Below are 60948 nucleotides of genomic sequence, written 5' to 3'. Positions count from 1 at the left end.
ATCTCACAATGTTTAAATTTCTTATAAGAAGCCCACCCCTATGATTTATTAAAGCTAATATTTTCTCACAGTTTTAAACTACATACTTTAGCCTCCAAGAGTTTTAAATAAAATGTGATGTGTAACCATGCAAAATGACAGAGACCCTCTGTATTTGCCCTGTTTTATCACAGATTTCTCTGGTAACATTTATAATTGAAAACTCTCCAAAATTTTTCAGATTAGACATAGTTGCAGTGGGGTATGAAACATCATTTATTCATCCACATGGAGCAAATACTTCATGTTCCCAGATTACTCCATCGAACATCAGCAACATAAAGGAACTAGAACATGGACTCAGCAGCTGCCACTGTGAGAGGACATGGACCCCTGGCCATTGTGCACTGGCAGTAAGTCCAGTGGCTCCTATTCTCTAGGAGAGTATTATAGGTGTGTATAGATATTCTATCATAACTTAAAACTTAGAATCATTTAGCACTTAAACTATGAATTATAACAAACAGCAATGAAAAATTTAACAAACCAAGTGAAGGGAAATTTCACCTGTGGGTTATAAATTCCTATTGTAAGAAATTGCCTCCAATTTTTGGTACCTCTTTCCAAAAATCATGAATTTATGTAAGTGGTAAATCCCAGAAATGAGATTATGTAATTACTTAAGGAAAGGATGTGTCACTTACTTTGATATATAGAGTACTGATATAGATGTGTGTAATACAAAGGACAGCAATTCAACACCAAATCAGGCTTCCACTATGTAAAAGATCTGGCTGTTCTAAAACTTCCTGCGTAGCCCAGGCTGACCTTAAACTTACAAAGATCCATCCTCTCAATTCAGCTTCTGAGATCTGGGTGTAAAGGCATGTACCACCATGCTTTTCTCTTATGATAGTCTTAAAATATAGCATAATATACCCATATGCGAGACATAGACACCATGATCTCAGATTTGAGCTCTCAGTTTGGGGGCGGGGGGTGGTAGTGAGGAAGCCAAGGACTGTAATAGAAATATAGTCAGGCAAGTTGTGTTTTGAAGTGCAGATACTGCTGTTAATTTGCAGTTGGCCATTGTTGTTCAGTCAGAAAGTCACACAGGTAAACTAAAATGTTGGCACTATTTCATTGTTTGACTCTAATACCTATATGCATAGCTTTCAAGGCAAACACAGAAATTACTTTGTATACCAGAAGTATGGGCCATTTACTACAAGTTATCCAATGCCTTATCAAGCAATGCCGTTATTAGAAATTTTATAATACTGATTAGTTATTTTCTGTATTTGTGGTGATGCATAAGGCATGTAAGCTATGAAATGGGAGGGGCATGCAAGAACTAAGTGAGATCAATTACGACAAATAATGATTTCCCTTTATTAGATTCAGAGAAAAGAGAAGGCAATATGGATATAACATTACAAGGACCTTCTCAAACTACTCTTGCACCAATTAAAAAAAAAACTAGTATTTTATAAATTTCCACCCATTGTTTGCTTGGACAGAATGCTGCCTTCTCTTGTACTTGTAAGTTTTATTTTGGGTTTCTACAACTGACCTATTTCACATCATTTCTGGGTACCTTTGTTCTAAGTAAATTATTTCATAAAACTGATGAATGTACAGATAACCTATTCATAAGGATAGTAAGATCCTTTTAAAACAGATATAAATCCCACTGAAGTCTGAGTCTTCTGATTTAAAAAAAAATGAAAAAAAAGAGAAAAGATACAGTATTCCCATGATTTGCACTGATTTCAGAAAAAAACCCAAACTCACCAGCTTGGGTGAGTTGGATGAATGAAATGGATCTTTGGAAATGCCCTTTTGATTCTCCAACTATCAATATCTTCACTGCATTTTGACTCCATAATATTCTAGATTCTACCTTAATATAATTGCCTCTGAGATTACTAAATTTTATAATTTAAAACATTTATAGACATTTATTTGATATTAGCAATGAATTAGATATACACATTGTTCTTTGCTATATATTGATCTTTTTATGCTACTGGACTATATAAAATTGGCACATAATAGGGCTTAGTCTATTATAAATATGCTACTAGATTTCCATTGGAAATATTCTTTCACTGTCCAGCATCTATTTTAGCACTATGTGTGCGCCAGGAATTTATTGTGCATGTTAACTAGTTATCATGTTAGACACATGAGAATCACTGCCCATTCCTTAGGTTTATTAGAGCAGAATTTACTGTCATCAATGACTGTACTCATGTAGTCAATTGAAATGAGAGAAAATGTGGAGTAAATTTGTGTTTGCTCATCATTTCTACAGAATGAAACCACTGGAGAAGATTGACATTTGCTTAAGCACCCAAGCAAATCTTTAGATGTAGATATTGGAAAATAACAAGTCACAGATGAATGAAATGAAACTCTCAGTACTATAGTGCATAAAGAAAGCTTTCTTAAAAACACAAATATTAGGATTCATAATAGAGGCCATGTCAGACAGGAAGTAAAAGAGAAATTTGATCTGTGAAAGAGAATTATCCCAATAGTAACTTGGAATATCATGCTTGGGAAAGATATTCATAGAAGAAAAGAAAAAGTAAGAGAACACTGATCACCAAAATGCTTTGGTGAACAGAAGTGTAATTCAATCTTGAAGATTATCTTATTCCAAGAAACATTGATGTTTCAAATATAGAAAAATTGAATAGGGAATAAAATATATTTGGAAGCTAAAAAAGAAAAAAGTGAAATGTCTTCTTCATTCCTTTCAGTTGTAGCTATGCATCCATAATTGCCATGGCTCTTGTTTACTTTAAAAGACATATTTGTACTTCAGCTGTTTGGATCTGAAATAATAGAAGCTTTTCATATCCCACACAGGGATTATGTTATCCATAATTGCGGGAAGGGGCCAAAGTTCAGATCAAATATTCAGATTCATACCAGAAAAATCACACTGGTCCCCGAGGGATAAGATTTACACTGAACTACATATTAACTGTAGTGAAGAATCTGTGCTCACAGGAGCTTCCGTTTTAAAGGTAAGAATGGTTTTTGTATCACCAACATTTAGCATCAGTCTAGAGATGCATATGTGCTGTTTGTCCTTGAGAATACTGAATGGTGACAGTTTTCTTTTTTTTTTTTTGTTTTGTTTTGTTTTTTGTTTTTTTGTTTTTTTGTTTTTTTGACAGTTTTCTTGATCTATGGATACATGACCTCTGGATAAGAGGCATGGTAAGTAAAAGTCTCACAAGCTCAAAGATTCATCATGAAGACATAGGTAAAAACCTTCTGTTGGAAGTTAATTTCCTCATATATTGGAAGGGCTTGTTTTGGCATTGCAAATGACTGTACCATGTGAATTAATAGCAAAACAAGAAAAATAGTGGTAAAAATGTATTTTACAAAATCCATGCCTTAAATCATACTTAACAAAAAAAAACCCTATTTCTCATAAATAAAAATGGTACAAAATAGCTGGTCCACCACAGACTTACAATAACTTTTGAGAGCGTTGAGTGTTGCCCTCTATCCAGTAGATAAACAAAATTCTTTTCCTTCTCTACCAAAAAAATAAAGCAGCACTTTTACATTAGTCAGATATTGCCATTTTAACCCCATGTGAAATAATGAAGAATTAGCCTACTGACTTCTAAATAGTCTACCAAGCTTAATTTACCACTGGGCAGCAGTAACTCTGGAGCAAATATCATTGTTTTATTTTTATTTGGGCCATGATCTGAGTTTGCCTCTCAGTAGATTATGGAGCTATGGTCCCAAACATCAAAAGAAAAGATAATGCTCTGAGAATAAGTGTGGTTAATAACATTAGGCAAAGTTCCTGAATGATCCAGTCTGAAGTAAAGGCCACCCAGAGACTGCCCTACCTGGGGACTCATCCTATAAACAGTCACCAAACCCCGACACTAAGACAAGAAGCGTGTACCAAAAGGAACATGCCATGGCTGTCTACAAAGGGGCCCGGCCAGAGCCCTACAAATACAGAGGAAGAAACTAGCAACCAACTATTGGACTGGGCTTGGGGTCCCCAACAGAGGATCTGGATGGTGGTCCAGAGGAGCTGAAGGGGTTTATAGCCCCATGGGAATAACAATGACTTCAGACACCCAGGAACCCCAAGACTCCCAGGGACTGAACCATCAACCAAGGGGCACACATGGTTCCAGCCAAAAATGTGGAAGAGGAAAGTCTTGTTGGGCATCAGTGGGAGGAGTGGTCTTTGGTCAGGTAAAGGCTCAATAGAGGCTCAACAAAGGGAAATGGACAGGGGGGTGGGAGTGTATCGGGTAGAGGGGCATATACATGGAGGCAGGGGGTGGGAGGAGGGGTAGGGAATCTTTGGGAAGGGGGGCTTTTGGGAGGGGGAAATTGGGAAAGGTTTTACCATTGGCAATGTAAATGAAGAAGATCGTCAATAAAAAAAATATTCAAGGAAGTTTGCTTTCTTCAGATTTATATGAAAATTGGCTTAGTGTCCTTAATGACCAATCTCTGCTTGAAAAAATTTCTACTATACAAAGGTATTGATACAGTAAACACTAGGGGAACTGCACGTAGTTAGAATCAATGCATTTTCAAGGTACATAGGTTTGTATTTACAGGATTATAAACTGGAATAATCTCCCATGCTAAGAGGTTTCCTTTGCTCAGACATACATTTCTCAACAAGAGTGTTGTACCATGTCTGTAATCCCACCACTTGAGGGTCTTCCACATTATAACTGTTATGGTTTGGAAGATGGACTGCTACACAGTTGTGTACAGGTCGAACTAAAGTATTGGCTTGAGTTCCTGTGTAAGACAAATTAAAAGTGTGTGTGTATGTATAATACCTGTAGGTTATTTGCATCCTAGTATTATTACCATGGTATTGTGAATATTGCACATGTTAAATATATGCCATGGATTAGAACATGAAGCTATTACTGAGTTCCCCTTTCTCAACTATACCTAGAGAAGTCTGGGTCAAGTATAGCTTTGACTTCTGTGAATCATTTTCCTGTACAATATTCCATACAATGATTTCTTTGGTAACGGGAGCTTTGCGCTCCTATTTCTACCCAGGACTCTACCATCTGTCTTACCTAGAGCAGGAGCTTTTATACCTGCATTGTGTCGGGTCACTAGTGTGCTTTCTGCTTCTTGTGTTCCAGAGTGTCGCAAGAGTGTTACATGAACCCTTACTGCTTTAGATATTAAATATGTCCCATGGTGGCTGGAAAAATGGTTCACTGTTTAACAATACTGTTTCCATACACAGAACACACATGACCTGCAGCAAGCTTCATCCATTCTATTGCCAGGTAACCTGACACCTTCCTCTTGGTTCTGATGGTAGCAGTTGTACATGTTGTACTGAGAAATTCATACATAATTCAAAAAATTTCCCACAATTCTATAAGGAGAATTGATTTGCAGAAAATATTTTAAACACAACTTAAACTGTATATTATTATTTCTTTTGAATTCTGATTATACTATAAGCTGGTCTATAAAACATTTATCCTGATCTTTCTTTGTATTCAGAGCTTTGTAAGTAACATTAATTGTAAGACAATCAACAGTAAAATTCTCCTTTTTTATGTATAGTATTCTACTGAAGATGCCACAAGCAAATTACGTCCTACTAAAACAGCTCATCTCTGTGCTATTAAAATTAAAACCTCTACCAGGAATCACCTAGACACCCTCATCTTATCTGTCTGCATAGCCTCTCATGTGCTGTGGGATCCAACTTTTATGAACTCCTTATTTGGAAGTGACCTCTCAAAAAAGGTAAGGGGATCTGATTATTCCCTTTGGGAACAAAGTCTTCGTTGTGATCCAGGAATTGGGAATACCTCTGAAAGGTCACTGATGTTAAAGGACAAACTAGGATTGCATTCTTCTGGATTTGGAGTGTATGTTATATGATATAGTTTGTGTTATTTTAGCACTAACTCCTACTTCTGCAAAATAGAATCATGTATGTTTGAATTATTTCAGGTACATTATTATGTACCTCAGTCTTTTTTTTCTGTAGCTCTTAATTTTACTATAAAGCCGTATACAGTGATATTTTTCATTACTTTCATTATTTACTTTATATCCTAATTGCAGTACCCTCCTCTAAGTCCCATCCTCAAAACCCCTTCTTCCATCAGTTTAATTTTAATTTAAAACTTTACTTAATTTTCAATTTTTTTTTAATTTTGGGTGGAAATTACCAGGGGAAAGGGTAGATGTGGTCCAACTAGAAAATGAGTGTTACTGGGTGACAGGATGAGAAATTCACAGAGAATCAATAAAGACCATATGTTTTGAAAAGGAAAAAAGTTAGACAACACAAAAAAGACAATAACAAAAGAAGAAAAGAAAGCTAGGGTTCTTTTTAACAACTAGCTTCCAAAAATAAGGACCATAGAAAGGAAGTCATACTAGTGTTACTCACAAAGGAGTAGGATAGGCCAAGAAATAGCTTCCTCAATTTATAAAGTGTCTTAATTTGCTACTGTTGCTATGATAAAGCACTAATGAAGAACAACTTACAGAGAACAGGTTACACTTCACAATATACTCCTTGTTACTACTGAGGAATGCCAGGGCCCAAACTGAGGCAATGCAGGAATCTAGAGGAAAGAACTGAAGCAGAAGCTGTGTAGGAGTGCTGCCTTGTGTCCTGCACCTCATATCTTTCTTTATCTCAATATAGCTCAAGGGTGGCACCATCATGCAGATCTTGACCTTACAAACTCCATTGTTAATCAAGACAATATCCCATAGACTTCCCTAGACAATCAGCCAATCAGGTGTTGCAGTTTCTCAACTAAGATTCCTCTTCTCACCAACTTGTCTTAGTCATTTTTCTATTGCTTTAATAAAGCACCAAGATTAAAGCAACTCATAGAATGAAATACTTATTTGGGAATTAGATATCCAGAGAGATTAATGTCCTTCAAAGTCATGACAGAGGAGCATAGCTGCAGGAAGGTAGGACAACCATCAGGAAGCAGAGACCTGGTGGCTGTCATCTTAGGGAGCAAATACAGAGCACAGAGAGTACACCGCAAATGGCACCTGGCTTCTGTGACCTTAAATTCTAACCAATGACATACTTCCTTATGGGGGAAGCCAAGCCCCTTCAACCACCCAAAAGTTGTCAGAAAGATGGTGTCATATATTGTGATGCCTGCAGTTACACAGCCATCCCATTCAAAGCATCAAAATAAAACTCTGCCTCGTCCCCAAACCCCTGCAAAAAATCACCAATTCAAGAAACCTTGGGAGTCATCACTGTGATTCACCAGTTATTATGGCAGCATATCAGTTATGAAATGTTACATTGCTTTGGTAGTTCCCCCATTCTTTGTAATATGTATGAAATCTTAACTAGGTTAAGTAAGTTGCAAAGAACTTAGCGTCTCCATTTCAGACATAAACTTCATTTCACAGTTTCATATCTGCTTGTAGTAACTGCTATTTTCCTTATGATTTTGGATATCAATTTTTTATTGATTCCAATTTTTTAAAGGATGTGAAATGACAAGAGGATCTTGTTTTGGCCTTGTAGTGTTACAGATATCTATTATACATATCATGATTGACAACTATGTAGATATATTTGGGGAGAATGATAATATCATTTGTGACCATAATCAAAAGAGGTCAGATGACATAAAGATGTTAGTAAATACTGCCGGTAAGTCACCTGATTTGAAAAAAGACATATATGTCCACAGTGGGAAACATCAAATGCTAACTCTGAAGAATTAAAGATTTCATCTGATGCTCCTCAGGTGGAAGGAAGGTCCTACATGTGAACGATGACATCATTCCTTGATTTCATAAATTTGTAAATATCAGAACAGCATTGTAGCATATCATGGTATTAAAGCATTGGAAAAAATTTAAACGACACTTAAATTATATGTGAATATATGTATATATACATAGGAAAGCATACAGACACCTGTATATATACGTACATACATATATTATGACAAAGGAACTCTTTTTTTTTTAACCCTGTAAGAATTCCAGAATATGACTTGCTATATTTCTATCCTTTGTTCCCATGGTCCATAAGTCATTTGGATACCTTGGATATGAAATTATTTTTAAAAAGCTCACTTATAAACAATTATTTGATTTAAAAATGCACTAAATATACTACAAGCTTAAACCAGGTGCCAACAAGTGTTGCTCTCCTTGCACAAAAACAATGACGCTTGAGAAATGATCTTGCCAAGTACTTAGCATTTGGTATGAATATTAAGTTGCATGGGATCCACTACAACACATATGTGAGAATCTATTCAAATTCAGATATAATATTAACTCAAGTAATTCTTTATGTAGAGTTCAGAAAATATGCCAAAAAGCTAGTCTTATCTGAAATGGGATGAATCTATCATCTGAGAATATTTGTCTAATAAAATTTTTATCTTTCCTTTAGCAGAATGAAACAGCTTCAACATATAAATTTTTACAATGGAAACTTACTCATGACTGAAGAAGTTGCAGGTCATTTTATTACAATGTTCCCTTCTACCTTCCTCTTAACCATATCAAAAGAGATTGTTACAAGAAACAACTTCAGTTTTATATTTAATCATATTATTTATTACATAGTTTCACTCACTATTTATTTTATGTTATGCATTATATATTCTTATCTATTAATAAATGGTATTAAATTATGTTATTGCTTAGACTCCAATGTGCCTGATTCGTGATCCTCCATAGTCTTCGGAAAATGGCATTTTCAGAATTCTCCTTCACCTTTGTTACAGTAGATCCAGTAGAATCACCGTATTATTTTTTTCTTCCAAAGTTCAAAAATGTGCATTCTATGTACTGCTCAATAAATGAAAGGTAGGGATTTATCTGAGCAAATTCTTCCATATTGTCACCATAAAATACTCCCCATGGCTAAGTCTCAACTCTTTAATTGTACAATAAAATCAGACTCGCTCCTGTAGCAACATTTTTTTAAAAAGTAATAATATTCCTATTTCTGTGAAATGCCACTCTAGAAAATTATTTACATTAGGAAAGAAAGCTCATTATTTGAGAGCTAAAGATATCATACAGCACTTGTGATGTCAGGAGGTTTAATTAGTGAAATCGTTCACCTGGTTGAGAAGCAGAGGATGATGAATGTTCATATTCAGTAAGCTCCTTCCTTTTATACATTCCAGGAACCATGAAAGGAACTGTAGAGCCCAGTTACATTGTTAGTTTGCCCACATCAGTTACTTAAGCATAGACATTAATACATAATATATATAATATATATTACATAATTTGTAATTTATAATATAATATGTAATATGTAATGTAATATATAATATATGATATATAAAATATAATATATAACATATAATATATAAATATACCCTTAGTGTCATGCCTAGATTCCATTTTCAGAGATGGTTCTAAATAAAATTCCATTAATAATCAACATTAACCTTCACATGTAATAAAATTAGAGGTGACTACAATTATAGGAATATACGAATGTTCAAAATCATTAGTGATCAGAGAAAAGCAAATCGAAATGTCCCTGAGGTTCCACCTTACACCAATCAGAATGGCTAAGTTCAGTACCTCAGCTGACAAATGTTGGCAAGGATATACAGAAAGGAACACTCATCCATTGCTGGTGGGATTGCAAAGTGGTATGATCATTCTGGAAATCATTCTGGAGGTTCTTCAGAAAAATGGAAATAGATCTACCTGAAGAGCCAGCAATACCACTTGTGGGAATATGCCCAAAAGATGCCCCACTATTACCTAGGTCCCGTGTTCCTAGCCTTGTTTGTGACAGCCAGAAGCTGGAAACAACCTAGATGTCCCAGAACAGAAGAATGGAAACAGAAGATGTGGTTCATTTACACAATGGAATACTACTCAACTATTAAGCAGGAGGACACCCTGAATTTTGCAGGCAAATAGATGGAATCAGAAAATACCATCTTGAGTGAGGTAACTCAGGCACAAAAAGACACTCATGGAATATAATCGGTAATAACTGGATATTAACATAAAAGAAGAAATGCAGAATACCAAAGATGCACTCCATAGAACTCAAGAAGTTAAACAAGGTGAAGGGATCAAGTGAGGATGCCCCACTACCACCAGAGTAAGAAGAAAGCAATCACAAAGTGGTAGGGAAAGGCGACAGGTAGGGGCTTGGAGCTGGAAAGGGGACCCTGATCTGTTATTGGGTAACATAAGAACTGAAGCCCTGGGGACCAGCAGAAAGAATGGAAACAGGCAACTTCAGGAGATAGGAGGTTTGGGGGTAGCCTGCAGAATGTACCAGAGTCATGGGAGGTGAGAGACTCTCAGGACACAAAGAGCAGGACCTCAGAAGAAATCCTTACAGTGGGGAGAGGAAACTTATAGAACCTGCCTCCAGCAGGAAGACAGGGCATCTAATGAGGGACAGGGTTGCCATTCCACAGTCAAAACTCAGACCCACAATTGTTCCTGTCTGAAAGAACTTCAAGAATGGCAATGAAGAGGAGACTGAGGAAAAGAAGGTCCAGGGACAGGCCCCAAGTGGCATCCAGCTCAAGTGGAGGCACCAAGGCCTGACACTGTACTGAGGCTATGGAGATTTAAGAGTAAGGGTGCCATCATGACTGCCCTCCAAAAGACCCAATAAGCAGCTGAAAGAGTCAGATGCAGATATTTGCACCCAACCAGTGGAGAGAAGCTGCTGACTCCTGTGGTTGAATTAGAGGAAAGCTAGAAGAATGAGAACAGGAGGGCGGCCGGGTAGGAGAACCAGCACTCTCAACTTGGACCCTGAGGTCTCTCAAACACTAAACCAACCAGGCAGCATACACCAGCTGATACGAGGCTCCCCACACATCAACAGTAGAGGACAGCTGGGTGTAGATTCAGTCAGAGAAGGTGCACCGAACCCTCAAGAGACTGGCTGCCCCAGGGAATTAGAGATCTGGTGGGATAGATGGTGGGTGGTAGGGACATCCTTGTGGAGACCAGGATTGGGGGAGGAGGTATGGGAAGTGAAATGGTCAGAGTGTGGATGAGGGAAATAAAATCTGGAGTGCAAAGATTAGATAGATAGATAGATAGATAGATAGATAGATAGATAGATAGATAGATAGATAGATAGATAGATAGATTGTATGATTGTATGGTTGATAGATTGATAGATAAACAAACTGGCCTGAAATTATAGATCAATGTCTAATCAATTAAGATTCAGGCTTTGTGACATGAATTTGGCCCATCAAAACTTACATTAAAAAACAAACAAAACTGACTATTGCACTTCAAACATCTCTAAACTTGAAGCTTCTACCTGATGGGATTTGCAATTCAGAATTAACAGATATTCCTGGCATGTTGTTCAGTAGTGAACAAAAGATAGCATGTTTAAAAAAGAGATGGGAACAAGACCAATATTTGACTCTGTCTTCTAACATAAATAAGCTCAAAGCTCTAAATATATCAACAGTGATCTGCATATATTTGATACACACACACACACAGATCATACACATTTTCATATGCAACGCATATACTCAGAAACCCACATAGGTGTACATTATATTTGTTTCAGTACTTCTTTTAATAAACTGAGACTTTCATCTCAATGTCAAGCATTATTTGTTCAAGGTTTACCTTCCAAGAAAGAATTTGTGATTCAAATTTGGGATATACAAATTGTGGAGAAAACCCCTAGTAAAGAAATTCTTAACTACAATTTATTTCTATGTCCCTCCTAAACTACAATTAACATAAATTCTAATTGTTTCTTTTATTCCTATTATTATTTTAAGTTTTGATTGAAAATTAAATTATAACACTGTGACCTCCCTTTCCTCCCTTCTCAAACTCATTTTAATATTGTTATGTGTGTGTTTATTTATGTCTATATAAAACTATGAATACAGCTTGGGTGGACCTTTTTGTGTTTATGGTTTCCAAGATAAATAGTCTGTATTGGATAATCCATTAGAGTACCACTTGAAGAAGAGGCTAATATTCTGCCTGCCGTATTTAGGGGCCTGTAATTTTTTCACACATGAAATTATGACAATTGCATCAACATTGCATTGCCATCATTGTAGGTTTTGCATCCATTTTTCTGAGATTTCAAAATAGCCTTTCAGGTATGCTGGCTCTGAGTCTTTATAACCCGCTTCTGCAATGTTCCCTGAGGTATAAACCCTGGTGCTATGATGTACATGTATTCACTGGTGCCGTGTCTTCCACAACCCACTGGTCTCTTCCTTGTGTCCAGTTTTGGTTTTCTGTGATGGACTCGATTTCCTGTACAAAGAGGCTTCTTTGATGAAGGTTGATGCTTCACTTATCTGTGAGTATAACAATAATATTTAGAAAATATCATCCTGAGCTAGGTAACTCAGACCCAAAATAACATGCATGGTATGTGCTCTCTAATGAGTATATGTTAGCCAAAAATAAAAAGTACAGAATAACTTAGATACAGTCCTCAAAACTTAAAAAAGTCAACAAGGTGAAGTGCCCAGGTGAGGACTCCTAATCCCACTAGGGAGGGAGAAGAAAGCACTCACAAGTGGAAAGGGAGGGTGGGACTTTGGAGGGAAAGTGGATGGAAGATGGGGAGTGGGGAGAGGGGCCCCTGATCTGGTATTGGGTAAGGGAAAAGGGCTGAAGCCCTGAGGGCCAGCAGAAAGAATTAAACAGGCAACCTCAGGACATAGGTGGTTGGGGGGGGGCACTACAGAATGTACCAGAGACCTGGGAGGTGGAAGATTCTCAGGACTCAAAGGGAAGGACCTGAGATGACATGCCCGACAGTAGGCAGAGGGAACTTACAGGGCCCAGCTCCAGCAGGAAGACATACAGTGCATTAAATGAGGGAGGGGGGTCATCTCACAGTCACAGCTCCTACCCTGTGTTCCTGCTAAAAGAGTTACAGGGATGGAAATGGAGAGAAGCCTGAGTAAAAGAAGGCCCAGCAACAGGCTCAAAGTAGGATCCAGCTCAAGAGGAGGCCCCAAGGCCTGACACTACTACTGAGGCTATGGAGGACTCCAAGGAAGGAACCTATTATGACTAACCTCTGGAAGAAGTAACAAGTAGCTGAAAGAGTCAAATGCAGATATTTGCACCCAACCAATGGACATTAGTGGCTGACCCCTATTGTTGAATTAGGGAAGGCTGGAAAAAGCTGAAGAGAAGGAGACCCTGTAGGAGGACCAGCATTCTAAATTAATCTGGACACATGAAATCCCTCAAACCCTGGACCGCCAAATAGGCAGCATACAGCAGCCACTATAAGGCCCCCAACACACAAATGGTAGAGGACTGCTGGTTCTGTGTTCATTCAGATATGATGCACCTAACCCTCAAGAGCCAGGAGGCCCCAGTGAGTTCAGAGGTCAGGTTGGGTCAGGGGTGTGGACATCCACATGGAGACGGGGTGGGGAGAACGTAAGGGATATAGAGCAGTTGGATGTCAACAGGGTTGGGGGAATAAAATATGAAGTGTATAAAAATAAATAATGACATTAAAATATAATATTTAGAATGCTGCTGAAAGGCATTGAGCTGATATAGTATATTAGTGTGATACCTTTTCAGATTCATGGCCTCCCTAGCTCCATTAATCTGACTAGATTTCTAGTCCCAGCCATGATGTCAATCCTGTTGAGAGAAATCCTTCCTGTTGTTAAAGTATTTCACATGACTTTGTCCAAAATACCAAAGTTTGAGGTAACCTTTGGCTTTCTCTCAGTGTGGAGGGGTTGAGTGCCTGTTGCCAAAGAAGTCTTACAGGGATGTCTCTGAATTCAACTGATTCTAGTGGGATATGACTTAGAAACCTCTACCTTGAAGATGAGTTTCTATAGCACATAAAACAGTAGGCAAGTCGGTATGTTAGGGAAGCAATTGACAGTTGTACTCACTTGCAACACCTATGAAGTATGACAATAGCCAGTACAGCCAGGTATCAGGATAGGTGTAATAAGTGGTACTTACATGTCAGTAGTATCCAAAAAGTCTTTGATTAGACTTAAGTTTATTTTCTTTAGCTCACAACTGAACATAGTTCTGGGTCTTTCCTTTGTTTTCTCAGAAAAAAAAATGTTATTCTGTGGAGTTTTCTAAAGTTCAGTCATTTATGCCTTATTTCTTTGTAGGATTATACCATACAGGTCCCTTGACTTGATCAAGTCACACATTTTCACTCAGAGAAATTCATTTTCCTAATGTAATATAAAACAACTGTGATATAAATATAAAATTCCCCCCTTTCGGCTGCTTTCATTTTCTATTTTCCTTGTCTTTAGTTAGCCTTAATCAGCTATAGTATGAAATGTGAAGAATTGAAATTTCCAGTAATAAAAAAGCATTTTGTATGAAAGGGCATACTGCACGGAGTTAAGTAAAGTATCTGTTAACCAGTTACTGCCCTGTTTCTATGAGGATGATTATCATTGCATCACCCAGCATTTCCTTACAGTACCTGCTGCCCATCATCTAGTTTCCTGTAAACTTTTATGGTGCCAACCACCGACTGTGCTCATCTTTGATCATACTCAAGTTACTCTTGTTTCATACAGGTCTTGCAAACTTCCAGGCAAAATAGCACAACTAAAGGAGACTATGGGGATACATATTGGAAATGAAGAAGTGAAAGAATCTTTTGTTGAAGATTAGTAAACCTAAATAAGACTAAAAAATACCAAAAGAAAACTCATATAGCTTGTAACTCAACAAGTAGCAGTATTTAAAATTAACACACAAATGAATATTCCTTCTGTGTAAAAATTACAACCTTACTGAGAAGAAAATCAGGGAAACATCACCATTCAAAATAACCTTAAAAATTATAAAATATCTTAGGCATAACTCTGACCAAGAAGTGAAAGACTTATATGATTAAAAAATCTTAAATAAATTGATGAAGGTATTAGATCATTACGATCAATATAAAAACTGACTGTCCTAAGATACTATTTTGACTCTATCATTTCTCACCCTGATAAAATTTAAAAAACACTTTTGATGTTGCTAGAGAAACAATATTATAGATCCGACTTTATAAACCCTCCGTCCTCCCTGTCTTCTGCCATGTTCCCTTAGTCTCACACATAAAGGCTCTCTCTCTCTCTCTCATGACTGCCAAATGATTAGGTGAACAAGACAACACCAATGCACAGGAAAAACTAATTGGGGCCTGAAACCTACACACAGAAATATAGGCAACTGCATCCTAAAGAATTGTATGCAAGTGTATAATAATAATAATGCCAATAAAACAACTAAGATTAAGACACTACAAGAAAGAATCAAAAACACAGCCACTCACTAAACTCACCAGCACACCCCAGATTAATAGATGACAACAAATAGCTTCACAGCAGCTTGCTGTTTTCAAGCAATCGTCATTGTTACCTAGCAGTACCTCCAATTTGTAATTTTCCACCTCAGTTTTTTAAATTTCTGTGATTACACATAGGCATTAGGCAACTTTAGATGATCACAAAACAACAAAAGGAAACAAAAAATCAAAATTATGTGTATATAGTTAGTCATCACTAAGCAGTTAAAATGACATATGCTAAATATATTAATTTCTGTGTGTGTGTGTACGTCTGTGTGTGTGTGCATCTGTGTGTGTGTGTGAGTGAGTGTGTGTGTGTGTGTGTGTGTGTGTGTGTGTGTGTGTGTTCAAGCATATGCTTCAAATTGGTAGGATTTGTTCTGTCCTTCCTAGTACAAGGACTCAGTAGATCATACTTACTGGAGGTATCGCAATTGTCAGCAAATGCTTTTACCTTCTAAGACAGAATCCTAGTTCAAGGCTTGGAACTTTAAAAACACATTTGAGGGGCATAAGCGGATCCAAGTCTCACCTCAAGACATTAGTGCACACCTATAAAAATGGAGACAGGAGTGTTTATAAGTTCCATGACACATTTATCTTCATAACAAGACACTCAAAACAAGACAAATCAAATCATAAATGGTGGATCACATCTGAGATGTCAGTATTTAATATGCTGAGACAGGAAGAACACCACAAGTTTCAGACAGCTTGAGGTACCCAATTATTGTATGTCATAATATTTCCCTTCTCAAAACAAGCCAGACCACTTCTTTGTAAAATTTCTTAAATGTAACCAATGCCCATCCACTGGAATGGGAAGGGTAAAGCTAATGCCTACAATGAGGAGACTATGCCAAATAGCTCAGCCCATTTATCAATTCCCCACAGGCAGCCTGCTAATCCATGAAGTCAGTCCTGCTATTAAACTTGTCAGAAATTCTAAGAACCTCTTTGGAAGATGTTCAACACCCTCCTGAGGAGGATCCCATGACTTATCACAAAGGTGTAATGCCAAATGTGATTACCTCAGAAAGGCATAATTCATGTGATTTATCAAATCCATTTATGGGAACAGTATCAACAAGACCATACTCAACTTTTCAGAAGGTAATTAAAGACCCAAGAGAATTCTCTCAGCAGATAGGATCTCCTCTCCCAACAGGGCATTTCATCTACAAGACAGAAAGCAGTCCCTGAGGCTATAGGCACCTTACTGCTATTCTGTGGAGATCCCACTTTATAAATGGCTCCCCAGGTGGATACAAGGAAAGAAATATCAGAATCATGGAGAGAGGGAAGGAAGAAAACAAGTGTGGAGAACATCTTGAGACTGTTCCTCGTTATCACTCCTATGGATTGGGGGGAGTCTAAATGAACCTGTGATGCTATTTTCCGTTCATATTCCTATTCTGGCTGAATCCTGAGAAGTCTAAAGGCATCTGTTTTCTTCCTTTTACTCTTTATTCCAACATATCCAGAAGACAGTATAGATTGCAGAAAGTATGCTTAGGAGAGAGAAAGTTCACAAAAGTGTGGTTTTATGACATGTGTTCCTTTAGCTTGACAAATCTGTTTCCTCCTTCTTCTCACTCTCCATCCTCAGGTCAATTAGTCAAGATTAAATATATTTTATAATATAATAAAATGTTTATGATAATATCAATGTATACAGAGAATAATATTTCATATAATTCCACTCCATTTATAAGAAATAAAAAATTGACAAAAAAGCATTGTCAAATTTTTGTTATTAGAATACATGAGTAAATATGTTTGTTTCGTCTTCCTCATAAATTTCCGAAGCTTGATGAGAGGGCTTTGCTCTTGGGCATCTCTGCCAGGGCTGAGCAAAGTGAAAATGAAAACTTTTATGAGATTCTATCTTACAGTCGTCAGAATTTCTAGATTAGTAAAACAAAGGACAACAAATGATAGCAAGGATGATGGGAAAACAAAAGACTTTTGCTGTTGGTGAGAATGAAAACTGGAAGAGTCCTTGGAAATTCATCTTGGAGTTTTCCAAAAAGGAGGAAAATAAGTATTCCAAAAGATCCAGCTCTACAAACATTTGGAATATATGCAATTGACTCTATGTGTTACTAGACTCTATGTGTTTGCTTATATATGTTCATTTCCGTTCTATTTATAATAACTAAAAATTGGAAACAATATAGATGTACATCACCTGATGAACAGGTAGTAACAACATGTCACATTTACACAATCAAACAGTATTATTCCATTAAGAAAACTGAAATCATGATATTTGCAGGTAAATGTGCAGCACTAGGAAAAACCTGAGGAAGGTTATGATGTTGGCATGAAAATTGCCCAAGGTATCTTTGATGCTTGTGTTTTAGACAGGAAGTATACAGCCTAATTTACACTTACACAATGTGGACTTAGAGAAGTAGTCCTTCATGTTTTGATAAAACTATCCTCCTACACAACCACATAGCAAACTGTCACTCATTACTGTGGTTGGTACAAGCCAAGGGAAAAGCCAATATACTAAATGCATCACAACTATATCCCAAAAGGATTGAACAATATACAAATTTTAAGTGTGAATTTACCTTATTTATCTCTCTTTTTAAATTATCTTTAATCTTTTTCTGTCCAGTCTTTATCACCTTCCTGCTCCACCCTCCTACAGTATGTCTTCCCATTCTTCCTCTGCCCACCACAGTCTCTAGGACGTGTCCAAACCTTCTACATCCCATCCAACTAAGTGTACTCACTTCCTGGGGCATCATGTTTCTCAACAGTTAGGTGCATCTTCATTCACCTAGGATAGAGCAAGCAGTCCTCTTCTGTATATGTGTTAGGGGCTTCATATAGTCTAATATATGCTACCTGGTAGGTGGTTAGGTGTCTGAGAGATCTCAGGGGTCCAGCAGGTCAGTTGAAATTGCTGCATTTCCTATGGTGTCATCTTCCTCCTTGGCTTCTTCCAGTTTTTCCTTAATTCAAACATAGCAACCCTCATCTTCTATACATTGGTTTGGTCTAAGTATCTGCATATGACTCCTTAAGCTGCTTGTTGGTTCCCTCAGAGGCCAGCAATGCTAGGTTCCAGTCTGTAAGCACACCATGGCATCTGTAATAGTGTCAGGCTTTGGAGCATGCCCTTGAGCTAGACCCCAATTTGGACCAGTCACTGGACCTCCTTTCCCTCAGACTCCTCTCCATTTTTGTCCCTTCTGTTCTTTTAGACAGGAATAATTCTGTGTCATAATATTTTACTATGGGATGCATACCCAGTCTCTTCACTGGATCCCCTGTCTTTCTCCTGGAAGTAAACTCTACAAGTTCCCTCTTCCCGCTATTAAACATTACATTGAAAATTCCTATGAGTCCTGATAGTCTTTCAGTACACACATCTCTGATACCTTCTAGAGGGTCCTCTGTAAGGTTCATATCTCCCAAGGTTTACTGTTTTATTTCCTTCTGCTGGCGCTAAGGGCCTCAGACCTGTTGCCCCACCCACCCACCAAATAATCAATCATGTTCTCCTTTACCACTCCTTGTACCCTCTCCCAACCAGAACCCTCCAAGTCTTGCCTGCCCCCTCATATTTGCTGTCTTCTTCCTTCCAAGTGGGATTAAGGAAATCCCTTGGGCCCCTCATCTTGTTGATCTTCTTGAGTTCTGTGCATTGTATCCTGGGCATTCTGTACTTTTTGGCTAATATCCACTTATTAATGAGTTCATATCATGCATGTCTTTTTGGGTCTAAGTTACCTAACACAGTATGATATTTTCTAATTCCATCCCTTTGCCTGCAAATCTCATGATGTCCTTATTCTTAGTATCTGAATAGTATTCCATTGTGTAAATGAACCACATTTTCTGTATCCATTCTTCTGATGTGGGACATCTGAGTTGTTTCTAGCTTCTGGCTGTCACAAATAAGGTTTTTAAGAACATAGTGGAGCATGTGCCTCTATGGAATGGTGGGGCACCTTTTGGGTATTTGCCCAAGAGTTTCATAGCCTGGTCTCCATTTAGATCTATTTCCAATTTTCTGAGGAACCTCTAGATTGCTTTCCAGAGTGGTTGTACCAGTTTGCAATCCCATCAGCAATGGAGGAGTCTTCCTCTTTCTCCACATCTTCCCCAACATGTGCTCTCTCCTTAGTTTTTGATCCTAGCCATTCTGATTGGTATAAGATGGAATCTCTAGGTCACTTTGATTCACTTTTCCCTGATCACTAACGAATTTGAACATCTCCTTAAGTGCTTTTCAGCCATTTAAGATTTCTCTGCAGCCGGGCGGTGGTGGTGCACGCCTGTAATTCCAGCACTCTGGGAGGCAGAGGCAGGCAGATTTCTGAGTACAAGGCCAGCCTGGTCTACAGAGTTAGTTCCAGGACAGCCAGGGCTACACAGAGAAACCCTGTCTCGGGGAGGGGGGAGGGGGGGGGAAATCCAAAAAAAAAAAAAAAAAAAAAAAAAACCAAACCAAGATTTCTCTGTTTTGAGTTCTCTGATTAGTTCTATACCCTGTTTTTTTATTGTGTTGTTTGGTTGTTTGGAGATTAGATTTTTGGATTCTTTATTTTGAATATTAGTTCTGTACCAGATTTATAGTTAGTGATGATTTTTTCCCAATCTGTTGATTGCTGATATGTCCTATTGTCTATGTCCTTTACCTTACAGAAACTTTTGAGTTTCATGAGGTTCCATTTATCAATTCTTGATTTTTAGATCCTGACCCTTTGGCAGTCTATTTAGGAAATTTCACCCCATGACAATGAGCTTGCTGCTCTTTCCCACTTTCCATTCTATTATATTCCGTGTGTCTGGTTTTATGTTGAGGACTTTGATCCACTTGGATGTGAGTTTTGTACAAGATGACAAATAGGGGTCTATTTTCTTTTATTCTGCATACTGATTGCCTGTGATACCAGCACCAATTTTTGAAGATGCTTTCCTTTGTCCATTGTGTGGTTTTAAATTCTTTGTCAAAAATCAAGTGTCCAAATTGTGTGGTTTTATTTCTTAGTCTTCAGTCTGTGTGAAAACCATGCTGTTTTTATCAAGATTTCTCTGTAGTTTAGCTTGAGTCAAGAAAGGTGATTTCCTCAGAAGTTCTTTTATTGTTAAGAACAATTTTCACTTTCCTACGTTTTTTTGTATTTCTATATGAAATAGAAAATTGCTCTTTTCTTCTTGTTCTTTTTCTTGTTCTTCTTGTTGTTCTTCTTGTTCTTATACTTCTCCTTCTCCTTCTCCTCCTTCTTCTTAACACAAAACAATCCCCTTTTTATTTTTTTAAACTCTGGTGAAATATGTTTCCATATAATATCCCATTAAAAAATAATCTCATCCTCGCTGCCTGCTGGAGCAGAAAGGCAGCACCAGGTACTGAGATATCTCAAATTTAAGATCTCTGGGGGTGCAAACAGTCAGGGGTCTGCCTGCGCCCAGGACCTGGGCAAAGAGGTGGTTCATATGTGTGCCAGCCTGTTGTGGGGTCTGTGCCCAACATGGGGATCAGCACAGGGAATGACTCCCCACCGCCATCTTCACTGCCTGCCGGAGAAGAAAGGTAGCACCTGGTACTGAGATATCCCAAGTTTAAGATCTCTGGGGGCGCAAACTACCAGGGGTCTGCCTAAGCCCAGGACCTGGGAAGATAGGCGATTCATCTGTGTGCCAGCCTGTCGTGGGGCCTGTGCTCTACGGGGTGACCAGCATTTGGAGGGACTCCCCACCACCATCTGTGCTCCATGACAGAGTAGTCGGAGAGCACCAGGTTCACTGAGACAACTCAAGTATAACATTGCTTGGGGCAAGACACAGCAGGGCTCCAACTGCACACAGGAGGAAGGCAGCATATCAGCAATCTGCGCCAGGGGAAACCCAGTCATCCAGTGTTTCAGAAACAGCCTTACAGGCTCACAGGAGGTTGAAGCACCAGCCAGTGACAACAAGACCAACTAACACCAGTGAGAACTAGATGGCTAAAGGCAAACGTAGGAACATTACTAACAGAAACCAAGGCAATATGGCAGCATCTGAACCCAATTCTCCAACAACAGCATGTCCTGGATACCCCAACACACCAGACAAACAAGAATTGGATTTAAAATCACTGGTCATGATGCTGTTACAGGAACACATGAAGGACATAAATAAATCTCTTAAAGAAATTCAGGATAAAATGGATCAAAAGTTAGAAGTCCTTACAAGGGAAACACAAAAATCATTTAAAGAATTTCAGGAGAATATGGGTCAAAAGATAGAAGCCGATAAGGAGGAAATGCAAAAATCACTTAAACATATACAGGAGAACTTTGGTCAGCAGGCAAAAGTCATGAAAGAGGAAACACAACAATCTCTTAAAGAATTACAGGAAAACACAAACAAGCAAGCGAAGGAACTGAGCAAAACCATCCAGGATCTAAAAACAGAAGTAGATACAAATAAGAAATCACAAAGGGAGACAACTTTGGTGATAGAAAAACTTGGGAAGAAATCAGGGGCCATAGATGCCAATATCAACAACACAATACAAGAGATGGAAGTAAGAATCTCAGATGCCAAAGATACCATAGAAACAATGGACTCAACAATCAATGAAAATGCAAAATGCAAAAAACTTGTAACCCAAAACATCCAGGAAATCCAAGACACAATGAGAAGACCAAACCTAAGGATTATAGGCATAGATGAGAGTGAAGATTTACAACAGAAAGGGCCAGCAAATATCTTCAACAAAATTATGGAAGAAAACTTCCCTACCCTAAAGAGAGAGATGCCCATGAATATATAAGAAGCCTACAGAACTCCAAACAGACTGGACCAGAACAGAAAAACCTCCCGCCACATAATAATCAAAACCCCAAATGTACTAAACAAAGAAAGAATACTAAAGGCAGTAAGAGAAAAAGGCCAAGTAACATATAAAGGAAGATCTATCAGAATTACACCAGACTTCTCACCAGAGACCATGAAAGCTAGAAGATCCTGGGCAGACCTCATGCAGACTCTAAAAGAACACAAATGCCAGCCAAGACTACTATACCCAGCAAAACTCTCAATCACCATAGATGGAGAAACCAAGATATTCCATGACAAAACCAAATGTATACAATATCTTTCCACAAATCCAGCCCTATAAAGGATAATAGGGGGGAAACTCCAATACAAGGAGGGAAACTATACCCTGGAAAAGGCAAGACAGTAATCTTCTTTCATCAAATCCAAAAGAAGATAACCACTCAAATATAAAATTAACATCAAAAATGATAGGAAGCAATAACCACTATTCCTTAAAATCTCTTAACATCAATGGACTCAATTCCCCAATAAAAAGACATAGACTAACAGACTGGATATGTAAACAGGACCCTACATTTTGCTGCATACAGGAAACACATCTCTGGCTCAAAGACAAAAACTACCTTAGAGTAAAAGGCTGGAAGATAATTCTAATAGTCTCAGGAAACAAGCCAGAGTTGACATTCTAATATCAGATGAAATTGACTTTCAACCTAAAGTCATCAAAAGAGACATGGAAGGACACTTCTTACTGGTCAAAGGAAAAATCCACCAAGAAGAACTCTCAATCCTGAACATCTATGCTCCAAATGCAAGGGCACCCTCATTCATAAAAGAAATTTAGTAAGGCTCAAAGCACATATTGCACCTAACACAATAATTGTGGGTGATTTCAACAACCCACTCTCCTCAATGGACCTACCAGGAAAACAGAAACTAAACAGGGACACAGTGAACCTAATTGAAGCTTTGGACCAATTCGATTTAACAGATATACATAGAACATTTCACCCTAAAGCAAAAGAATATACCTTTTTTCTCAGCACCTCATGGTACCTTCTCCAAAATTGATCATGTAATTGGTCACAAGAGAGACCTCAACAAATATAAGAAGATCGAACTAATCCCATGCGTCCTATCAGATCACTATGGAGTAAAAGTGGTCTTCAATAGCAACAAAAACAACAAAGTCCACATACACATGGAAACTGAACAATACTCTACTTAATGATACCTTGGTCAAGGAAGAAATAAAGAAAGAAATCAAAGACTGTTTAGAATTTAATGAAAATGAAGGTACAACATACCCAAATCTATGGGACAAAAGAAATGAAAGCAATGCTAAGAGGGAAACTCATAGCCCTGAGTGCCTCCAAAAAAACTAGAGAGAGCATACACTAGCAGCTTAACGGCACAACTGAAAGTCCTGGAACAAAAAGAAGCTAATTCGCCCAGGAGGAGAAGAAGACAGGAAATCATCAAACTCAGGGCTGAAATCAATCAAGTAGAAACAAAGAGAACCATACAAAGAATCAACAAAACCAGGAGCTGGTTCTTTGAGAAAATCAACAAGATAGATAAACCCTTAGCCAGACTAACCAAAGGGCACAGAGACAGTATCCAAATTAACAAAATTAGAAATGAAAAGGGAGATATAACCAACAGACACTGAGGAAATTCAAAAAATTATCAGATCCTACTACAAAAGCCTGTACTCAACACAACTGGAAAATCTGGAGGAAATGGATATTTTCATAGACAGATATCAGATACCAAAATTAAATGAGGATCAAATAGATCATCTAAACAGTCCCATAACCCTTAAAGAAATAGAAGGGGGACATAGAAAGCCTTCCAACCAAAAAAAAAAAAAAAAACAAAAAACAAAAAACAAAAAACAAAAAACAAGACTATATGGTTTTAGTGCAGAATTCTATCAGACCTTCAAAGAAGACTTAACACCAATACTCTTCAAACTATTCCACAAAATAGAAACAGAAGGAACACTACCCAACTTGTTCTATGAAGTCATAATTACACTGATACCAAAACCACACAAAGATCCAACAAAGAAAGAGAACTTCAGGCCAATTTCCCTTATGAATATCGATGCAAAAATACTCAATAAAATTCTTGCCCACTGAATCCAAGAACACATCAAAACGATCATCCACCATGATCAAGTAGGCTTCACCCCAGGGATGCAGGGATGGTTCAATATATGGAAATCCATCAATGCTATCCACTACATAAACAAACTCAAAGGAAAAAAACACATGATCATTTCATTAGATGCTGAAAAAACATTTGACAAAATTCAGCATCCTTTCTTGCTAAAAGTCTTGGAAAGAACAGGAATCCAAGGCCCATACCTAAACATAGTAAAAGCAGTATGCAGCAAACCGGTAGCCAACATCAAATTAAATGGAGAGAAACTTGAAGCAATCCCACTAAAATTAGGGACTAGACAAGGCTCCCCCTCTCTCCATATCTTTTCAATATAGTTTTTGAAGTCTTAACTAGAGCAATTAGACAACATAAGGAGGTCAAAGGGATACAAATTGGAAAGGAAGAAGTCAAAATATCACTATTGTCAGATGATATGATAGTATACTTAAGTGACCCAAAAAACTCCACCAGAGAACTCCTACAGCTGATAAACAACTTCAGCAAAGTGGCTGGTTACAAAATCAACTCAAGCAAATCGGTAGCCTTCCTATACTCAAAGGATAAGCAGACTGAGAAAGAAATTAGGGAAATGACACCCTTCAAAATAGCCACAAACAGCATAAAGTATCTTGGGGTGACTCTAACCAAACAAGTGAAAAACTTCAGATCTCTGAAGAAGGAAATCGAAGAAGACCTCAGAAAATGGAAAAACCTTCCATACTTGTGGATTGACAGGATTAATATAGTTAAAATGGCCATCTTGCCAAAAGCAATCTACAGATTCAAAGCAATACCCACCAAAATCCCAACTCAGTTCTTCATAGAGTTAGAAAGAACAATTCTAAAATTCATCTGGAATAACATAAAACCCAGGATAGCTAAAACTATTCTCAATTGTAAAAGAACTTCTGGGGGGAACCAGTATCCCAAACCTCAAACATTACTACAGAGCACTAGTGATAAAAACTGCATGGTCTTGGTACAGTGACAGGCAAGTGGATCAATGGAATAGGATTGATGACCCAGAAATGAACCCACACACCTATGGTCACTTGACATCACTTGAAATGTAAATAAAGAATATATCAAAGAAAAAAAAGAAATGTTCACCATCATTAATCATTAGGGAAATGCAAATCAAAACAACCCTGAGATTTCACCTCACACCAGTCAGAATGGCTAAGGTTAAAAACTCAGGAGACAGCAGGTGTTGGCGAGGATGTGGAGAAAGAGCAAAACTCCTCCACTGCTGGTGGGATTGCAAGATGGTGCAACCACTCTTGAAATCAGTCTGGCGGTTCCTCAGAAAAGTGGGCATGGCACTTCCGGAGGACCCTGCTATACCACTCCTGGGCATATACCCAGAGGATTCCCTAGCATGCAATAAGGACACATGCTCGACTATGTTCATAGTAGCCTTATTTATAATAGCCAGAAGCTGGAAAGAACCCAGGTATCCCTCAGTGGAGGAATTGATACAGAAAATGTGGTATATTTATACAATGGAATACTACTAAGCAATTAAAAACAACGAATTCATGAAATTCTTAGGCAAATGGCTGGAACTGAAAAATATCATCCTAAGTGAGGTAACCCAATCACAAAAGAATACACATGGAATGCAATCACTGATAAGGTAAATTTATACAATGGAATACTACTAAGCAATTAAAAACAACGAATTCATGAAATTCTTAGGCAAATGGTTGGAACTGAAAAATATCATCCTAAGTGAGGTAACCCAATCACAAAAGAACACACATGGAATGCAATCACTGATAAGGTAAATTTATACAATGGAATACTACTAAGCAATTAAAAACAACGAATTCATGAAATTCTTAGGCAAATGGTTGAAACTGAAAAATATCATCCTAAGTGAGGTAACCCAATCACAAAAGAATACACATGGAATGCAATCACTGATAAGTGCATATTAATTAGCCCAGATGCTCTGAATTCTCAAGACACAGTTAGCATATCAAATAATACCCAAGAAGAGTCAAAGAGAGGGCCCTGGTTCTGAAAAGAGTTGATCCAGCATTGTAGGGGAGTAGCAGGACAGGGAAATGGGAGGGGGGTGATTGGGAAATCGACAGAGGGAAGAGGGGTTTTGAGACTGATGGGGATGGGGGAACCGAGAAAGGGGAAAGTATTCGGAATGTAAACAAAGAATATAGAAAAAGAAAAGAAAAAATAATGTAGGCCAACCTGTGGTTTGTCATGTGGTACAAACTTCAAGAGTGTTTACAGATGCTTGGAATATTTACAAATGCTATTCTTTAGGTAGTAAAGGTTTGTTGAAATTTCCAGCATTTGACTTAATAAAAGAAAGGAGTCTGTGTTGGTATTCTTGTATAAAAATTCATAAATGAGAAAAGGAAATTTCCTGAGAGAAGATTTGTTCTTGAAATCTTTTCTTTATGAATAATCGGGAAAACAAGTGGACTGTGGATGTAAGAAGCACATATGTAAAGTTAACATTTTTATAAATTATTTTAAGTACCATTAAAATGTTTACATTCGTTATAAAAATGCTGTTAAATCTTATGGAAATGATTTAGCACTGATTGCTGCAACACAAATTGCACTTAAAAAATATTGTGTACATAGAAGAAAAATACCTTGTTTTCTACCCTGTTTACAAATTCCAAGTGACCTCAGATCAGCCACCTTACAGTGAAAGTTGAGATAAGTCAGTCAGCGTCAAGCTTGCAAACTAACATTCTTGTCAAGGCCCCAGGAATGCACTCAGCCTCCAGGATGGACCAAATGGCTTCCAATGCTCCTCTCCATGAATGCTTGTGAAATGTGCAAGTAGATCAGGGATGAAAGAATTCTGAGATAACCAAGGCTGATCACAAGAAGCACATGATTTGGAGCAATACACAAACATTTTTTTTTAAATCTCTGAATCTTCCTTAGTAGACAAGGCCCCAGTCATTGTCACAGTTTCTCCCACTGGTGTGGGGCAGAACCAGAGTCATGCTGGCTGGATGCAGCAGGCCACATGCCCTCTGTGCTGGCCACATGCCCTCTGTGCTGGCCACATGCCCTCTGTGCTGGCCCTTCCTGCAAAAGCCCATCTCTTATTTCAGTAAGCTTCTTGGGAAATATATATCTCTTTCAAAACAAAGTCACAGAAATCATGCATCGAAGGAATGTTATGTCTGCATTTTTGCTGCCATCTGGACTGATGGACAAAATCAGACACACACGGTATGAGGCCTTCAGAGCTCCTTGCCTCTTGGTAGCTCCAGCTCAGGCCAGGACCAGAGCACACCAAGAATCCTGTTGCACAGAGGATGTGACTCCAGCAGGAGAGGACAGACCGGTGCCTATGTAGAGGCTGTCTTGACCTGAATACTTGAGGTCACCGTCTTCAGGGTTGGTACTTTCTCCCACTGCAGAAATCACTGCTGCACCCTTGAGGTGAGGTGGTCTCTTATGTGGAAGAAAGTATTTTTGGTACAGTCATCTGAATTAGAAGAAGAGGATGTAGGAGTCATAGGGACAGAGCCACTGCTATAACTAGAGCAAGCTTTTCATTTATTTATATTTTTACGTTTTTGTTTCCTGGGTTTTCATAGCAAGTGGTTGGTGCCCTCCCCTTCCCCCCCCCCCCACGCCCATGCAGTTTCCTATAGAGCCCTAGAGCATTGCACACTGTGGCTCACTCAGCGTTTCTATGCCATAAGGTTGTGATGTGACAGTTAGTACAGGACAGTCCAAACCTCAGTGATGAAGGCATGAGCTTCTGTGGCTTGAAGAGACCTGCTGAGACCTTCCAGCATGCTGTAGAGACTGCATGCTTTGCATAGGTAGTGACCTGTGCTGTCTAGTCTCCATGGCGGCCACTGGATGGAGCCACCGTTCATGCACTCGCGGCTCTCTGACAGGCCCTCCAACAGATCTGTGCTGGGACCTGGTGCTACCAGGAATGGAGCTCCTGTGCAGCTCTGCAAGGTGTGGAGCACTGGCATTTCAAAGGGCCCTGCTGGCCAGGCAGGAGTCAGCAGGGCGCCCATGTAGGGCCAATAAGTGGGGAGATGATGATGGTGGTGGTGGTACGTTCCGTTCAGTGGCTGTGCTGCAGACAGAGAGCTGTACTGTTGCACCAAGCCACCCATGGCCACCAGCCTGCTACCACTGCCACTCAAGCTGCTCGCGCCTCCCGCAGCCACCTAGCCCCACCCCCCATCCCCCTACCCCGGAGTCCTGCGCTACTCCGTTGGCCTTGGGTGCGCTGGGCTGGGCAAGAAGGGGAAGCGTGAGAGGCGTGGGCCATGACCAATCCTGCACCTCCAGGTCTGGCTGTGCCATGCACGCCATACAGGGGCTGTGGGCAAAAGCCTGGGGCCAGCCCCGCTGGGCGCCCACTCTGCCCGTGAGATTGCAAGGCCCGCTGCCCGCCCCCTGCAGGTAAAGCAGGCCAGGCAGCATGGAGCGCATGCGCATTGAGGGCATGTAGACCAGGGAGCTGGCAGCTATGGCTGGAGTGCACGAAGTTGCAGGGCGCGCCATAGTAATCAGCGGACCCCTGGCTGGACAGGGCGGCAAACATCTGGTACTTTCCTCCAGCTGCTCGGCCACGAAGGGGCTCACTTAGGCGCCCAGGCTGGACCACAGCAGCTTGCTAGTAGTCACAGCCTGATCGAGGTCAATGAAGAGCAACTGATCCTCCCAAGTCAACAGGACCCAGGGCGCCTTGGTTCCATGGGCAGCTGCAAAGGGATGCGAGGCATAGGAACTGAGCAAGAGCGAGTGGTTAGGAAATTCCGCCGCCATGCCACTGCCTCAGTGTGGAGATGTGTCATCCTGCAATTCCTGGCGCAGCAGGGACCGCAATCAACGCCCCAGGAGAAAGAGGAGGAAGAGGAAGAGATGGGGAAAGCGGTGAGGAGGGCTCTTGTGCTGGAAAGAGAAGACATCTGCAGAAGCAGCCATGAAATCCTTCAGCAGGCAGCCACCTCAGTCAGTCAAGGCCATCCACTCTCTTGCGCTGCTCCAACTGCAGTTTTTGAAAGAAAGAGAAAGAAAGGTCTTGTTGCTTCTAAGATTAGTATATGTTAAGTCAGGTGCGTGCATATGACCAATTAATCTCACTTCTGCATCTTTATTGTGTAGTGATAGTAGAAGTATAGCAGAATACCGTTGGGCTATGCGTTGCATTTCTATGGAAGTGTAAACAAGAAATTCAAGGCAAAAGTCCCTCTCAAGACTTCTCCAAAAGGAGAAGATTGAAAAATATGAGCTGTAAATTTATCATGATTAAGTTTCATCTATATTGTTTATATGCATACATATTTGTACATATGTGGATCTCAAAAACAAAAATCAAAATTCAATTTTAACTCCAAATACTTGAAAATAACTTACAGGCATTCATATTATTGGTAGTAACTTCATAATTATATCATCCACCTTAACGGATTTTGTTGTTGTTACTAATAAAGGCTGTGAAAAGTACAGAGAAGAATGGTATAAAATAACTTTGAGGCCGAGCGATGGTGGCGCACGCCTGAAATCCCAGCACTTGGGAGGCAGAGGCAGGTGGATTTCTGAGTTCGAGGACAGCCTGGTCTACAGAGTGAGTTCCAGGACAGCCAGGGCTACACAGAGAAACCCTGTCTCGGAAAAACAAAAACAAAAACAAAAACTTTGAAGCTCATGATTATAAAATTAGTTATCTAATCATTGCTTATCTACAGTCTGAAATGGCAACTCTAATATAGAATGAACATTCTGTTTTCTGCCCTTGACATAACTCTGGAACACTGTCTATCAACCATATTTATCACAAAATTTTCTATGTGGGTGCTTGTTGTTCAAACATAACTGTAATAGACTATATATGATAAAGTAAGACTGAGTAGCCATGGGTGCAGGAGCTCAGCATCCTGATTTTTCTTTCATTATAGCAGCAGACAAGCAGAGAGGGTGGCTGAAATAGAGTACAACTGCTTGCTTCCTCCCCATCTACACTTCCATCATTTCACACCCTTACTTTCATGCACAGCATGTGCACAGTATTAGGTAAATAAGGATTAATAGCAGCACCTATTTAAAAAGAAAACAAAAGAGAAAAACAAAAGAAAGTTAAAAATAAAACAAGCAAAAGATAAGTGAATACTCTTTCTATATAATGCTCCAAATAATATAAGCACTGTAAGTGTCTAGGAAGCAATCCCTTAAATAAGAAATATAGCACAAATGCCTCCTCGCTATCCAGAAACAATTGTGAACCAAGACCAAAAGAAACCACTTCATAAGCCATCTCTTTCACAGAGATTTAATGTCTTGTATCCACTGAGCATACTATTACCCTGAAAATAATTGTGTGGTATATATACGTGTCTGTGTGTGTATGTGTTTGAGTGTGTGTGTGTGTGTCTGTGTGTGTATGTGTTTGAGTGTGTGTGTGTGTATGTGTGTGTGTATGTGTTTGAGTGTGTGTGTTTGAGTGTGTGTCTGTGTGTGTGTATGTGTTTGAGTGTGTGTGTGTGTCTGTGTGTGTATGTGTTTGAGTTTGTGTGTGTATGTGTTTGAGTGTGTGTGTGTGTATGTGTTTGAGTGTGTGTGTGTATGTGTTTGAGTGTATGTGTTTGAGTGTGTGTGTATGTGTGTGTATGTGTGTGTATGTGTTTGAGTGTGTGTGTGTATGTGTGTGTATGTGTTTGAGTGTGTGTGTGTGTGTTTGAGTGTGTGTCTGTGTGTGTGTGTATGTGTTTTGCCGAAGATTCATGCATGATCCTATCACAACATGGCAGGTTACTTGAATTTTATGAACAAGAACACATTACACTAAATGATTTTACATCTTGCTATCTACAGACTAAGAATTATGCAAAAAAACTTAGAATGTTGAGGTTGTAATATAAATAAGAAAGAACCAATGTGTGCATTGGCTAAGAATGTAGTTAGTCACCTCTGGATGAAAATAAAGGTTATGAATCAGAAATCATAGATTCAAGAGAACACATTCGAACAGCACATACATGAACACACATACACGTGCACACAATCATGCACATGCACACACATACATACACACACAGAGTGTGCACAATACAAAAGTAAAGCTTCTGATATTTTGTTGAATATCTGAAAACTTCTATATATTTCAAAAACAACAAATATTATTAAAAACTACACATGAGATAGAGATATAATTCACACAGAATTTTAATTGGCATTGTTATAAAATATTGTGTTCTCAGAGCATTTCAAACATATTAAGATCTAAGTAATGATTGCAAAGATCTGTGGATTTTTTCCTGATAGTAATATTGTTTATAAAACATTTCAAGAGATAGTGTCTTTTAAACAAAATAGTTCTAAAATTAATGTTTTTAATGCACAAAAATGAAAAGAAAACTGGGGATTTTTTGTACATGGTAAAATATTTCTTGACTCATGGTGAACCAGAGATATGTAAGTAATTCTCAGGAGATAATATTAACCTTATACTAGATCAGATGTTCCTACTATGAAAAAAATAAACTTTTAAAAATTGATCAATGATACATAAAAATGTTTGTTGTAGAAAAAGGAACTATTTTATCCTAAAAGGTTAGAAATACAAACAGTGTAAATATGGAAATTACATAAAAATAAATGAAATGTGAAGCAGTGGAGTGTTGCTATCACTAACAAGGTATGAATTTCAGAACACATTACTTTTTTATTTGATATATTCTTTATTTACATTTCAAATGATTTCCCCTTTCCTGGATGCCCCCCTCCCCGAAACTCCCATAAGCCCTCTTCCCTCCCCCTGTTCCCCACTCCACCCCTTCCACTTCCCTGTCAGAACAGATTACTTAAAGCCATCAGGCATGTAATAAAATGCTGTCTTCCAGCCACGGCATAGACATTGGCTTATGAGGACAGCTCAGTTCATTGTTATCTCCTCAATAATAAGTCAACAAGTCAATATTTTATATATTTGTATTTGAAGTGGAAGAGTAGGAGAAGACATGTGCAGCTTAGGGAGAGGTTTGTGGATATCTTGGGATTCGTGCAGGTGATTTGGCAGTGGATTTGTATACTCATATGAATGTATCAAATTAATATAATTCTAAAATCATCTGTATCTACATATTTTAAAATATAAAGAGAGTCTGAGACATCTAAATTCAATCCTAAGAATAAGAAAAAGGAATATTTGGAGGAAAAGAAATACTTATAGAAACAGCAAACTATTTGTTTGCTTGTTAGACAACAACAAACAATATATAGCAAAAATATATTCCTAACTCATTCACAGGAAAAAAACAGGTTTATCTTAAGTGTAATGAGTATAATAAGTGTAGTTAAGTGTGAAAGGCCAAACTGTAAATATAAAATCAAAGCAAACCACCAAAGAATTGACAGAAATATGAAGGGTCATTGCTAAATACTTACTAGATAACATGGAAAAAGAAATGATGGAAGATATATATTTAAATTAGAAGAATATTTTTACGTTCTGAAAACAACTCAAGGACATGAGGGAAATAAACATATCATCACATAGAGAAAAGTTAAAATGTACCTGTTACCAAACTTTTGAACTACACAAAATGTTGTTAATAATTATGGCAGGGTAATATATGAAAGCATTGGAGTCGTGAGTGAAAATCAGTAAAGAATGTTTAGTTTAAAGGAATTGGATCTAAGTCACCATGGTGTTGAAAGACATGAGGGAGATTGCTCATGTACAATACTGAGCATTTGCCATAACTGTAATCCAGCAGCAGAGGCAAGAGAGCAGTGCCCTGCAGGACCATCTGCTCTTCCGCTCTTCTCTGTCCCGAGGACACATCTGGTTCTGACTAGCTGCTGAGGATTCTCCTAATTAATGTCACTGGTTAGAAATTACATTTATATTACACTTTCTCTTTAATTACTGTTTTGTATAACCTAAAAAGCATTAAAATCAAATTGTGTGGTGATCATTATACACATCTTGGTTTGTTTAGTGCAATTTCAACATGTCAGAATATTGACTCTTTGTACACTTTGTACCCATTAGCATTTATAAAAGTCAGAGAGAAGGTGATTCCCTGAGCTACATTCAATTCTGCTTTACAAGAGGAATGATCTTCAGTGCTCTGCATGCTACATAACAGTTAAATTTCTGATTTGCACTAAAGCAATTAGTGAAAATGGAACAATAATATAAGTATTAGAAAAATAATTTTTTTAAAGATTTATTCATTTTATTTGTAGGAGTACACTGTAGTTGTCATTACATACATGAGAAGAGGGCATTAGATCCCATTACACATGCCTGTGATCCACCATGTGGCTGCTATGAATTGAACTCAGGACCTCTGGAAGAGCAGTCAGTGATCTTAACCGCTGAGCCATCTCTCCAGCCCCAAATAGGCAATTATGTAATAGCTATGAGTGTAACTTAATGATAAAACTACTATGTAGTATGTGTGAAGTTATGAGTTTTATCCTAAGTACTGTAATCACATGACCACACACACACACATACACACAAATACACACACACACACAGAGAGAGAGAGAGAGAGAGAGAGAGACTCTAATGGTAAGTTAACAAAAATGATTTCTAAACAGAAGTTACATAAAAAGATATCCCAATGCCTAGAACATTCAAAGAAATATGAGGATATGATTATGAGCCATGATTATGTAGCTGGTCTTCCTAAGCAGGTGTGAAGATGTACAGAGACATACTGAAATAGCAGAGGACAAAAGTAAAGAGAAAAAATGGTACAGAACATGTGGATGTGGAGAGCAAATTAATTCTTGATAATATTTTGCTCTGTTTAAGACTTGCTTATGGTTATCTTATATACTAACCATTATTTTTGATTAAGCAGAAATATTTTAAAGTAAATGATAGTTAAACAAGACATAAGTTACTGTATAAGCAATAAGAACTCAGGGGAAAAAGCTGTTTAAGTCTAAAAGCAGTAAGGGGAAAAGGTCAAGAAACATAAAATCAGACCTAACAGAATTACACCACACTTCTCACCAGAGATTATAAAAGTCAGAAAATCCTGTCAAGATGTCCTACAGACCTTAAGAGAGCACAAATGCCAGCTCAGGCTACTATACTCAGCAAAACTCAGTTTCCAGAGGTGGATAAACCAAGATATTACACGACAAAAACAAATTTACACATTATCTTTCCACAAATCCAGGCCTAAAAAGGATAATAAACAGAAAACTCCAACACAAGGAGGAAAACTATACTTTACAATAAGCAAAAAAGCATTTTCGTTCCCTGATGGAGCAGAGGGGCAGCACCAGGTATTGAGATATCCCCGAGTTTAAGATCTCTGAGGGCACAAACTGCCAGAGATCTGCCTGCGGGCAGATCGGCAGTTCTTCTATGTGCCAGTCAGTCGTGGGTCCTGTGCCCTACAGGGTGATCAGCACTTGGAGTGGCTCCCCACTGCCATCTTCGCTCCATGACAGAGCAGATGGGGAGCACAAGGTTCAATGAGACAACCCAAGTATAACATTGCTTGGGGTAAGACACAGCAGGGCTCCAGCAGCACACAAGAGGAAGGCAGCATATCAGCAATCTGTGCCAGGGGAAACCCAGTCATCCAGTGTTGCAGAAATAGCCTTACAGGTTCACAGGAGGTTGAAGCACCAGCCAGTGACAAGACAAACTAACACCAGTGAGAACTAGACAGCAAAAGGCAAACATAGGAACGTTACTGACAGAAACCAAGGCAATATGGCAGCATCTGAACTCAATTCTCCAACAACAGCATGTCCTGGATACCCCAACACACCAGACAAACAAGAGTTGGATTTAAAATCACTGGTCATGATGCTGTTACAGGAACACATGAAGGACATAAATAAATCTCTTAAAGAAATTCAGGAGAAAATGGATCAAAAGTTAGAAGCCCTTACAAGGGAAACACAAAAATCATTTAAAGAATTTCAGGAGAATATGGGTCAAAAGATAGAAGCCGATAAGGAGGAAATGCAAAAATCACTTAAACAAATACAGGAGAACTTTGGCCAGCAGTCAAAAGTCATGAAAGAGGAAACACAAATATCTCTTAAAGAATTACAGGAAAACACAAACAAGCAAGTGAAGGAACTGAGCAAAACCATCCAGGATCTAAAAACAGAAGTAGAAACAACTAAGAAATCACAAAGGGAGACAACTTTGGAGATAGAAAACCTTGGGAAGAAATCAGGGACATAGATGCAAATATCAACAACACAATACAAGAGATGGAAGTAAGAATCTCAGATGCCAAACATAGCATAGAAACCATGGACTCAACAGTCAATGAAAATGCAAAATGCAAAAATCTTGTAACCCAAAACATCCAGGAAATCCAGGACACAATGAGAAGACCAAACCTAAGGATTATAGGCATTGATGAGCGTGAAGATTTACAACTTAAAGGGCCAGCAAAATTATGGAAGAAAACTTCCCTAACCTAAAAAGAGAGATGCCCATGAATATACAAGAAGCCTACAGAACTCCAAACAGACTGGACCAGAACAGAAATACCTCCTGTCACATAATAATCAAAACCCCAAATGTACTAAACAAAGAAAGAATATTAAAGGCAGTAAGAGATAAAGACCAAGTAACATATAAAGGAAGACCTATCAGAATCACACCAGACTTCTCACCAGAGACCATGAAAGCTAGAAGATCCTGGGCAGATCTCATGCAGACTCTAAGAGAAAACAAATGCCAGCCAAAACTACTATACCCAGCGAAACTCTAATTCACCATAGATGGAGAAGCCAAGATATTCCATGACAAAACCAAATTTACACAATATCTTTCCACAAACCCAGCCCTACAAAGGATAATAGGGGTAAAACACCAATACAAGGAGGGAAACTATAACCTGGAAAAAGCAAGATAGTAACCTTCTTTCATCAAATCCAAAAGAAGATAACCACTCAAATAAAAAATTAGCATCAAAAATGATAGGAAGCAATAATCACTACTCCTTAATATCTCTTAAAATCAATGGACTCAATTCCCCAATAAAAAGACATAGACTAACAGACTGGATACGTAAACAGGACCTATATTTTGCTGCATACAAGAAACACAACTCAGTATCAAAGACAAAAACTACCTTAGAGTAAAAGGCTGGAAGAAAATTTTACAAGCAAATGGTCTCAGGAAACAAGCTGGAGTAGCCATTCTAATATTAGATAAAATTGACTTTCAACCGAGAGTCATCAAAAGAGACATGGAAGGACACTTCTTGCTAGTCAAAGGAAAAATCCACCAAGAAGAACTCTCAATTCTGAACATCTATGCTCCAAATGCAAAGACACCCTCATTCGTAAAAGAGACTTTACTAAAGCTCAAAGCACACATTGCACCTAACACAATAATTGTGGGTGATTTCAACACTCCACTATCCTCAATGGACCGATCAGGAAAACAGAAACTAAACAGGGACACAGTGAACCTAATTGAAGCTTTGGACCAATTCGATTTAACAGATATACATAGAACATTTCACCCTAAAGCAAAAGAATATACCTTTTTTCTCAGCACCTCATGGTACCTTCTCCAAAATTGATCATGTAATTGGTCACAAGAGAGACCTCAACAAATATAATATCGAACTAATCCCATGCCTCCCATCAGATCACTATGGAGTAAAAGTGGTCTTCAATAGCAACAAAAACAACAGAAAGCCCACATACATATGGAAACTGAACAATACTCTACTCAATGATACCTTGGTCAAGGAAGAAATAAAGAAATAAAGACTTTTTAAAATTTAACGAAAATGAAGGCACAACATACCCAAATCTATGGGACACAACGAAAGAGGTGCTAAGAGGAAAACTCATAGCCCTGAGTGCCTCCAAAAAGAAACTGGAGAGAGCATACACTAGCAGCTTAAGGGCACACCTGAAAGCCCTGGGAAAAAAAGAAGCTAATTCATCCAAGAGGAGAAGAAGACAGGAAATCATCAAACTCAGGGCTGAAATCAATCAAGTGGAAACAAAGAATCAACAAAACCAGGAGCTTGTTCTTTGAAAAAAATCAACAAGATAGAGAAACCCTTAGCCAGACTAACCAAAGGGCACAGAGACAGTATCCAAATTAACAAACTTAGAAATGAAAACGGAGATATTACAACAGACACTGAGGAAATTCAAAAAATCATCAGATCCTACTATAAAAGCCTATACTCAACACAACTGGAGAATCTGGAGGAAATGGACAATTTCCTAGACAGATACCAAATACCAAAATTAAATGCACAAGTTTTTTATAAGTGATATATAGAAAGCAATGTGAAGCAAGATTTAGACACATACTAAAGCAAAAAAAAAAAAAAAAAAGAAAGAAAAAATATTTTTTCTAATATGACTGAAAATTAATTCAGGTAGTTGCAACAACATACATTACCATGCCAAGTATTAGTATTAGATTTAAACAGCTTTTTTCTTTCTTTTTTATTAGAAATTCACTTTATTTACATTTCAAATGTTATCCTCTCTCCTGGTTACCCCTATGAAAACCCCCTATCCAATTCCCTGCCCCGCTAACCAACCACCCACTCCTGATTCCCTGTCCTCGCATTCCTCTACACTGGGGCATTGAGCCTTCACAGCAGCTGGAGCCATGGGTCCATCCATGTGCACTCTTTGGTTAGTGGTTTGGTCCCTGGGAGCTCTGTGGGGACTGGTAAGTTTGTATTGTTCCTCCTATGGGGCTGCAAACCCTATCAGCAACTTGAGTCCTTTCTCTAGTTCCTCTAATAGGACCTGGCCTCAGTCTAATGCTTAGCTGAGAGCATCCACCTCTGTATTTGTCTGAAAACATCCAGTAGAAAAAAGATAGCCTTTTCAACAAATGGTGCTGGTTAAATTGGAGGTCAGCATGCAGAAGAATGTGAATTGATCCATTCTTCTCTCCTTGTACTAAGCTCAACTCCAAGTGGATCAAGGACCTCCACATAAAACCTGACACACTGAAACTAATAGAAAAGAAACTGGGGAAGACCCTTGAGGACATGGGCACAAGGGAAAAGTTACTGAACAGAACACCAATAGCTTATGCTCTAAGATCAAGAACTGACAAATGGGACCTCATAAAATTACAAAGTTTCTGTAAGGCAAAGGACATTGTCAAAAGGACAAAACAGTAACCAACAAATTGGGAAAGGTTCTTCACCAACCCTACATCTGACAGAGGGATAATATCCAATATATACAAAGAACTCAAGAAGTTAGACCCCAGAGTACCAAATAACCCTATTAAAAAATGGGGTACAGAGCTAAACAAAGAATTTTTACCTGAAGAACATCGGATGGCTGAGAAGCACCTTAAGAAATGTTCAACAGCATTAGTCATTAGGGAAATGTAAATAAAAAAAAAACTGAGATTTCACCTCACACCAGTCAGAATGGCTAAGGTTAAAAACTCAGGAGACAGCAGGTGTTGGTGAGGATGTGGAGAAAGAGGAACACTCTTCCACTGCTGGTGGGATTGCAAGATGGTACAACCACTTTGGAAATCAGTCTGGCGGTTCCTCAGAAAACTGGACATGACAGTTCCGGAGGACCCTGCTATATCACACCTGGGCATATACCCAGAGAATTCCCCAGCATGCAATAAGGACACATGCTCCATTATGCTCATAGCAGCCTTATTTATAATAGCCAGAAGCTGGAAAGAACCGAGATGTCCCTCAATGGAGGAATGTGTAAAGAAAATGTGGTATATTTATACAATGGAATACTACTCAGCAATTAAAAACAATGATTTCATGAAATTTTTAGCCATGGTTCCACTCTGTAAAATGACAACGATTCACAGGTTTAGTCTACATTTTCTATCATTTCAACTGATTATATGGTTACAGTCATTGATGACAAAAATGTCTACTCTAAAATACTTAAGGAATGGGCAGTAATTCTCATGTGTCTAACATGATAAACTTGTTCATATGCACCACAAATTTCTGGCACAGGTATACTGCTAAAATAGATGCTGGACAGTAAATAAATATTTCCAATAGAAATCTAGTAGCATATTTAAAATTGACTAAGCCTATTAGGTGACAATTTCATATAGTCCAGTAGTATAAAAAGATCAATATATAGCAAAGAACAATGTGACTATCTAATTCATTGGGAAGATCAGAGAAAGGTCTATAGATATTTTTAATTATAAGATTGAGTAATCTCAGAAACAATGATATTAAGGTAGACTGTAGAGTTATATGGAGTCATAAGGCAGCTGAAAGTATTAATAGTTGGTGAGTTCGGATCTTTGATGAAATCAGTGAAAAACATGGGAATACTATTTCTTTTCACTTTATTTCATTTTTCTTTAAATCAGAAGTCTCAGACACAAACCTTGTCCCAGAGAGCCTGATCTGAATATCCCTTTCTCCTCCACAATAAATGAGCCAGTTCTCCGAAGCTGTTCCTGGGTGTGTTCAGTGCCTGTGCCCTCAGTGCCCGCTGAGACCCTGCACAGCACCCTGTGCCGGACGACGCTCCCCTCCCTCCACTCCAGCTCAGTGCACAGTGGACCTGGCAACCCCCAGGTAAAAGCAGACATGAGATAGCAGTGCAGCTTGGTCTTTATGTGGGACTCCTAAGAATTGGAGCAGGGGCTGTCTCTGACTCTGTTGCCTGCCTTAGGGACCCTGTCCCCTAGCTGGGCTGCCACTTCTAATCTTGACAGAAGATGTGTCTAGTCTTACTGCAAGTTGATATGTCAGGGCCAATTGATATCCATGGGAAGCTCTCCGTTTTCTGAAGAGAAATGATGTAAATTGATTAATTAATTAATATTTAAAAATTAAAATAAGATAATAAATGACCTTACAGTTTCAAATAAATGATAAATAAGTAGTTGTTTACCACCAAAGAAATTCAATATAGTTTCTTATTCTCTTAATGTGGTGGTTTGAATTAAAATGAGCTCATTTGTTTGGAAATTTGGTCTCCAGATGCTGGAGTGGTCTGTGAAATAACAGGAAGAGTGTTGGACATGGTATGCTACTGGCGCAGCCCTTGAGACTTCAAAGGACTCATGCCAGTGTGCCCTCTGCCTCTTGCTTGGATCTGAGATGTGAGTTCTCAGCTGTTTCTGCCACCTTGTCTTCACTCTGCCATCTGGAAGCAGAAACCCAGAGAACTGCTTTCTCTTCTAAGTGATCATGCTTGCAGCATTATCCCAGCATCAGAAACACACTCTTCCTTTGGATAGTCCTTAAACATGTCAAGGCACTGTTTTAGGTTCTCTTCTTATATTTACTGTTATACCCAATAGTTTTAATGTCAACTTGACATAAGCTAAAGTTGTGTGGGAAAAGGGTACTTCAATCCCAACACCTCCATGGGATTGGCCTGTGGGCAAGGCAGTGGTGTAATTTTTCATTGTAGAATGATATGAGAGGACCCAGCTCACTGTGGGAACTGCCACCTCTTTCCTGGTGGTCCTGGGTACCATAAGAAATCAGTCTGAGCACACCATGAAGAGCAGGCCAGTAAGCAACACTCCCCCATGGCCTCTGCTCCAGCTCCTACAGCAGGGTCACTGTCTTGAGTTCCTTTATGATGTTGGCACATATACCTGGAATAAATACTTTATTCTCCAAGTTTCTTTTGGTTATGACATTTTATCATAACAATAGAAATTGATACCAGGCTGCAGAATAGTGTTGTGGGAGACCTGACCCTGTTATTTGAGGGGGATTGTGATAGCATTTGGACTCTGAGATAAAAAGCCACCACGTGGGGATTCATCCTATATACAGCCACCAAATGCAGTCACTATTGTGGATGCTAAGAAAGGCTTGCTGAAAGGAGAGTGACAGAGAGACAGTCGAAGCTGCATCTCATTCTGGCAACCAAACTTAGTAGTGTTAAGAGTCTCTCACATGGTACTGGTTTTGAAGGCATGAAGGCATCATGGAGAGCAGCTGAGGTTTGTCACTGTAGGAAACCAGGACAGGCCAATGGTGAAGGTGCAAACTCAGTGGCAATAAAAATCACGGTCATGGAGGGGAGTTAAGGTTAGCACCATGTGGCAGGGTCTGAGTCCCTGAGGGGGCGCCCATGAGAGGCTATTGGTGCAGTGCAGTGGAGACCCCAACAATTAGAGATGCCAGATACCATAGGAGCATCTCCAAGGGCAGCAGCCGGTGTGGTGCTGGGCTGAACCTAGGAGATAAGCTGTGTGAGCTTCAGAAAGCAGAGCCTGGGGAGCCAAGAGGTCTTGAGTGAGTCCCAGATTATGCACTGAACTCCTAAGAATGTTTTTATTTTGCTTTGATTGTGACGATACCCTGGTTCTTCCCACTTGTAAAAATCTATTTATTTTGACTTTTCAAGAGGCCGCTGCTGAAAGACTTTGAACTTGTAAAGATTCATAAGAGTTTTAGAGAGACTGTAGACATTTCAGTGAAACATGGAACTTTGAAAGGGATTTTGAATATTTTAAAAGACTGGACTTTAAAATGTTTGGAATTTTAAGGTCTGTGGGAACTTTTAAGTTACTTATCCTTTATTACTTAATATTAACATCTAGTCTTGGGGACCAATGAGAAAGGAAAGATTCTAGTTGAATAGTGATATGCCATTTTTGACAAGGGGTGTACTGAACCTGTAAATTAATACCAGTTTGATACAAGCTAAAGTCATTTTTGAAAGAGAATCTCAGTTGAGAAAAGGCCCCATTAGATTGGCCTGTGGGCAGGCCAGTGGTGCATATTTCTTGATTAATGATTAATGTGAAAGGGCCCAGATAAGAGTAGATGATGCCACCCCTGGGACGGTGGTCCTGGGTACCATTAGGAAACAGACTGAGCAAGCCATGAAGAGGAAGCCAGTAACCAGCATTACTCCATTGCCTCTGCTTCAGTTCCGGCTTCCAGGTTCCTGCCCTGACAAAGTTCTGCCCTGACTTCCCTGAGGATGGACTACAAACTGTGAGCTGAAATAAACCCTTTCCTGTCCCACTTGCTTTTGATCATAGTGTTTCACCAAGCCACAGAGGCACTAAGACAACTGTGCCTACTTGTTCCCAGATCGTTCATGCTATGTTATAGCTCTAAGCTTCATGCCATCACACGCACGCCAATGGTTCACCAGTGAGTCCATCTCCATGGCACAGATCCCACTGCCCACAGGAATTTTCCCTCACTTTTTTCCAAAGTGAACTCAGTTCTCCTTGGAACCTGCTTCTTCTGAATTTTCCATGTCAGTAGATGGCATATCGATGCCACAAAACAATGTCTTAGGCTGGAGAGATGGCACAGTGGGGAAGAGCACTGACTGCTCTTCTGGAGGTCCTGAGTTCAAAACCCAACAAACACATGGTGGCTCACAACCATCCAGAATGAGATCTGACGCCCTCTTCTGGGGTATCTGAAGACAACTACAGTGTTCTCACATATAATAAATACAGAAATCTTTAACAAGAAAAAAAAAACAGTGGCTTAAATTCTTTACAGTCTGTGCCTCGCCAACTTGACTTCCAACATTCAATTATGACCACTTTTCCATTCTTCCATTAAAACTCTCTTGAATCTGTATCTTCACAGTCACAACTTGTTCATGAAAATAAACTTTATTTTACTTACAATTAATTTCCTACTTCTAGTAGTTTTTCTCCCCTATAAAGGTATCTTACTGGGTGGTCTTTCTGAATTTAATTTTTAAAAAGGTTATCATCTCATCATCTGCATTGTTTTAGCATTTACTGCTCTTAGAACAAAGTAAAAATTAACCCCTCTCTTTATGGTACATACTATGCCATTTGCAGTGCAAGATAAAACCATGATTCTGTCATTTGGGCTCTTGTACTCCTGCTGCCTTTGGTTTAAATGCATTTTCTAAACACTCTCTGAGCTAACATTTTATTGTTGTGACCCAAATGCCTAACATAAGCATCTGAAGGGAGGAAGTACTTATTTTGGCTCACAGTTTGGCCTCGTGTGCTTGGACAACATCACGGCCTGGGAGTTCTGTCAGAAAGCATCTTCTCCCCATTATGGTAGGAAACAGAGGAAAGATACAAAGAACAAGATAACATCAGACTCACACCTTTCGTGGTCTTCTTCCCCCAGCCAGGATCCACTAAAGTTTCCAGAAATCTCACAAAATTCTGTCATCAGCCAAGGATGCAAGAGCTCAGTTTGTCTGTCTTTTGGGAGAAACTGAACATCCAAACTTTAACAGCTTCTTACTGCTAGTTTCTACTCAAACTTCAATCTCAAGTTAGATTGTCACCTCCAGAGAAGTTATAGCTATACTTTCTAATCTGTGATGTTCACAGACAAGCCACCAGCAGCATACAGCTTACAGTGCACTTGAAATGTTAACTTAAGTGAACTTAAATGTTAAACAAAAAAATACACACCAGATATAGCTTAGTAATAGTTTTATAGTTAATGTAAAAGAATATTTGAACATATTGATTACGTTAAACTAAACATATTAATGGGACTTAATTTCAGCTTTTAAAAAAACCTTTCAACCTATCTGTAGGGAACTCAAAATTACTTGCAGACCGCCTTGGATTCCCCCTGACCAACATCCAGGCTGGATGTAAAATGGGTGTAGAAAATAGGGCTGATGACCAAGAGGCACAGTAAATTTTGCAATTAGAAAATATTCTACTATATCTTGATTATGGGGGTGATTATATATCTGATTTTCTTTATCAAAACTCTAAAACCTTATTTCACATATATTCTAACATTAACCTTAGTTTAAACAAACACTTTAGTAGTCAAGATTAAATAATGGAGATGAAACAGTACACTATGTAATTCTTATTTAAGTATTAGCAGCAGTAACAACAACAACAACAACAACAATAGGGCAAAGTTAGGCAGTATAAGGAAAATCAAAGGGAACTCAGAAGCCCGGAGTCCTAATTTGGCTTTTTCATGTAGTAACAGGAGGCAGAGTTTACTTTATGGAAGCCAGGTGCTTATTGCTTCTAAACAACACAAATGAAATGTGGTCTGCATATATGCGCACGTGACTATGACACTGGATTTGCTTATAGGACAGCAATACCAAATCACTGAAAGACATGAACTGGGTTGTGGGGTGGTAAGTTATTTACCTTGATTCTTTTTCCAAGGCGAGATAGGGAGCTATGATGAAACTGTGAAGGGAAAGCACACTTCACAGGAATCTTTGTCTTTCATCCTTAACAACACAAACAACAACACAACCTCAAACTCTAGGGTACACCAACGCCAGGAAGATCAAAGGGCACCTTAGAGTCCAGGGAATTTCCTGCTCCTGGGAACACTGCTGACTGTCCAGGCTGTACCAGCACCTCACCATAGGGTGTCAGAGTCCTCTGAGGATCTACAATGCAGAGTGACTAAATAGCACACCACACCTAGCACTCTTCAAGCTCCAAGCATGGATTCCAGCCCCCTCCCCAAGGGGGTGGCTGCAAGCTGTACCAGAAGCTTGAATCAAAGTTCCACTCCACTGACAATCTGAACTCTTGCAAAATCAGCAGGACTTGAGAGTTTGAAGACCATTAAGTGACAGCATCCATGCACCTGCGATCCAGGGCCCAGCACAAGCTACCTGGTCCTAATGGTCAATCCAAGGTCAAATGGGGACCATACTGAAGATTAGGATGCATTCTGCCCAGGAACACAGCAAAGCTTCAAACAGTCAACCTCAGACAGTTCCGCACGCCGGAAGTGCACTAATCCGCAGCACGTGGGGTTGCCAGGGCGAACTTCACGTGATGGGGCGGGACCTCTGGAAGCTTCGAGCCAATGGGAAGTCTGGAGGCGGGGCCTGTGGAGCGCCAGGGCCTATCCCGGAAGTGTGGCCGCGGCGGGGCGGGACCGGGCGAGGCGGGCCGGGGCGGGGAGCCGGGTGTGGGAAGCGTGGCGGTCCCGCCCCGTCTCCTGGACCAGCCGCGGCCGCCAGCGCCGCTGCAGCCGCAGGGAGCGGCGGACGCAGCAAAGGCTTGCGGTGCGGGCGGAAGGTGAAGCCCTGGGGCCGGGCCTGCGGGGCGGGGTTGCGGGGAGGGATGCAGCGGGCGATGCTGGGGTCCGGGAGAGGCGAGGAGCCTAGATGCTTGGGTACTTGAGGGTGAGCAAGCTCGAACCGCCTGGGCTCGGGCCCTTCCCCGCTGGGCCGACCCGGGATGCCAGGGCGGCGCCGCTGCGGGTCCTAGGCACGCTGAGGGCCAGGTGCTGCCGGCCGGGTGCTCATGTCCCAGTCTTCCCTGAACCTGCGGCCTGGCTAATGCCCTGGCAGCCGGGATGGGGCGCAGGGAGGCACTGGTCTCAGCATCCAGATGCAGGAAGGTCGTGGGCACTTCTTGCAGTGGGGTGGTGGAGATTGGACCTGCTGGCCAAGCATTGGTGTTGCCTTCACTCTGTGGCGAGCTCTTCTGTGGCTTCCCTCCCCACCTCCCATGAAGGACTGGGAAAGTTTTCAGAGGCCTGAATGCCCAAGTATACACCACTCAGAGTGTGTGTCCTATAAATGCAAAAATAACGGGCCAGTTACCGGTCTTCAAAATGAGACATACCCCCACCTGCATGCCCTTTATTAAAAAGCAAACTTTTCCCATAGTTCCCTCAGAAAAACCACACATCTCCCCAGCCCACCATGGCAGAGGAAATTGATTTCACTACTGGAGATGCAGGGGCTTCCAGCACTTACCCTATGCAGTGCTCAGCCCTGCGCAAAAACGGCTTCGTGGTGCTTAAAGGGCGACCATGCAAAATCGTGGAGATGTCAACTTCCAAGACTGGGAAGCATGGTCATGCCAAGGTAAGCTCTTCCAAGTCATTCTTTGGCTTCATCGATAAGATCATTTGTGTTCCATTTCACATCATGAGGTTTCTATATTTAAAATTACTTTATTTTTCCTTCCCTCCGTCTCTTGAATGATCTGGCATTATCTCAATAATGATCTCCTTTAACTGGGCCCTTAGAATGTTTCACCAACTGAAAACTAAAACTTTTTTGAATCCTGGTGATCTAAAACATCTTGTTTAGTTGAAACAAGCCCGTTCTTACCATTCTAAGAGACTTGGTTTTCACTTTCTGGGGACTCTTGTTCATTGAAGACCTGAGGGGTGGAGTGTGTTGAGTTTTGATGCCATGAAACTTCTGGTTTGGAGTACTTACTGAATCTCAGTTGTGTCCCACTGCAACTTTTTCAAAGAAAGTAAGATGACCTTGAAAGAGGTGAAAGAATCCATTACAGTCAGTGTTGGGATTGTGCTCCTGTATAGGAGTAACATAGCTGATCGAAATTAACCATGTTTCCTGCTGTTCTTACCTCTATTAGGTACATCTTGTTGGAATTGACATTTTCACTGGCAAAAAATATGAAGATATTTGTCCCTCTACTCACAACATGGATGTTCCAAATATCAAAAGAAATGATTATCAAGTAAGTACTGATCTCCTTCACAGTGTTTCAGAAGTGTATAAACGCCCTCTTTAGTAGTAGTTTGTCAAGACTTGAGAGTAGTTTTATAGAGTATATTCCTTACCAGTTACTAGACTCCACTTATCTTACAAATTGGAGAAATAGTGTTTTGTTTTGTTCTATTGTTAATATTCTGTGCCTTTTATTGTTGGGAAATAGGGGATCATATATCGCAGGCTGGCCTTGAACTCCCTGTTCAAGGATGATCTTCAGTTTCTGACTCTCCTGCCTCTGCCTGTGAGTGCTGAGATTATAGGTTGCATCTTCGTGCCTGGCTATCCTGTACTCCTGGTCAAGCCCAGGGCTTTGTGCATGCTTTAGCCAAGCAACCTACAGTTGTGCTGTGTCTCCAGCCTCTATTCCTGCATCTTAAAACTGCTGTGTTGGACCAGCGAGATGGTTCGGTTAGGCACTGTCTGTCATGCCTGACTCTGGAGCTCAATTCTAGAAGGAGAGAAGTTTTTGAGCTGGGAAACACACACTCCTGCATGCTTGCATACATACATTCACTAGATAAATAAATGTAAGTAAACATTTTAAAGGTAGTATCCAGAGGCAGGAGAATCAGACAGACTTAAGAAGGTTGGTATCAGCTCCATTTATTCAGTGACTTCCTTTTATCCTATCCATGTATAAACATATTTTTTTAGTTTTAATTTGGAGAATAGTTTTTTATTTTCACAGTACCACTTATGAATGTTTTCTGTATTGAGTATGTACAGATTTAGAATACTTTGATAGAGCCGGGAAGTGGTAGACACGCCTTTAATCCCAGCACTTGGGAGGCAAAGGCAGGCAGATTTCTGAGTTAGAGGCCAGCCTGGTCTACATTGTGAGTTCCAGGACAGCCAGGACTACACAGAGAAACCCTGTCTCAAAAAACAAAAACAAACAAAAAAAAAAGAAAAAAAAAAAAGAATACTTTGATAGTTACATCAAACACCAAAGGAAGAGACATTTTGAGTCCAGTAGATCTGGGTTTGGATCTGTTTCTGGAACTTTCTAGCTAGATGGTCTTTTACAAAGTGTGTGTCTTCTCTAAACCTCCGCCTTTCTGTCTCCAAACCAGGGTGACATGTGGGTTGGGTGAGAGAGTGCGCGCCCATCAGTAGCTGTGCATGACAAATACTTTTGTTCTGCTTCACACTTCCTCTGTCGGAATCCTACTTCCATTCCTAGTTCATTGGCTGTAGATGGTGTCCAGAGTAGTTGCTCAGTCGACACTAGTTACACAAATACACCTGTATCAGTGTATCGGTGCATAAGATGAACAGATGAGATTAAGGCCAAGTATAGAATTTACTTTAGCCGAAATGGGTTTCTTTTCTCATCCTGCTTGGTGAGCTCTTTGAATTCTCAAAGTATACAGTATTCAGTATACTCAGTAGTGTTCATTGCATGCTTCTACCTGTCACCAGCAGTTCACATAATAATATTACCAAATTAATGAACCATTGATTGAACTATAAAATTTAACATCAGAGGTCTAGTTTGGATTTTATTTGGGTGTTTAGTAAGGTCCCAGTATACTCCTCTACTCCAGTACCAAAGTGAAGCACAGACAGTCTAATGACAGTGCCAAGCGACATACTAGCCTCAGGCAAAAGGAGAATTAGTAATTGTTCTCTTTCCATCTCAGAGTTTTGTTTTGTCGTGAGAGTTTCTCAGTTTTAAATTTTCCTTGAAGTGCTCTGTGGTGGAGGTGTTTGTGTGCCTCCTCAAGCATACACACAAGAAGGTGCCTGGCTTAATGTCCCTAGTCCCACCCCTAGAAGTCCACATGGCAGAGCGGCTAGCCAAGGATGGTGTCAGCCAGGCTGCTGGGTCTAGGTCTCTGCTTTGGGACTTACTATGATGTGGCCTCAGTTGGCAAGTTACTTGACCTCTTTTGAGCTCTTTTACTTCATAAAATTGGGAAGTGAAATCAAACCTCTTGCAGGTTTGTTCCAAGGCTCAGTGGGCACCTTGGACATTGGAAGGACTCAGCTTCCCGGTTATAAAATTGGCATCAGATATTTATTTCTGGTCACTCATTTAGAAACTTAGTCTGTAGCTTTCTAGTTTATTTATCATGCCCTGGCGATCTTCACTCTTCCATCCATGTGCCTTTGTTAAATCCCTGTTCTGTTATTATCTGGCTACGTGCGGTTCCATTACATCTGCTGAATTCAATATTTTGAGTGTCAGTTTGGCAGCCAGCCAAAGTGGATTGTGAGCATATATTCATTTTAATAATTTAAAAAATAAAAGATTGGGAGAAGAATTTGTTATTATTTACAGATGTAATTTGTATATTCTTAAAATAAGTTCAGGATACTAGAAAGGGTGTCTCCTGACTCCCATTCCAAGATTGGCTCAGATTCGAATTGCTAATTTTCATTAGTTTTTCTCAAAAGAAGTTATAATTGTCTAGGGCTCTGTGGTGGTGTAAAATAGAGAATGATTCCAGAGGACGTTCCCAATTTGTTAAATGTAGAAATGTCTTGCTTGACTTCCTCTTTGGAATCATAGTTTTTTAAAAATGTCTGTATTGCTGTATACTCTACTCTAAATTAAATATTTTCTGGATTTATTGCACTTTTATCTGTCATTTGAAGACCATTCATCATAGGGAAAGCTACTTAGTACAGGAAATATAAGGTACACATCATGTATCTTCAGATGATTAGTGGATTGTCAGAACTATAACTTTTAAATCCAAATTATGCATTTATTTCCCTTTGTATATTTGTGTGCCTGCATGTGCAGTATACTTGTGCACACACATACACATGTGGAAGTCAGACACTGTATGTGTGTTTGTGTGTGTGTGTGTGCACCCATGGGCACACACACACACACATGTAAAGGTCAGACACTTAGTGTATGGGCGTGTCTGCATGTACACACATGTGGAGGTCAGAGGCCAATTCCCTGGAGTTGGTCCTCACTCCTAGGGATGTAAGTCAGGACATCAGCCCTGGAGGCAAGCGCCTTTACCCCCTGAGACATTTTACAGACTCCATGTTGCAAGTTAAAATAGTAGTAATGAAGAAAATATTGACGCTGTGATTTTCCTGATTTAAAGCCTTTTTATCTTTTTCATGTGTTTTTGCATATCTCATATTCTTTGTGGAACTGGTCTTTCTTTTTTTTTATTTTCTGCATTCTTTGTTTACATTCCAAATGCTTTCCCCTTTCCCAGTTCCCCGCCCCATATGTCCCATAAGTCCTCTTCTCTTCATCCATTCTCCTATTAAAAACAATGAATTCATGAATTTTTTAGGCAAATGGTTGGAACTGGTTCTTTGTATGGGAATGGAAAACCACTAAACCAGAAGAGCCCACCATTTTAGGGAGAAGCAGCAAGTGTGCTACAGGATCATTAAGGACCACAATGAAAAGGCCATGCTAGGTTCCTAAGTCTGTGTGTTCCACTTACAGGAGAAAGAGCAGCACGCAGTATACTGTCCTGTAAGGCAGAGCCCTAGGCCCACAAACCAGTACCCGACAGGTACCATAAGAGAGTCTTCAGGGTCAGTCCAGTAGGCAGGCTGGCTATGTGTCGAGGTGGAGTTCACGAACCATCAACTCCTCAGGGCAGCATCTCACTGTCTCGTTATTTTGCCTGTAGGGGAGTATTTTATCCAGAGAATATAAAGTGCTGTAACAGAGATGAGGCATGCTCTAGACCCTGGTGGAGTTTTAGCAGAAGCACCACAGGCAGGAAAAGCAAAGTCATGTGCAGACTGTCTACAGCAAGAAGTGTAACTCCCTGCTTGTGCAGTGCTATCAGGCACTAGCTGTTCCCTCTGAGGAAGGCTGCCAAATCAGGGACGGCGTGTCATTCCTTTCTGTGAGGCTCTCAGTGCTCTGTCAGCCTTAGGGAGAGAGCTGTGTCATTAAGCCTGTTGAGCGGTTGAGGCAGCAGTAGCAGAAAGCTGAATGCCGTTCACTGCCTTTTTTATCTAATTGAGAGCCTCAGACAGATAGCGGGCACCCTCCACTGAATGTCTGCTAACATTTGGTGAGGTCTGTGCTCATACCAGTGCCCTAGACCTCACTGACAATTTCTGTAACTTGGTTTTCTAGCATCCTTGACTTTTCAAACCAGCTCCTGACTCACTGTCCATATTCAGTAGAAATCCACACAGTACAAGTCCCCCGCCCCACCATTTCTCATAGCTCTCTCTGAGTAGTCCCTCATATTATACATGGCCACTAGAAACCATTCTGAAGTTCTTGTTTTACAGTCAACTAGTCAGGGAGAGTTCTCCATCAAGCCATTGGTATAAGTTCCCAGGGGAGAAGTGGTCAGTGTGGGAGAAAGTGTTTTCTAAGTCTTCGCCATTTATCAAGCAATTGGAGCTTTGAGACCGCTCAGGTCGCCTCTCGTAAGTTCCTTCCACAAGCTGATGACGTGTACTGTGCACACCCAACATAGCAGATTGCCAAGTCAGATACTACCCCAGCTGATGTCTTATCTAGTTAGGTGATGTAATAATGTTCAAGAGTTCACTCTCTCAGGGGCCAGAAGCTTCTGGGAGGAATGTAAAGAATGCCAGGGAAAGGAAGCACACATTAGCAGAAGTCTCACTGCGCACAGTGACCAGTGCTTGTGTTGGAATAGAATGTGAAGCCAAATTCAGAAGCTGGGGCTACAGAAGCACTCGTGCAGTGATAATCTCACCCTGCATTTGTAGTGTATTAATAATATAAACACAGGCAAAGGGAAAGAAGTGCCTTTCCCATCATCCCCATCTCTATGTTCTTCTTATTCTGGGCACATCACTGACGGGGCCTGCAGCTGCTTGTGCCCCTGCCCCCTTCCTGTTACCCCTTCTTTCTCAGCCCACTCTGCCTCCCTGCAGTTAGTAGTTTCTGTGCTCTCACTTTCTAGAATCCTGCTTCCGTTTTTCCCATGCTACTGTTTCATGTTGTTATTTCTGTGTGTGTGTATGTGTGTGTATGCATGCACACACAGCTGTGCCGTGGTAGGAGTCAGTTCTCCATCCACCTTGGGGGTTCCAGGCGTCAGTAGCAAGCACTCTTTCTTACCTTCCAAATAATCTCACCGGCTATATTTTACTTTTTTGTGAAAAACTTCTAAGTTTTTACCATATACTCATCAATAGGGTTTGATACTTATCAATATATGACAAGTCTTGCCTTATCTGTACCCCACTCCTTTAAAAAACATTTTATTTATTCTTTGGTAATGTCATACACTAATGCAATGGAATCAGATGATATCCACTCCCTCTCCTCTGATTCTTCCTAGGCCCACCCTCCCACAGATCCTCCAAACTTCACAGCTCTCTCTCTCTCTCTCTCTCTCTCTCTCTATATATATATATATATATATATATATGTTTATATATATATATATATGTTTATATATATATATGTTTATATATAATGTTTATATATATATATAAACATACATACACACATACACACATACACAAATACATGTGTGTGTAGATAGATGATAGGTAGGTAGGTAGATAGATAGGTATATAATATTATATATACAATTATGTTAGCACTGCCATATGCACATGGCAAAGGGCACCATCCACAGGAGTGTGGGACACCCACCAAGATCCACCCGGCTAAAGAAAACTGATTTTCTTCTCCCTAGTCTGCTGGCTTCTCAGAGGTGGGACCTTGTGCGTTCTTTCCCTCTTTGTGCTGGAGTGTAGATGGTTTGATCATGTGCAGGTCTTGTGCAGGCAACCAGAGCTGCTGTGAGTCCATGCGTACACTTTATGTCCAGATGATACTAGTTCACACAGCAGTCATCTCAGACAGCTGCCTTCTACCATCTTTTCTTCCTCTTCTGTAATGTTGCCTTTTTGTCCTGTTTGGTTTTGAGACCGGATCTCGTCAGGTACTAAGGATAGTCTTGAACTCACAAACCTTTTGCTACCTCCCAGGTGCCAGGACTAAAGGCATATGCTACCATGCTGGCCTGTATCCTACATTTGGTATTTCTTCATACATTCTCTTGCTCTTGATTATTTTAAAGCAAATCTCAGATACTTAGCATTTCACCTATATTTTATTATATATCTCTAAAGGCTAAGGACTGAACAAAGCCAAACACACTATCAGCCCTAAAGCAATTGTTAGTTCCATTCCTGGAGAAGGTCCCATCCTTCTTACAGTTTGCTAATTGCTTCGTATTGCTTTTGTGAGTGAGATAGTTCCTGGTTCTGATTTATAATGTAGTAAACTAATGCAGGGCCTAAGGTCTACACAATGAAGTTAATGTATAGGGCTCATGAATCTGCAATTTCTGCCCCATGCCCTGTACTCTCTTCTCCCCACACCCACCCCCCACCCCCCACAACCACACCCACCCCACCCACCACCCACCCCTCCACCCCACCTCCAACCCCCACCACATTTCCCTATTACTTCCCTGTAGTGTCTCAGTGAAGAGACTGGATTGTTTATTCTGTAGACTTGCAAGCCTCTAGATGTTGTTAACTGCGTGTCCTCACCATTTCCGTGTCCCTCCTCTGTATCTAAGATGGAGAGTTCAGAGTCACATTAGTTCTTGTTTCCTTCTTTGTGGCTGTTGTTTCAGTAAGGCTACTCGGCAGCTGACCATCTGTACGCCAGTCAGGTATTAGGTAAATTAATTTTACTTTTCTTGGCTTTTGTTTTTGTTTGTGTTGGTTTTGTTTTGTTTTTGAGACCAGTTTTCTCTGTGTAGCCGTGGGCTGTCCTGGAACTTGCTGTGTAGTCCAGGAGGGCCTCAAACTCAGATCCCCTCCCTCTGCCTCGCAGGGGCTGGGATTAAGGGGTCAAGGGCATTCATCCACGCCCTAGAATCTTACTTCTTTCTGTAAGGTTATTACACATATATCATCATTGTCTTGCTCCATTAACTTAAAGGAAACCAAGAGTGATAGTGATTGGCACTCCTCCATTTCCTCGAGAAGCAGACTGCTGCTGCAGAAACTCCATAGGTTGTTCTGTCTTTACCTTGAGGACATGGACATAAATCTCCTGACTACATCCTCATGCATGTGTGTTACATACATACAAGGACTCCAGGATAGATACTTCCCTCTGCCTTTCATTATCAGAGATTTTAATATTTAAAAGAAAAACATTTATGTGTATATATTTGTATGCTCATCCATGTGTGTACAGAGAGTCACATACAAAGACCATGATGTAACTGTTGAGGTCAAGAAAACTTAAGGGAGTTCTTTCTCCTTCTACTATGTAAACCCTAGACATTGAACTCAAACTGTCAGCCTTGGCAGCAAGTTCCTTTACCCACTGAAGCATCTTACCCCCTCCCATTATCAGTTTTGAGATGACCTGTTCCCAGTGCTCACTGAAGTGGACCAATAAATTGATATTTTACTGTAAACTCAGGCACCCACACACCTGAGTTTCAGTACATTATCTTTGTCACCCATATTGAGTTTTGGGTTGTTTTGTTACCGGCCAACAGGAGCTTAGTCAGGCTAGTTCCTGAGTCCTTTGGATGCAGCTAATCCATTGTCCTGGTAGTTCTTCATACTCTAGTAAGCAGCTCATTGTACGTTCCCACGCTGGATGTGAAATCACCTGTTTTCCTAAGTAGCCTTCACTATTTTAGTAAGACCTTTCAGTAAAGAAAAGATGCTACATTCTAGAACCATGCTAGTCAGGAGTCTGGAAAACTGTGGAGAAAGATGGAAGTTTGCACAAAACATCCTTGAGATTTAATGGTGATGTCGTTGGCTTCCTTCTTTGTTAAGAGCAAGAGTTATGGAGAGTTTTAGAGACAGGAGAAGTAGGGAGACACAAGGAGAAGGAAGGAGGATGGAGGAAGAGAAAGGTGAACCAGATCTGCATGGCTTTAAATAGCTACAGATTAGACTCTGGACACCTTCCAGAATTATAATGATCAGATATGACAGAGGGAGACCCAATGAAGAACTAGATTCAAGAGAATCAAACAAAAAAGACATGCTGACCTGACCTGCTAGAGCTCCTGATCTCGTGGGCTTTCAGCCGGATCCAGTCAGGACACAGACATCAGAGACTACAACAACCGTTGTGTGGCCTTCTTAAGGCCAACCAGCTCCCTCATTTTCCCTACCCCCCCTTCAAGATATCTCAACACCCATATTCAGCAGGAAAAAGTTATGAAGAGTCGTCCAAGTTCCCTGGGCTTGGAGGCTGGAAGTGGCTCTTCTAAGGTTGTCTTTCTGGGGAATTTAGTAATGATCAGACTTTAACTGGATATAGCTAGAATTGATTGTGTAGGCATAATCTCATTTGGTAGAAATCTTTAAAATAGTTACTAAGTTGAAGTCATAGTTTCTTACATTGGAACATAATTTATCGTGATACAGAATCAAAGTTTTCACTGGTATAAATTTCTTCTATTGATACAAAAATTTTAAAAATACAGAGCTTAGACCCAGTCCTGCTATAAATGCCATTGCAAACTGATTTGAAATGATTAAGCATATGAAATAAGGGCCATTTAGCACATTCTTGGCTCTGAGTTAATTCCTAGGTTATTTGCAAGATATTTTGTTTAGAAATAGCTGAGAGTAGTTAATGGTCAGTCCAGATTACTTTACATAGAAAGATAGTTTTCAAAAACGTCAGAAATGCACAGACTGTGACACTGAATGTTATTTATTCACTTGTTGTTGAGACATGTCTGCTCCTGACAGCTCCCCTTTCTGGACTCAGACAACAAAGGAAACAGCAGTGGAGTTTAGGCGAGAATCACCTCAGTTCATGAGAGGACACAGTTACAGAACAGGACAGCTTAGTTCTACTGAGAAGGAATAAGCTAGTCCTTAATATTTCCTGTCTCAAAGGTCTGTCAGTAGATCCTGGGCCAGAAGGCTGAAGATTGACCTCCAACGTCCTGACATACAGGGACTGGATAGGTAGGCAGCTGTCTCTACAACTTGTCTCAGATCTGGAAGCTGTGTTAGGCTTCCTATATTTTCAGGTAATATTGTTCATTCTTGGAATTCTGACTGCATTGAAGACTAGTTATAATCTCATAGCCAACCCAGGCAATTTAGCCTTGAGAAAATATATTTCAGAGGATAGTTTTCAGATAGTAAACAAGCTAAACTGGGACATAACAGAAAAGGAATTATAAGCCTCTTCAAAGTTAGCATAAATAACAGTGTGCTATTTAATTGACCAAAACAATGGACTGGGTGTTAGGTGTATCTTACACTTTATAAATTGCAAAATGGTGATAGTGGTGTTCAATTTGTTTTGAGAGGAAAGAGCCTTTTAACTGGACAAAAAGGGAGAAACGTGGATTGATGTCTATATGCAGGTGAGGACAGACACAAGGTAAGTCCAGCACCTGTGACCATGCAGTGAAAAAGAAGGCTAGCTGACAGTTTTAGAAACTGGAGAGTTAGGAAGACACAGGAGAAGGAAGGAAGATGGAGGAAGAGAAAGGTGAACCAGATCCACGTGGCCTTAAAGAGCCACAGGTAGCCATGAATATCGTATGAGGGATGGACAATTACAGGACAGTTTGTCCAATCTAGGGGCAATTTATGTCAATATCTATTGGCTCTGAGTTCATTATTTGGGCATTTTGTGGGTTGAGAATTTACTGATACAAATCTGACTAATAAATTTTAAAAAGAAAAAAGTTATATTTAGACTGTAAAGATCTTGCAGATACTACCCTAGTAGCCAGCTGATCAAAGTTATGTCACCATTAGTGGGATAGACACATGTCCCTCCTGATGTGATTGGTACTCTGAGGACACATCATTTAGGTAGTATTTCTTCCAAAAGGCACATTACATGAATTATAAGGCAACAAGGCAGATCCAGACTGAGAAACGTTTTATAAACCAAGTGAATGTCAGTGTCCTGAAAGACAGGGTTATCAAACTGCTCCACGTTTAAATAATAATAATAATAATAATAAATAGCCCACATGACAGCGCTAAGCCACAGGTGTCATCCAGGAGCAGCTCAAAGCAACTGGCACATTTGGAAATGGATAAAGATTAGTTTGAAAAGCTACAAAAGAGAGTGTCCTCGTTCTTGGGGTAATCACACAGTAGAATTTATATCTGAAAATTCGTGGTCAGTGGAGTGGTGCTGACGGGGGAGCGCTGTGACACTCCTCCTGCATAGTCTGTGCCTTCGATTGCTCTGGTCGGAGCGGGCAGGGCTTGTGCCTCGCTCCTTCCATGTGTGCTAGCAGCAGATAGGCTGGATGAATGGCTTGTGCAAAGTCTCTTGGAATTGTAGGCACACTGATGGTGGAGACTTGCTGGTCTCCTCCTTCCTGAAATAGAGGAGTTGTGTGAAGGGGCTGGAGACGCATCTCAGCGATTAAGAGCAGGGACAGCTATTCTGTAGGACCCAAGTTCAATTCCCAACACCCTGCCTGTCACTCCCTCTCCAGAGGATCTAGATAGTTCGACCACTGTGACCTGTGCACAGATGCACACACAGCTACACACAAATAGGAAAGCTAATTTTTTAAGCATTATATCAAAAAGTATGATTTCTGCAGGTTAGATCCTGACTGGATTTGTTTCATCAATACCATAAGATAAGGTCTGTCACTACTACTCCTCCCTGAGGGCCTGTAGATGATCACTGGGCACTAGTGGAGAGAGAGAGAGAGATTTTCTTCTGTCATATAGACACTGAGAAGATGCCCAGGCTCCTATTTAAAAAACCCTCACCCACGCTTCTATAAGCAACTCAAATGAAACTTACCAGGTCACCAAGAAATAAAGAAGACATAAAAATAGAAGAGACACTAATGGAGATGAGCTGCAGAGGAGGGTCAAGAGATGGTAGTGTGGGTAAGTAACAGCTGTCTCAGTCAGGGCTTCCATTCCTGCACAAACATGACCAGGAAGCAAGTTGGGGAGGAAAGGGTTTATTGAGCTTACACTTCCACATTGCTGTTCATCACCAAAGGAAGTCAGGACTGGAACTCAAGCAGGTTAGGAAGCAGGAGCTGATGCAGAGGCCATGGAAGGATGTTTCTTACTGGCTTGCTTCCCCTGGCTTGCTCAGCCTGCTCTCTTATAGAAGCCAAGAGCACCAGCCCAGGGATGGTACCACCTACAAGGGGCCCTCTCCACTTGATCACTAATTGAGAAAATGCCCCACATCTGGATCTCATGGAGGCACTTCCCCAACTGAAAGTCCATTCTCTGTGATAACTCCAGCCTGTGTCAAGTTGACACACAAAACCAGCCAATACATACATACATACATACATACATACATACATACATATATACATACATACATGTGTGTGTGTATGTACTATATATGGAAATGTTTTTAAAAATCTGTTAGCAGAGGCTTGAAGACCAAAAGCTAGTACTGCACTTTGCTTGTAACCAAAGGATAAAAGGTATCATTTTAATAATGAAAAACGAATTTATGCCTTCTAACAGGAAAATTTGCCCATAGTATATTTATGCATATGTGTGGTGGTAAGAGGAAGATAGGTCTATACCTTCTGATTTAGAAAGTTTCTAAAGCATTTAAAAACTTATTGAAATACATGATTTTTCTTAAGAATAGCTCTGTGTGTAGTGTGTGTGTGTGTGTGTTATAAATACATTGGTAATGCAGAAAGTGAGGAGGCTGATACCAGAAAGTCAGTTATACATCTCTTCTAGGTGTATCCTATACACCTGCATTTTCCTGTTTGTTTGGGGGTTTGTTTGTTTTGGTGTTTGTTTGTTTGTTTGTTTGTTTGTTTGTTTGAAACAGAGTCTCACTATTTAGTTCTGACTTTCTTAGAGAGTGCAGGCTGGCCTCTGCATCCCTAATGCTAATACTGAAGGTTTAAATTGTGTTAGCATTTTTAAATGCCCCAAATCTCATAATGTATTGCTGTGTTCTTATCCAAACTAATGTGTGTTGCAGTTGAGCTGTGTAAACATCACAACAAGGTGTATATGATCTAATCAGTACGTACCTGTAATTTCCTCTAATAGCTCATATGCATTCAGGATGGTTACCTTTCCCTGCTGACAGAAACTGGCGAAGTCCGTGAGGATCTTAAACTGCCAGAAGGTGAACTGGGTAAAGAAATAGAAGGGAAATACAATGCAGGTGAAGATGTGCAGGTAAGGCCCACGGTAGGCTGTGTGTGTGTGTGAACTACTGCATAAAGCTCAGCCCTTGAAGCCATTAGCATGAAAGACCGGTGCCCTGTGCCCTCTGCCCTCTGCCCTCTGCCCTCTGCCCTCTGCTCTGAGGGGTCTTTCTCTCTGTGCCTTGCTGTGTGTGTGCTTCTTCACCTTCAATGAAAGGAATTTTTGTCGTTTCACATACACAAACACAATAATATATAAACTTCAGAAACTGTGAGCTGTAACTTCAGAGCACTGCTGGAATGTTGAGAGGATCTCCACACTCTTAAAGACCTGTGACCAAAGAAAGCAGCAAGTTTGAGAGGTGCCGTTGGTTGCTTGTTTCTTTTCTTTCTTCTGGAGTGACAGGGAACTCCATTTTGTTTTGGAGATCCACCTATGAGTTTAAGAAATAGGAAGGCAGCCGGGGAGAATGTCTGTGGATTGTACCCTTCCCAGTTCAGCATAGGAGGTCCACAGGTGCGTGATTAGTGAGCACATCTTTCCTGTGCATGACCTCCTGAGTAACTCTGCCTGCCCTTGCCCCTTCTAGGTGTCCGTCATGTGCGCCATGAGTGAAGAGTACGCTGTAGCCATAAAGCCCTGCAAATAGACAGGACATCAGTGCGAGCAGGTCCATTGGTCTGGATCCAGCTGCCCCAAAGCTATAGCCTTCATAAGCAACCTCACGTTCGTTGTTATTATGTTTCTATTGTTTTAAAAATGTGCTGGCTTAGGTTTGCAGGCAGTTAGTAAGTTTAAATGAATATACCAAAATGTATAATTTTATAAGTATCTCCTGTAACACTCCTGTGGTTTTTATCATGTGACCATAAGAAACAAATACAACAGCTTGTCTGAGCAAATCACTCCTGAACTTAAGTGGTTAACAAACCAGGGTTTTAAATCAGCAACGTAGCACCTAGTAGAATGAAAGTATGCATTTCAGTAGAATTGCTTTGTGCTGATTTCAGACTTAAGATCTAGAATTCATAGATTATAAAATGGTCTGTGTTGCAAACACACATCTTGAAACTAAACTCTTGTTACCAAAAAGTGTCGTTCTCTTTTGTCATACCTAGTACGTGTCATACCTGGAAGCCAGGTGTCCCGTGCGTTACCTTCATCATGTTTGTCTGTGCTGGATTGGTGGTGACACACAGACATAGTTTTGGTTGACGGAGGGAACAGAACAGCTGAGTAAGTCTGAGCAAGTCCACCAAGCAGTGGGATACACAGGGCAGAGGCAAAGCAAGGGTTAACGCTGTACTTTTTACTTAAGACCTTTTAATCAGCTCCGAAGCAGCTCTGGTTGTATTTTTGCTTTTGGCTCTGTCCCCAGCCTCTGCCTCAGCGCAGGAGTGACCTTTACAGAGGCGCTCTCTACTTCAGCCATAATACCCAAGTGGTCATGATGTTGGTAATCCAGCCTTCCCAGCAATTTTTTAAGTAATTTGTTTGTGACATTAGACTAAAATTAGGAATTTTAAAGTTGCTTTAGAATTCTTGACTTTAAGTTGATTTGTTAAATATATGTACACTTTTCTAAAGGGTAATAGGAGTAAACCATGGAAGAAAGATTATCTTATTTGAAAATTATTTTAAGTGTGTATATACTTTAATTCTATTGTGACTTAATTCTATTACTGATGTGAAATACAACTAGGAAAGGATTCTGTGACCTGGATTATTTTACTGAGTTGTATGTAATGCCCCTCCATTTCTGTTTAGACTTTTGGATAGTGTGTAAATTTTGCCTAAAATTGTAGACATAGCTGTGGGCTTGTGAGGAACAGACAAAATCACAACCATGGCATTGGAGTGCAGTGTAAAGCAAAATCCCTCTCAGTAACACCTTGATTCTCCTATGCTGGCTCTCAGGTCCCTTCTCTCATGTTTGGACCCTTTGTTCCTGTCTTTAAAAAAAGAAAAATGTGACAATGTAACTCATCTAATCAGCAACTTGAAATAGCTTTACAAATGCAAGATCCCAAGATTTTAGTTGCTTAATTTGTATGCAGTTTTAAATCTTGTCTTATTATCAAAAAGTGTCTCTTTGATGACAAGATAAAACAATCCAGAGATTAAGCAAGATACCATAAGAG

The 60948-nt window shown here is 40.0% G+C and overlaps 1 protein-coding gene, 1 long non-coding RNA gene and 1 pseudogene across 2 annotated transcripts in view; 2 read left to right on the top strand and 1 right to left on the bottom strand.

Annotated features, from left to right (window-relative positions):
* The first annotated feature begins 227 nt into the window (after window positions 1–227).
* LOC127683454 (uncharacterized) lies at window positions 228–8635 on the top strand. The gene is made up of 6 exons (XR_007977544.1): window positions 228–432; window positions 2860–3020; window positions 3174–3216; window positions 5157–5306; window positions 5593–5778; window positions 8438–8635. It is a non-coding gene; the product is annotated as an uncharacterized LOC127683454 (long non-coding RNA).
* An 18930-nt stretch (window positions 8636–27565) lies between these two features.
* LOC127683452 (transcription factor GATA-6-like) lies at window positions 27566–29293 on the bottom strand (annotated as a pseudogene).
* A 15845-nt stretch (window positions 29294–45138) lies between these two features.
* Window positions 45139–60948, top strand: part of Eif5a2 (eukaryotic translation initiation factor 5A2) — an 18675-nt gene continuing 2865 nt past the window's right edge. The window contains exons 1-5 of the mRNA XM_052180710.1: window positions 45139–45275; window positions 45872–46072; window positions 46596–46700; window positions 58706–58837; window positions 59397–60948. The exon at window positions 59397–60948 is cut by the window's right edge and continues 2865 nt beyond it. Of these exons, the coding sequence (XP_052036670.1) occupies window positions 45908–46072; window positions 46596–46700; window positions 58706–58837; window positions 59397–59456 (462 nt within the window). The 5' untranslated portion in view covers window positions 45139–45275; window positions 45872–45907 and the 3' untranslated portion in view covers window positions 59457–60948. The remainder of the gene's footprint in view (window positions 45276–45871; window positions 46073–46595; window positions 46701–58705; window positions 58838–59396) is intronic.

The sequence above is a fragment of the Apodemus sylvaticus genome, chromosome 4 (genome assembly GCF_947179515.1).
Source record: "Apodemus sylvaticus chromosome 4, mApoSyl1.1, whole genome shotgun sequence".
NCBI classification, from domain to species: domain Eukaryota; kingdom Metazoa; phylum Chordata; class Mammalia; order Rodentia; family Muridae; genus Apodemus; species Apodemus sylvaticus.
Note: the sequence above shows the minus strand (reverse complement) of the source record. Positions and strands in the feature narration are given on the sequence as shown.